The 70,262-nt window shown below is 39.6% G+C and overlaps 1 protein-coding gene and 2 long non-coding RNA genes across 4 annotated transcripts; 2 read left to right on the forward strand and 1 right to left on the reverse strand.

Annotated features, from left to right (window-relative positions):
• The first annotated feature begins 14,600 nt into the window (after positions 1–14,600).
• LOC309717334 lies at positions 14,601–20,747 on the forward strand. 2 transcript variants are annotated; one of them, XR_014279663.1, is made up of 5 exons: positions 14,618–14,732; positions 16,471–16,615; positions 17,076–17,704; positions 18,540–18,704; positions 18,782–20,747. It is a non-coding gene; the product is annotated as an uncharacterized lncRNA (long non-coding RNA). The 2 variants fall into 2 exon arrangements; XR_014279662.1 differs by having other exon boundaries at positions 14,601–14,732; positions 16,471–17,704.
• Positions 20,748–27,057: 6,310 nt separating this feature from the next.
• LOC309718147 lies at positions 27,058–35,995 on the forward strand. The gene is made up of 3 exons (XR_014279884.1): positions 27,058–31,180; positions 31,354–35,782; positions 35,862–35,995. It is a non-coding gene; the product is annotated as an uncharacterized lncRNA (long non-coding RNA).
• Positions 35,996–55,734: 19,739 nt separating this feature from the next.
• On the reverse strand, positions 55,735–60,657 carry tent5aa (terminal nucleotidyltransferase 5Aa). The gene is made up of 2 exons (XM_082551204.1): positions 59,414–60,657; positions 55,735–58,958 (listed from the first exon to the last, which is right to left on the reverse strand). The coding sequence occupies exons 1-2, from the start codon at positions 59,837–59,839 to the stop codon at positions 58,179–58,181; spliced, it is 1,206 nt and encodes a 401-aa protein (XP_082407330.1). The 5' UTR covers positions 59,840–60,657; the 3' UTR covers positions 55,735–58,178.
• Between the last annotated feature and the right edge of the window lie 9,605 nt (positions 60,658–70,262).

A 70,262-nucleotide genomic window follows, 5' to 3' on the forward strand; every position in this document is an offset into this window, starting at 1 on the left:
CTCCCAGGTATGACTGATCTGTTCTCTGAATGTTCCCAGAAATAGGGAGGAATCTCAGAGTCTTCAGCAGGTACAGTTTTGAGCATGATATGCCACTGCATGATGATTCATGCTCATAAACAGACGTCATAAGTGGAGATCTTTAGCTGATAGTGATGACCCATGTTACGTTTGTCTCTGCTACCAGCTTGCACTAATTAATTCCTGTCCCTTGACCTTTGACTCCCCAAGCGGCAGGTTGTGTCTCCGGCTGTGCCCGGGTGTTGACTCATGTCATCAGTGAGTCACAGGCACGGGGACATTTAGCCACTTGTGATGTGCAGTGACAAGCACTCTGGATTCATATGGAACCAGATGCTGCTTTTTGCTTAAAGGCAAAAACGGAGGGATGATTCATGATTCAAATAATGATTAAGGTTAAATTGTTTTGTTGTTAAAGCTATGCCTAAAAATATCTTTCTTTGTTAATTTGTGTTAGTCAGGCCTTATCTTTAGCCTTTCCTTTTAGTTCTCTTATTATTAGACACTAAATGTAAAAGTGTGATTTTGAGGTTATCCTCTCATTAAAGAAAAATACATTAGCACAAACTTTCCACTGCATTGCACCTTCACATGGTCTTGGTTTTGCCCACATGGATCTCATACTCCAGACTAAATGAAACAATCCCGCGATCCTTACGTCCCTCTGTTGTTGTAACCACTTCACCGTGCTTCACAGCAGAAAATGTTCCTCTGATGCAAACCAATGTGCAGCCCTTATGCCTTCAAGGTTACGCCACTTTTTTATTCTTGTCTGCGCTTTGATGCTTTATTATGATTAGTTAAGTGAATAAGAAAGCTCCCACAGAGCACAGATATTAAATTCTGTTTGCTCAGAACTGCTTCTCAAATCAGTTTAGCACATGTTTCACGTATTCTAGATAAGACTTAACTATCACACTTTGATTCACAGGCATGTAGCTGTAAAAATCACTGATTGCAGTGACTGCATAAAAGTGACTGTAGTATTTTATTATTCATACACCTAATAACCCTCTTTGTGTGACGGGTGCACTTCATTACTACTAACAAACTTGCTTTCTGCAAGGGAAAAATAAAAGTAGCTACAGCAGAGATTTGACATCCAGCCAGAGAGTGTGACACACATGTGACAGGGCTACCATCCAAACAAAATAATGATGTGCTGGCCTGGGCAGAGGCGATGGAAAACAGCTTGTTCTGGTTAGATGCTGACCGCTATGTGTCCCCCATTGACAGCAGTCACACCGCTCACGGTAGAACAAAAAAACTGCCTGTCTATCACTCCCAAAGTTCCAGTCAAGTTTAGGCGTGCAGCAACAGCTGGAGGGTTTACAGTAGAGCGTGTGGATACAGTGCAGAATGCCAGCAACAACCGTTTGACCCAATGAGCCCAATGTTGGTACTGGTCAGTGACAGCAGATCGGTAACAGCAACCTGAGGATATGACAGATGCTTCGGTGTGCACTTTGAATGTTTCACACACGATTTAAGTATAAAGCAGAACAGACTTTCCACCACATGGACCACATACTGGTTGACTCCAGACATAAAACCGCAATCAAATGCTCTTTTGATCCGAGAGGCTTATCTGTATTCTCGACCAACCACCAGTGCACTTTTTGACAATGGATTCAAGACACAGAGCATGTCAAAAGCCATATTTCCCTAAACATGCAAAATTAATTTTGTCTTTCCACATACTACACATTAAATGTTTTTAAATACAATGTCCTAAACTAGATCCAGATTCCAGAGTGTGACATTAGACAGACCCTTTAAATCCTGTTATATAAAATGCAAGACTGAACTTAAATGATCCTAAGATTTCATTAAAGGCAGAGGCTGATGTCAGATCAAAAGTCCTGAAGGTGCTGTGGAAGAATTTATGTCACATATCATCAACATTATTATCATCCTGTAGTTATTTTAGCGCATGTTGTGTGCACATCTGTTCTAAGTTGGTTGTAGATCAGTTGAGAGGAGTCCACTTCAGGGCTGTCTTTAATTGTATCATCTAAAGACAACACAACAGCGAAACAGATGACAAGATGGGGTTAAATGGCAGCTGGAATGTAGCAATGGGTGAGAGGAAAAACCAAAAAGAAGTTTCTTCGTAAGGTTTTGCTTTGCTGCGCGTCTTCTTTGCAAGGAATTTAGAAGTAGCTGAAACCAAAGCAGCACAAGAATGACTGTTTTCATCATTGATTTCTGTGCTTTTCCTGTGGTGATACATACAATGTGAAAGCTCGAGAACAGGTCTGTGGCCGGTATTCTTTATACAGATGTTGCTTCATCTGAAAGAAAGGAGAAGACAAGATATCTCACTTGAAAAAGTGCATTACCTGCTTTATTTATTGATTACTTGATTTACTTATTTGATCACTGAATTATTTGTATTGCAAGTCGCATCTTGCCTCAAAACATCTCAGTTTAGCTCAGTTGTGATATAGCACTTACGTCACTTTCATACTCTTTCAACGTCTGAATTTTTCATGCTTTTCCATTTATCTATTCAGACATTGCCTCTCAGTAGTTTCACAGGGGACAAAACACAGGGCAGAAGGCCATAGCTTCCGGATCTCTGTCCGTCATTTAAGCCTTACATCCTACCCCCCTTATCCAAGTTTAATATATCCTTAGCCTAACTGCAGTGTTGTGCAGATGTGGCTGTCTGTAAGAAAAATCACCATGGGAGTAGAATTCAGCATGCCTACCCGGTGGAGTAATTGGACAATAAAATTGTTCACCTCCTCCTCATGTTCCCTCCAGGCGATGTGGTGTAGTTCTAGTAGTGTGGTCTAATGAACTGTGGATGCACAACAAGCCCCGCGAAACAAACATTCAGACTTTTGGTTAGCGTGGGCCACAACCTTTTATATGTCATTTCACCTGAAGTCCACTGCGGGGAGAGGAGGAAAGAGGGAGGGGGAGTGTGAGGGAGACGGGCTTCGTTCTGGCAGATCAAATGCCATATCAATCATACATACTTTAACGGCCCAGAGCAAATAAATCTCCTTCTATGTTGGCTCCCGTTCTCTTGGTTAAAGTATCTACCAGAAATTAATCTGCTTTAATGATCTTGAATGCTTAATAGCTTCCTGAATGGCAAGCCACAATATGGAAGACAACTGTGGACTTCTAGGCTGTAAAATATCCCCCTAGGCATGTTAGTTGCACAGTTATGTGCTTTTTAGAGTAAATCAGCTTCTTCTTCTTTTGCTATCATATTTTAGTAGAGTGTAGTTGAGAACCATCAAGTGTAATGTCCCGCTCCGTGTGTTTAAGTAACACTTAACCTCAAATAAAAGTAGACCAGGAAAACACCTTTAATATATTAAAGTTCTTCAAAAGCTACAGTAATGTAAAAAAAAAAAGACAGTTTTACAGGACTCTGTACAGTCCTCTGAAAAACGAAGTACATCGCATGAGTCAATAACTTCAGCAGCAAGAACTTGCTGTATGATATCATTAGCGTCTCACATTGCTGTGACAGTTCATTGGGGATTGTGGCCATTTGTTGTTGACCAGCTCTCTTAATGCGCCACCAAAGCATTTCAGTCAGGTCAAGGTCTGGACTTTGACTAGGCCATTGCAACACCTTGATTCTTTCTCACTTCATCTGTTGTAGATTTGTTGCTGTGCTTGGAATCATTGTTCTGTTGCATGACCCAATTTCAGCCAAGCTTTAGCTGGCAGACAGATGTCCTCATATTTGACTCCTAACCTTAGCATGCTGTTCTTTTAAGAGCCTCCTGGCAAACTTTCCAAATAAACCATATTTATTCGGGGGGGTTGTTTCTTTTTCAAACTGTACTGTAATGAACTTCACAGTTTACATAGAAAGTGAGGCCTGTAGATTCTGAGCTGTAGCTCTTGGGTTGTTTTTTGGGTTTTTTTGGGTTTTCTTTTATATTCTGAGTTGAGGGAAATGTGGCATTGTATTAACACAAACCTGAATGCTCCAGACCAGCAAACTGCCAAAACGTCCAATTTTATGGAGGTGATCATACTTACTGATGATCATTTATTCAAGTGCATTTGATCGATCACGTGCTGTTACTTAGTCTCTTTATTCCTCTGGATCCAGTAAGAGTGAACTTGTGTTCTTTTTCACATGTCAGCATATCCACTCAAATGTTTATTAATATGTTCATATTTAGCCTGAGACGAGCAACTAAAAATAATGTTCATGTATATAGACACCAGTGAAAACAAAACTTTTACATTTTCACTCTCTCATTTCCTTTCTCGATGGGCAATTTGGGAATAATTCAAAGTAGTTCTGTTGACTGCTTTGATCATTTTCAGACAACATTAGCTAACACTTCTGACAATGGCACGAAGCCTCCTACTGAAGAAAGGATCATTCTAAGAAGTCTATAAATTAACAAATCAGGAGCTTATTAGAGTACATGGAAATAATGACACTATCTCTAGAAAATAGTTATTAGTCAAATTTTTATTCTTTTGCACTATCTCTGTATTTGATAACCCGTGTTTTTTTCCCCTCAAAGCATATTTACGTACATAACCCAGTTAGGACTGTCTGAGATGACTTCCTGAGGCCAGCAGCCATTTTGACTTGGGATAGGATAAGGACAGGTGTTAGTTATAAACATTAATGATGGCGCTGTTCTGTGGAGCCATCATTCTATCTGTTCCATCTGTTCTTTGGCTCTGCTCAGTGAGCCAGCATTCACAAGACCAGGAACCTGAAACCAAAGCAGCAGATGAATGACAGCTTTTATCATTGAGTCCACGCAGTAACTGTTAATGAGGTTCAGTAGAACTTATTAGTGGAAATAATTTTTAGTATCATTCAATTCAGGAGGATAATAGCCTCTAAAATTAACTCAAAGATAACTTGATACCTCTGAAAAGTTTTCAGTGATATATTGCTGCAAGGCTGTTGTATTACACAATGATAGTTTTATCCATGTATAAATGCCCTAAACTAATTACAAACATAAAGCTCTTTTTCTTATGTTGCATTTGCATTCTCTTGAATTTTAATATGGATGAAAAAAGTGTTAAAATATATACACCCTCTAGCAAGTAATTGGATTTTTTTATTCTATTTCTGTGAGTCAAAACATTTTTCGCCAGTTGCTACTGAAGGTTGCTTATATATTAAAAACCATTATTAGCTGCAAGCTTCTTTTAGGATGTGTGTGCACGTGACAGAGCGAGAGAGTGAGAGAGAGAAAATATGAAATCATATCTGTGAAAATCACGTGTATCTTTTTAGTTTTTTGTTTGCATCTCCATTAGATCTGTTTCATAGTGGCCATAGAGCTGTCACTGCAGGTGTAATACAGGTGTAATTGATTACATTAATTTTGGCCCTGTCGTATTTATATGGGCCCTGGTGTTGTGCATGCTGACTCACTGGCATGTCTGTTACATAATGAGACTGTAATTAATTTTATCAATCACACCAGTATATGCTACTATGACAAGTTAAAATGGCCTGTTGAAGCGACTGGCCCGTTGGCCTGTTGTTCCACCTTATTAAAAAGCTTTTTCTGCTGCCAACTATCTGTGATAATATAACAAAATAGTTCAATTATACACAAAACTATACTAGCTGCTGTTGCAAAGATTACTGCTACGGCTCAGTGGAGCATCAAACAAATGCCAGTAGCTTGAGTGGGGGTTGATTTTCCACAGCATTTCATGAGCAATTAAATTCTGACTCATCTCAATCAATTAGTAAAAAGTGTCGCCCTCCCATCAACGTTAGGCACAGCACTGCAGTGCCATCATGAAACTGTTTGTCTAAGATTGTTTAAACTTAAACTATATATTCCAGACCTTTATTGTTTAATGCACATTTCCTGCTTCTTTGTGCGTCTGCAAATTTAGTTTGACAGAGTTTAGGATAGTCAAGTTATGAAGTTATTGAATGTTTTAGCACTTCTGACATTATGGTATCTGGCCAGGAGCACTATATAAAGTAGAAGATTGCCGTTACCATCTGCAGTAATTTGTATTTGTTGCTATGGCTCTTTTCTAGGACCTATACTGTGGGAAAAGAAACAGTAAGACCTTGTACAGAACAGCACAAGCATCAATGACACCTAAAGATTAATCCAGATTAAGGCAGATCTCACATGAAAAGAAGAAGCTAGGGAAGACGTGGGTTGCAAAGTGGCTTGGAACAACTGTAGACAACCTAATGCAGCTTGAAACATGCACTCATAAGTTTTGTCAGCAGAATTCAAAGAGGAGTAATAAGTTGATATTTTCATGACCTGCCTGGATCAGTGCTGTGGTTTAGTATTTAGTATTTTAGTATTTATTTAGTATTTATTTATTTATTGTCATTGTCAAGAACAATGAAATTGCGTTTGGGGCTTCCATACAACCCAAAAAAAAAGAAGAAAATAATAAATACCCCTTAAAACCCAAGTGTACATATTTAACCCAGTGTGACTCCAATGCAATAAGACAATCCTTAGCAATAATGTTCGTAGAAATTCAGACAAAGACCTGAGAAACATGACAAAATACAACAATGCAACCCATTCAATATTATTGTACTGTGAGATATGATATCAGATATGATAGTTATCTATTTAAGAAAGAGGGGGGGGGGGGGGGGCAGGAGGGGGAAGAGAATAAAGATATGATGCACCAATGCAGACCAGTTCATTGCTATTAAGAAGTTGGATATGGTTATTGTCCGTGAGAGGGGGGCAGAGAGTTCAGGAGCCTCACAGCCTGTGGATACAGGCTGTTGGCCAGTCTGGATGTTCTGGCCTGTATAGACCTGTACCTTCTCCCTGAGGGCAGCAGATGGAAAAGGTGGCGCGCAGGGTGATGTTGGTCCCGCAGGATACTGTGCACTCTCCTCAGACAGCGAGTGGGGAAGATATTACTGATCTCTGGCAGACTTGTTCCAATAATTCTGCCAGCTTCTTTCACCACCCGCTGGAGTGCTTGCTGATCGGCCTTGGTGCAGCTGGGGAACCACACTAGAAATCCATACGTCAGAACGCTGCTGATGGCACAGTACTGACCCACACATATGGTTCTTACACACACACTGGACTTTCTGGACTTTGGTTTTGCACAACACTGGTCACTATATTCTTCATTTCCGGTTAATACTTGTACAGCTGCTGTTATTGTGTATATATTTATTTATATTTAGATTTCTTCATACATTCTTATATAGTTCTATATTGTGTATTGTGTATTTTGTTGTACAGTTATTTTATTTTCAACTTTAATTTATATATTTTATCTTATTCTTCCCAGTTAAATTTACCCTTCATTCTAATTTGTGTTGTACAGTTATTTCATTTTTAACCTTAATTTATATTTTATTCCTTCCTAGTTAAATTTACCCTTTTTAATTTTTCATATTTATTTCCTATCTTATTCATAGCCTTTCCTTTTTTGTTTTCTTTAGGTCACGAGCAGTTGTCCAAGCATTTCACTGCATATCGTACTGTGTATGACTGTGTACGTGACAAATAAAATTTGAATTTGATAAAATTTGAATTTTAGTTGTAGAAGTTCAACATTAGAGATCTGGGAATGTGTGCGCTCCGCAGTCTCCTCAGGTAGTAGAGGCGCTGTTGGGCCTTCCGTACAACTGAGGTGATATGGTTGCCCCAGGACAGGTCCTCGGTCACAGTTACCCCCAAGAATTTAAAACTGCTCACCCTCTCCACCGCCTCACTGCCAATGAAGAGAGGCAGATGGTTGTTATGACCCCTCTTCCGGAAATCTACAATGATCTCCTTGGTCTTTTTGGTGTTTAAGACCAAGTTATTGTCGTGGCACCATGACTCTAGTTGTTGCACCTCTGTCCTATAGTTTGTCTCATCATTGTTGGATATAAGTCCGAGCACTGTAGTGTCATCTGCAAACTTAACAATGAGATTGGACGCGCAGGAGGAAATACAGTCATGGGTGAAGAGAGTGTATAGCAGAGGGCTCAGAACACACCCCTGAGGGGCACCGGTGTTGACCACAAGGGTGGAAGAGGTGTTCTTACCCACTCTGACACTCTGTCTACGGTTAGTGAGGAAGTCCACAATCCAGTTGCACAGAGAGGAGTTAAGTCCCAGTTGGTGGAGTTTGGGACGGAGTTTGTATGGCCGGATGGTATTAAAAGCCGAGCTGTAGTCTACAAAGAGGAGCCGTGCATAGGTGTTCCTGTGTTCCAAGTGTTGATTTGTTTTCATAGATCATCATATTAAGCAAAGCTTACTCTAGCATCTAACCTCATTACCAGTTAAATAGCTCAGCTCTCAAACCAAAAGATATACATAAGACCAATAAAATCATTCATTGGACATATGAGGTCTCTTTGATGGTGTATTATAGAGTAAAAGCAAAGAGCTCTAGAACTGACAGGACTTTTTGTATGCACTGATATGAGGAAAAGATGCAGTAAACAAACAAACAAACAAACAAACAAACAAACAAACAAACAAACAGTAAAGTAGTTCTTAAAGACAAGAAATTTATAACCACCAGTAATCTTCCTAGATCTGACCATTAACACTAAGTGACTGAAAAGAATCTGAAATGAACTACAAAAGCACAGCTTTTGTTATCCTGAGCCAGCAGAACCCTACAAAAGTACAAGCTCTGCTCTAGCACTAATCGAGCCTTTATGATAGAGAGACCATAAAGAATTCCTGAGCCATATGCTCACTAAACTGCATAAATTTAGCCAGAAGGCATCCAAGTAACTGTCAGTCCATGAAAACAAAAAAAAGTCCTCTGGTCTGAATTATTTGGCCACAATTCCAGAAGGAAACCCTAAGCATTACCTCAGCCGAACACAGTGGTGGTAGCATCAAATGCTGGGATGTGATTCTGTAACAGGGACCGAGAGATGAATGAACAACAATCTAGAGCATGCTGAGTAAAATACATGAATTAAGCACTAAGTGAATATTTGAACTCATTTACCCAAGTATCCACTTTTTAAAATTTTTAATATATTAACAAAAGACTTTTGACAAAAGACAAAAACATTTTTTTGTGCTTTTTGTCCTTTCAACGGGGATTACTGTGTGTAGCCTAGTAAGAAAAAAAAAACTGATTTCATTTTAGCATCAGTGATACATTAGAAATTGTGGAAACTAAGGGGTCTAAAGACTTACAGATTGCACATGACATGTTTACACACTGTGTGCTGCAGCCTGTGCCAAGGTTTGGCTCACAATGCTGCGGTTGAGGAGAAGCTGATGCTGTTTCCCATATTTTTACAGGTCATGAAACCCAATCAAGACCATAGCAGCAGCGCCTTAAACCGCCAATTTCTTAAACATCACAACAGTGCAGAGACAATTTCACCAACAGGAAATGCTTAGTGATTTGCCACCCAGTTTGGCACTGGATGATGGAATATTTGCAGCTGAGCAGTGAGCCATCAAAACACTGCTAAGTCTGATGTTCTCTGCTTCACAGAGCATATTGTGTCACGTGAAAGGAAATGAACTCAAACACACTGGATAGAAATGTGCATATGTCTATATGTTCCCTGTGATGAATGAATATCCCCATTTCACCTTTACAATATTTCCAAATTCCATCAGTTTCTCTGCAATCTTAGCAGCTTCACCCAACATATATTTCATAAAATGTCACCTCTAGGCATAAAATAATGGAATTCCTCTCAAGCTCACAGAGAAAATGTCCTGCACTTACATGTAGGGAGTACCTCTTAACATTGGCTTGCTAAGCTAATCTAACTTGGCTATGCAAAGCAGTGTAGACAGGCCAGAGATCACATCACTGACCCTAGAATTAGTGGGTAGCCTTCTTTACCACCTGAGAAACAGCACCCAGTGTGGCTGTGTGGCATGTAGCCCCAGCAACAGCACCAGTATTGGTGTGTAGTGAGCTCAGTTCTACACTGTTTTTTTGTTTTAACAACTGAAAACTTAAGCCTAAGTTATAGAACTTGGCATAACTGTGATTTCCATTAATAAAAAAAAGGAAAAACATTCCTGTAGAAGAAGAAAAGCATCATGGGAAGTTACCAGTAGCCTGGGGCTATTTCAACGTAACAAAGGGAGGATTCATGGTTACCTGATTCAGCCCTAGCTAGAGGGGCCTGGTTATTCAAGACTTCAGGTGTAATTATAAATAACATTCTGTAATTAACAATAATAATATCTACCATGTTAATCATGATAGTTTAGCATACTTTTATTTGCTAACAAGTGCTAAAACAAAGAGCAGAGTTTTTGTTGAATGCATTTGACTAATTAAAACAAAAAATGTTATCAAAAATGCTCAAAATTCATATTGATTGATCAATATTGATGTTGATTCATATTCTAAATATGAATATCTGTAGCAAGTTTCAAAGTAGTCCCTCTAATGGTTATTTAAATATCGTGGCCTTGTCACTGCTAGTGTGACACAAATGTAGGTTAAAATAAACTGAAGTTATATCAATGTACATGTTTAAAAAGAAAAAAACAAGAAAAGTTCATTATTGAATCATGATTAACATGACGTTCACAATGACACACTTTTTCCTCCTGAAGTCCAAATGTTTTTTGGCACATTTGAGCAACTATATCTAACTGCAAAACCAAAGGAGCAAATAAGCCAAGGAGAAAAATTTTAGAAAGATGTGTGTACTGTTACAACAAAGTCAATCAGCTCATCAATCATCCACCACGATTGCCATTCTGTATTACCAAATATTATCTGCTTGCTTCCCAAAATACTTCACTGAAACTCACAAACTCAGATCATAACTCAACTACTTCCCATTTTTGGCAGTCTAGTTTCCAGTCTTCACACTGACCCGCCAGTCCTCATCTCATAGGGAACCCCTCCTTTATCTTTGATGGACTGTGCAATATTGTTAAGGTGATTCACTCTGTTTCACAGAATGCTTCACAGAATGCCTTTAGCACATAGCAAAAGAACATACATGTCCCATAGCAATTACTTACTCCAATAAACCACTGTGTAAAACTGCCTGTCTAACACTGTATAGCTACCTTTGCTGCAAAAACAATAGCATATGGGGAGCATTAATACCCACATGATCCAAGATGTTCCAGCAGAGCTTGGCATTGTGACAAGATTATGATGTTATCTAATTCACACACACACACACACACACACACACACACACACACACACACACACACACACACACACACACACACACACACACAAGTTGATGGTTAACCTCAGACTTGAGTCAGCCCTGCTAAACCCGTATTCCTGTCATCCGCTCTACTGCTAAAAGACTAGGGAAAACACTGTTCAACGGAGCATTCCCCCACATTCTGCCTTTATGGAAATGTTTGGTGAATTGGTCACGGGGATCAGTCAGTTAACCTAACACCTAAACACAGTGATCTAACTGTTCATGCGTTTAAGATTTGTGTATGAGACTACACACATCTGCTCTTCTGTATGAATGTTCATACTAGGGGAAAAAATGCACGTGCCTATGAAAAAGGACAATTTATGAATGCAACACGTTAAAGGCAAACATAATGTGAACCCTGGCTAGCTCTGCAGAGTAAATGCAGAGCCCTATGATGGAACTTCCTAAACGCATTACACCCCTCCTTCCTCAGTCTATAAAAAACTTGGTGCACAACTGTGCCTTAAAGGATGACAAGCTGTGCTGGGTAAAACCAAAGTAAAACATGCTTTAGGAAATGCCATATTTCGCAATTACTGTAACTCTATTAACCCATTCGAAACTCTGTAGGAAAACATTGTCCTTGGTGCAGTAAGTTACAGTATAAAGTATAGGCAGTTAGAACACTAACACTGAAAGGTTCCTTCTAATGTAACTCCACTGTTTTGGTTGGATCAAAGAAGTGCTACTAATTGCCTACTTTAAACTAGAAGTGTAATTGGAGCGCTCCACCAAAGCCATTGTAATGTCTTGCAGTATCTTGGAACAATGTCAGAGTTAGAAAACATTACTTTGCCTTGTCTCCTGCAATGTAATGAAACTACAGTTACTGATATTTAAATCCTATTCACAACTATAACTTGTAAATGCAGTATGATGCACAGTAACGTTAACAAACTCTGAGGTTGCATAAATGAGTAAAGCAGTCAATTATGGAATATGGAACATGAGGCAAAAACAGAATTTGTAGAGTTCTAACAAGCTTGAAATTTGATATTGCCACTTTCATCACAACCTGAACTCTCAGTTTTCTTATAATGTCTGTAAGTAGACTTCAATAATTGTCCTCCAGGCTTCTTGAAGGGCTGGCTGCCTTTTGTTCTGTTCTCTGTCAAGATGATCCCACACTGCTTCAGTAATGTTGAGATTAAGGCTCTGGGGAGGACACTCAATGCTTGGTAATGTTTCACTGTGTGTTTTTCCTTCCAGGTATGCTTTTATTGTATTGGCAGTGTGCTTTGAATCATTGTCATGCTGAAAAATGCCAATCAGATATTTTTTTCCATAATTTCATCAATTTTGATAACATCTTCAACACCCCTGGCTAAAATACAGCCACCAAACCATGACATCTCCACGGTGTTTTACAGATGGCTAAAATCACTATTGTGTCTCTCTACTGACCCCCTCCCTCCTTACTGATGACAATTTGTACCGTTTCAAATTTGGATTCACCATTCATCAGACCTGTTGCCACTGATTTTCAGTTCATTTCTTGTGTAATTTGTCATAGCTCAGCCTTTTCTCCTTGTTTCCCTTCCTTAAGCATGGCTTCTTGACAGCCACCCTTCCACTGAGACCATTTCTAGTGGCATTTCAGTGAACAGTTAATGGATCAAATGAAGGGCCAAATGCATCTCTCAGACTTCCAGACACCGTTCTTCTGCAGGATATAGTTTTTTAGGCTTGACACTTCCCACCAGTTTCCTAAAGATTTTTGAGGACACAGTGCACACCACACTGAGATATGCCAACTTTTCAAAATTTGGGAATTCATTGCTGGTGCAAAAAACCATTTTAGGCCTCCTCAGATTGAGGGTGAGCAAAAGCCCAGTAAATAAGATTATGTTAAATTCTGAATCATGCAGACCTGCTACAGATAAATGGAGTTGAAAATGAACACAACAGATCCCTTTTAATCAAAAGCAAACATTTGGAATCAAAGTCCTATGACCACAGTTTCAGATGGAAAATTTACATGGTTGCTTTAATTTTCTTCAGCCATATGGCACTGTTAGAACATAACGTGATGGTCAGATGATCATAGCTGATAAAAGCTCTCGACAACAACATCTGACTCTCTCCCCTTGGTGCTTATGGGACTCTGCATTGTGTTGTTTTGTTTTCTTTGGCAGGCCTAACAGTCAAAGCGGCTTTCAGCAGCTGTCCACAGATCCCTCCATGCCTAAGTATTAATTTGTCTCACAGGATTTGGTTTCTTCCTGCACAACCAGCAACACAGCAGCAAGAGGCCATTATACAGCAAAACCCTGCAAGACCAAGTTGAGCGTCAGCAAATGTCTGTGAGAGAATGACACCCTGAACATTCCCTACCTACAAACGGTGCTACGTAACGTCACGTCATCTTATTTTCTCCACCTGAGAAAAATCACACCCTTTTTACTTGCAGGGAATGGACTCGGGGCTCTGGCTAGGTTCACAGATGCTGAGATTTAGAAAAAGCAAAATAACATTTTCTCTGCTACTGTCTTTGTTTACAGCCTTGAAAAAAATCAAAGCAGGCTGCAAAATAATACATGGTTTATTGCCTTCAAAATATATTCGCACACAAATATTGGAATATGAAAAAGGGTGCACATGGAAATGATTTGTCACGGCTAGGTCATTTAGCATGTGTTAGGGCAACATTCTGGATGACTGCACATTACTTACAGCAACCGAGTCCAACAGATGCCATGATAAGCATGTAATTATCTTGTCTCGTTTATGAGAAATTTAAAACAGAGGCCATCGAGGATTACGTACAGGTTTTCTTAATGCTTGTCCTCTGTAGTGTAGCAGAGCAGCAGAGTCATGCCATTCCAGCCAGTCTCTTACACTTCAAGACACACATCTGGGAAGTGTTTCCGCAGCCTCAGAATCTTGTTTTGCTTTTGGATGAGGGAATGGTAGAGAGGCTGGGGTCTTGTTTATAACAGTTTTATTTCATATAAGCCAGTGAAAGAAATGTTTGTGCCTTTGTGGACTGGATGCTGCCAGAGCTCATCAATACTCTCAGCAGGGACATAAAAGTAACACCAGTGAGCCATGGGGATCACAATCTCGCTCAGCAAAGGCTTGGCGTTGAATGCATGTGGTGGATTGCAAGAGCAAAAAAAAGCGGACTGATTAGGAGACACGATACAGTAAGAAAGGTAAATCCCAACTGAAAGAAATGCTTGAGTATCTTGACAACACCAGTGGCATGATTTACTGCCTGAACGTGTGCCTTTGAAAACAGAGCCGGGGTGAATCAGTGGACATGGATGCCACACAGATGAATTCTGGGATTACATGGCAGCAGCGCAGCCTCTCATCATCTGGTTCCCATGTCTCTTGGAGAGTCAGCAAAGAAACAAGGGAAAGTTTGTCAGCACAATGACTTTGAACTGTTTCCACCAAATACTGCTCTGGACTTGTAATATGTAGCCACTACAAATACTATTTTTGCATATTTTTACCACTTTGCATTTTTTCCACTCCATACCAGCCAAACAGCAAAACCAACAAACAACAGGCTTCAGGAAGAGGCAATCGCCCACTATGGCAGAGAAAACACTTAATGGTATGATTACTTACATAACATCTGGCAAAGTCTGACAGTGATTACGATGCTAAGTGAGTCTGCAGTGTTAATTTACACATTATATATCTCTTAGTTGTTTGTTGTCATTTCGAGAGTCCTACAAAAAACAAGTACCGGTAAATACAAACATCCATACATTATGAGAGATAGAGTGTGTATCTGTTATCCAACCTGGTGAGCAGATTATATATTATGACTGTTCCTGTCATTTTAATGTATTGTTCTCTTTGACTGGATATGATGTGTTTGTACTCACTGAACAGTTTCTTTTAAGAGCTTTGCTTCATAATGGTGGTGTATGAAATGGTATCTCATGTATAAATCAATATATATATACTGTACACAAATCTGTAAATAAAAGGATTTGTATGGAGTCAGTTTGGTGCAAAAAAACATATTTTAATGACCAGAGTGACAAAATTCACATTTTTACAATTTAAAAAAGTGAACGTGTCTTATCTTGAGGAACTCTATTCATTAATACAGGTGAGCGTGTGTTTTTTCCAGTTTTCACTGTGTCAATACGAAGATGTGCTGAGACACATATTGTTGCAAAGAAGGATATAAAATTTAAAATGGTTTGTAGAGCCAAAGCCAGATCTGTGCAGTCAAGCTCGTTCAGCTTGTTAGGTTTGGATCTAAGTCATGAACATATACATATATATGGCTTTTGTCGCATGGTTTTTGAGTTCCTCTGAGTTTTGTGTCCGTGTTTATTATTTGTTACAACTTAACATGTTGTTTCTCAACAGCAGACTACTTTGATTTGCATTCATTTTCATGGGAAGCATAACTCAAGCTTCAAAATGCTTAATGCTTGCTGAGCACTGCTGGTTCTGCAGGCTGTACAGAGCTATCTTGTAAATCGCACCACACACTGAACTAGTTGAGTTAGCATTAGGATTGTTTTGGGGGTTTTTTTAAACAGCCATTTGCAAACAGTGTTTACCTCTTGAAAACATTAAGATGTTTTTTTTTTTAATTTGCAGTTCATAGCTCACTTTGAAGACACTTCCTTTAATTACTCTGCTATTTTGTGATTAAAAACAATTTGGCATTCATACTTGCATTAATATTTTAGAGGTAGGAAACTACAAACTCTATTTGTAATGTCGCGAGCATGACATTTTCCATTTGTGCTCTATTCTTTCTCTCTCTAATTATTGCCTTTATGGAATTTTTTTTAAACTGCTGATCTTATTTTTTTTTAATATAGAAGAATGGTCAACAAACATTACTGTAATTTGTGATAAGTGCTCTATCCTCTCATGGAGTTTATATCTATGTTCGACCCCCTCACTGTGCAGTCTCTCCATCATTTCTGTAATAAATCTTAAACTAATGTATGGCATTCCCCTAATACTGATCACTTCATTTCCACGCAAAAAGCCATTTCCTGTGACTGGACTCATTTCCCTCTAAATAGCTGGGGTTTCACAGTAAGTCACTGTCACTCTGGTTTAATCTATGAAACTTCTCCACTTATTTCTATGGCAACCGCTTGCTCACATCAGCCATGTACAATGGCATCCAACCTATGAATAAAGGACAGCAAATAGCGTGTTTATGCGAGAGATAAGACGTAAAGGTGACTGGAGAGCATCTTTACAGCATGGAGTGTGTATACATGTACAAGTTTAAGAGTGATTTCCATGCATAAAATGTGTGTGTGCGCGCATTCGCATAAGTGTGTTCATGCGTTTGTGTTTCCAAGCAGCAGAGAAGTGAAGCGGAGGCTGACGTCAAGTAGCTGACCTTGGGTCTTGATGTGTTTACTGCTATGTGAAGTGTCTGCTCCGTTCTGGCCAGTCGTGATGCAGCCCATGAGTCTGGCAATCCCTGCTCCATGTGTGACATACCAAGTGAGTTAAACACACATCACCACCAGTCTTTACAATGTGTTGCAGTGACACCTAAATACAAGGCGATAAAACAGAAACACTCACACACACTTTTAAAACTTCCCACTGCCACCACAGTTTTGTTTATGTGTTGATTATTAGGATAGAGAATGTTTACTTTCTGCTGTGTTACATGATTTTTTTATTTCATTTAGGATTGTGGAACTTTCCCACACTCAGAAAAATTATGGTTCTTAAATGGTTCTTCAGATGTCTTCATGGTTCTTTAAAGAACCATCATACGTCAAAGAACCTTTTTATTTTGTGGATGGTTCTTCAGCTATTACAAATGGTTCTTTAAAGAACAAAAGGTTCTTTATCAAATCTAAGTTTGATGGTGTAAATGGCATAAATATTTATTCACTATAATGAGGCTGTGAATTATACTGTGTGTTTTCTTTGTGTGCATGTGTGTGCGAAGGGGAAGGGCGGGATACCTGGCAATTACCCTTTAAGAGAAGATGGTAGGAAACTGAATATTCAAATAAAAGTTAGAAATAATTGCAAACAATAGACACAATACACACATTCAAATACTGTACTTTAGTTTTAAATTTTAATAAAGCATTACTATTTTCTACTCCAAGGCATTACTTTTGAGATTATTATATATTTTTGAAAATATAGCATAATGATAATAATAAACTTTACAAACCACCCAGCAGTATGTAAAGTCAAATTATAAAATACAAGTAAATAACAACTGCAGAACAGAATGTCAGTGTAATGGACACACACTTCGTTTTGACAAAGCGCACTGCTTAGGTAAATGATCTGAGTAGTTGTTCATCACTGATCAATTTGTTAATATGTGTTTCGAGCCAAATAAATGACAGGGAGAGAGAGAGAGACGTCAGAACACGTCATACTATAACCTCCCGGGAGCGGACGGAGGGGGTCAGTCGTTGGGATACGCATGCGCAGACAGAGTGTGCGAGCGGCGGGCCTTGACCTTCGGGAAAAAAAACTCACGGACGGTGACAGCGAAACGGATAAGTCTTCAGTACCTGCTGGACTTTGAAGCTGTGGATTCTGGGACTGTTAGAAAAGGTAAAACATTTTCATTAAAACCTTATTACTGTTTTGTTTTTGTTACTCGTCATTGTAGCTTGCTGTTAATGTTGTGCTAACAGTAGCGATTAGCTAGATACGTTAGCCGTTGAGGTCAATGCAATTTAGTATCCAACTGTTTTCCTAACAAAACCACTGTTATAATTAAGTGAAGCTGCTCCCAGCTAATTTGAACCTTTGGCTTCTAAAATATGTGGTTCAATTGCGTGAAAAACCATGGAGCAGGCACGTATAGTGCATCTGCAGGTAAATGAACATCAAATCTCTAAGACAGACTGAAATCTGTATATTTATCACCCTTATGATAAAACCCATGTCAGCCATTGGTTTATGGACTTTGTATTTTGAAGCCTCAACATTTGCTTTCTTGCTGTTGCTATGTTGGGACCATATTAGGATGAGGGATCAGAATCTGGAGTCATGCACACTATTGTTTCATTTAGTGTGTATCCATAAGATTCGTACAGCAGATCCAAGTTGTGCCTTGAAAACAGGAAAGTCGTCTGCATAGAGGAGAACTGTAATAGCAGGCTTGTAAAAAGTGAGGCTTTGTGCTCTCGTTTTACTTCTGTCACCCTGTTTTGATGCAGATTTCACTTGAAATCAGGCAAGAACTGGACTTATTTTTTTATGTGTTCTTGTGAATTGATTGTGTATCGCATATGTTTGATTTGACTTTCTGCAAGACAACAGTTGTCCGCTGGCCAAAAAAGTTTTCCAAATACCTCCACGTGATCTAGCCTGGATTTAGAAAAGAATAGCAAAAAAAATCTGCACCTCCTGCGTCAGATGCAATTTGTGTTTCTGTGTTCAGAGGCAGCGGCGAGAGGGGAGACCTCGGCTCATCCAGCTGGAGAGCCTGACCAGGAGGAGTCGAACATTAACTGAGCTCTTCCAGGGCACCCTGCAGACTCGGCTGTTGGCATCGGCGAGGGATGACGTGAACGCCAAACTGGAGTCCATCACAGGTCAACTGCAGGTATGCGAGTCAGACCTTCTGAGGAGGGTTTCACTTTTCTCTTCTTTATAATTGACTCTTTTCTCTATCTCTTTCAGCTCCTTGTCTCAGAGTGGGAGGGATTTGAAGCACAAAGGGAGGAACTTGTCATTTGGTTGGCTGATATGGATGTGAGGTTGACCAGCTGACAGGAAACACCAGTGAAAAACTGAAACAACTGCAGGTGTGGGCTTGTTTTGATATGACATATACAGGGAGTGCAGATTTATTAGGCAAGTTGTATTTTTGAGGAATAATTTTATTATTGAACAACAACCATGTTCTCAATGAACCCAAAAAACTCATTAATATCAAAGCTGAATGTTTTTGGAAGTAGTTTTTAGTTTGATTTTAGTTTTAGCTATTTTAGGGGGATATCTGTGTGTGCAGGTGACTATTACTGTGCATAATTATTAGGCAACTTAACAAAAAACAAATATACACCCATTTCAATTATTTATTTTTACCAGTGACACCAATATAACATCTCCACATTCACAAATATACATTTCTGACATTCAAAAACAAAACAAAAACAAATCAGCAACCAATATAGCCACCTTTCTTTGCAAGGACACTCAAAAGCCTGCCATCCATGGATTCTGTCAGTGTTTTGATCTGTTCACCATCAACATTGGGTGCAGCAGCAACCACAGCCTCCCAGACACTGTTCAGAGAGGTGTACTGTACTGTACTGTGTTGTAAATCTCACATCTGATGATGGACCACAGGTTCTCAATGGGGTTCAGATCAGGTGAACAAGGAGGCCATGTCATTAGTTTTTCTTCTTTTATACCCTTTCTTGCCAGCCACGCTGTGGAGTACTTGGACGCGTGTGATGGAGCATTGTCCTGCATGAAAATCATGTTTTTCTTGAAGGATGCAGACTTCTTCCTGTACCACTGCTTGAAGAAGGTGTCTTCCAGAAACTGGCAGTAGGACTGGGAGTTGAGCTTGACTCCATCCTCAACCCGAAAAGGCCCCACAAGCTCATCTTTGATGATACCAGCCCAAACCAGTACTCCACCTCCACCTTGCTGGCGTCTGAGTCGGACTGGAGCTCTCTGCCCTTTACCAATCCAGCCACGGGCCCATCCATCTGGCCCATCAAGACTCACTGTCATTTCATCAGTCCATAAAACCTTAGAAAAATCAGTCTTGAGATATTTCTTGGCCCAGTCTTGACGTTTCAGCTTGTGTGTCTTGTTCAGTGGTGGTTGTCTTTCAGCCTTTCTTACCTTGGCCATGTCTCTGAGTATTGCACACCTTGTGCTTTTGGGCATTCCAGTGATGTTGCAGCTCTGAAATATGGCCAAACTGGTGGCAAGTGGCATCTTGGCAGCTGCACGCTTGACTTTTCTCAGTTCATGGGCAGTTATTTTGCGCCTTGGTTTTTCCACACGCTTCTTGCGACCCTGTTGACTATTTTGAATGAAACGCTCGATTGTTCGATGATCACGCTTCAGAAGCTTTGCAATTTTGAGACTGCTGCATCCCTCTGCAAGATATCTCACTATTTTTGACTTTTCTGAGCCTGTCAAGTCCTTCTTTTGACCCATTTTGCCAAAGGAAAGGACGTTGCCTAATAATTATGCACACCTGATATAGGGTGTTGATGTCATTAGACCACACCCCTTCTCATTACAGAGATGCACATCACCTAATATGCTTAATTGGTAGTAGGCTTTCGAGCCTATACAGCTTGGAGTAAGACAACATGCATGAAGAGGATGATGTGGACAAAATACTCATTTGCCTAATAATTCTGCACTCCCTGTATTTGATATGAAACATACGTCAGAGACATTATCCTAAACTGGACTAACAAAAGACCATGAGTACAACATGAAACGTACATTACATAGCGTAATGCTAAAGTTCATTGATCATTTTAATCATAAACTTGTTGTTGAAATATTTTTACTGAACATGCAAACATCTGCTGATGAAAATGTGTTGATTTATTGGTCTGTTATGAAGCTATTGCTATTTCTAATGTGTTTTATCACTTTCTGATGTTTTATTAATTAACACAACAATACATTTATTGTTTATCTGTAGCTATAGTATTTATATATATTTATTTATAGTATAGCAAATATATTTAATTATTACTGTTTAAAACACTAATATGTGACATGTATTAGTAGTGATGTTGTGCTGAGGGTTAAAATGCCTTTTTGTCTTTTGGTAACTACAAAATGACAATAAACCATTAATATATGTCTATGCTGTGCTCGTATTTATTTTTACCCTACTCAAATTCAATTTATGATGCATTTTATTTTGAAAGATTTAAAATGGTTTTTTAAAGAACCACTCAAAAAAGGTTCTTTAAAATGGTTCTTTTAAAGAACCATTTGAAGGACCTTTTTAAAAAGGTTCATTGATGGTTCTTTGGGGCACCTTTAAAGGTTCTTCAATGAACCACTGAAAGAAATGGTTCTTCAAAGAACCATTGTTTGAAAGGTTCTTTGTGGCACCAAAAAAGGTTCTTCTATGGCATCAGTCTAAAGAACCACTTTTGGTTCCAGTTGGCACCTTTTATTTTTCTGAGTGCAGATGCTAATCCAGCTCATCTGCATAGCAATGAAAATGTATGTTATGCCTTCGAATGAACCTTAAAACTAATTAACCTTAGTTTTAGTTAAGGTTAATTAAAGTTAGTTTTAAGTGAAAACTGGAATGCTTTAAAAGTTCATCATACCAACAGTCAAACATAGTGGTGGTAGTGTGATTATCTTGGGTTGCTTTGGTGCTTTAGGACCAAGCTTGCCATAAATGATGGATCCATGAATTTTTTTGGGTTTTGGAGTGGCCTAGTCAAAGTCTGGATTTAAATTTGATTGACATTCTTTGGCATGACCATAAATAAGCCATTCCTGCTCAAAAACCCTCCAATGTGACTGAATTAAAACAATTCTGCAAAGAAGAGTGGGCCAAAAATTGCTCCACTGCAATATGAAAGGCTGCAATTGATTGAAGTTCTTGCTGCCAAGGTTATTAGGTTTATGGGACAGTCACTTTTTCACACAGGGCCAATTTCATTTCATTTCATTTATTTATTCATTTTCAGGCACAACAAATACCTATATTGAACATAAAATACACAAAACAAAAAACAAAAATTGCCTGAAAAAGGAGTGGGACGAAGAAAACTTATTAAATCCCACCCCTATACTCACTCATCAACAAAAAAAACAATACATTTCCCGCAGCTACGCCCATCATTGCATACAGACCCATCAACAGCTCCGGGAACATACAAGCATCTAAGCGGCAGCTCGCAACCAACAATTAGAGCCTTCATAACTGAATACAGAATATATAAATTATAAATTGCATTACCACAGGTAACAGGCAGTAATAACTACAAGTAACAAACACACATACATATACATACATATATATCTACACACACAAGTACATATATGTACATACATACGCACACTTTATTTTTTATTTTTTTATTTTGGAATCCATACCAGCAATGGTAAGAGGACAGACATTACAGAGCACACTAAAACCCATCATTGAGTATACTGTGACCAGACCAACTGTTTGTAGAGAAATTTAAATCTATGAATATTTTTGCATTGTTTCAATTGTAAACTCAGACTGTTCCAGATTTTCACACCACATACAGACACACAAAAGCCTTTACGGGTTGTTCGAGTTCTGGGTAATTTGAATTCTCCAAAGCCTCTCACATTATAAACCTTTTCTCGAATTTCAAATCTAGTTTGTAAATTTGCCGGTAAAAGTTTAGTAAAAGCTTTATAAAAAATTATGGATGTATTGTAATTAACCAGATCCTGGAATTTAAGTAACTTTGCCTGAAGAAAGAATTTGTGAGTATGATCTAGATAACCAGCCTTGTGAATAATACGCAGTGCTCGTTTCTGTACTGTGACTAATGGATTAGTTGTATTTTTATATGTATTTCCCCACACTTCCACACAATATGTAAGATATGGAAGAACCAGGGTACAGTACAGAGTACGAAGTGCATCTTTATCAAGGAATTGTTTCACTTTGTTCAAAACTGCGAGGCTTCTAGAAATTTTGGTTTTTATGTGTCTGACGTGGGGTTTCCATGAAATTTTGTTATCAATTATAACTCCCAAAAATTTGTTTTCACTCACATTATCAATTGGTACACCTTCAATGATAATTGGTAATTCTATATTATATTTTAAATTACCAAAAAACATTGCTTTAGTTTTATTTATATTTAATGATAATTTATTTATGTCCATCCATTTTTTTTATTAATTTTAGCTCCCTGTTTACGGTCATTACAAGATCAGTATAATCATCGCTACTGAAAAATATGTTGGTGTCATCTGCGAACAGTATGAGTTTAAGTACTTGAGAAACATCAAAAATATCATTTATGTATACATTGAAAAGTTTTGGTCCCAACACTGACCCTTGGGGAACACCACATGTAATACCAAGTTTCTCTGAATGGTAATGCCCTATGCTAACATATTGTTCCCGACCCGTTAGGTAACTTTTTAACCAGTTACCAGCTTTCCCTCGAATACCATATCTTTCCAATTTATCCAGTAAAATTGAGTGATTGATTGTGTCGAAGGCCTTTTTGAGATCAACAAAAATACCAACTGCATATTTATTTTTATCCAGTGTATCAGTAATTTCTTCTACTGCCTCAATTATCGCCATTGAAGTGGTTCTTTGCGTTCTGAAACCATACTGACCAACATTTATTATTTGATGTTTTTCAAGGAATTTTTCTAATCTTGAATTAAAAAGTTTTTCTAGAACTTTTGAGAATTGAGGCAGTAGAGAAATAGGCCTATAATTGGTAAAACTGTGTTTGTCATTACTTTTATATAGTGGTATTACTTTCGCAATTTTCATTTTTTTTGGAAAACAACCGGACTGAAATGATAAATTACAGATATATGTTAAGGGACTAGCAATATTCAGAATAACCTGTTTAACTACAGACATATTTATGTCATGATAATCCATTGAAGACTTTACTTTTACATTTTAATGTGATATTTATTACTTCTTGCTCATTTGTAGCTGAGAGGAACAGTGAAAAGGGATTTGATTTTATATAACTGATATTTTCATTTTTATGACACGGGATGTCCGCTGCTAGTTCTGGGCCAACATTTATGAAGAATTTATTGAACCCATCGACAATATTACTCATGTTGTGATTTTCACCATTTGCATCAGTAAAATATTCAGGATATGATGTTCCAGAAGATCCTTGTTTAATTAAGTTGTTTAACACATCCCAAGTTCCTTTTATATTGTTTTTATTTTCATATAATCTTCTTCTATAATAAAGTTGTTTGCTCGTTCTTATAATATCAGTCAATTTATTTCTATATGCTTTATATCTTTGTTCCACTTCTTTTGTTTTTACTTTGATAAACTGTTTATACAGATTGTTTTTCTTTTTGCAAGCATTAATAATTCCTTTTGTGAGCCAAGGACTTTTTATCTTTTTTTTCTTTGTCATGTGTTCGTTTACAGGACAATGTTTATTGTACCACATAGTAAAAATATCTAGAAAATTATCATAAGCCTTGTCCACATCTGACTCTTCATACACCGAACTCCAATCTTGTTGTGCTAAATCGAAATTGAAGGCATGAATTGCTTCTTCATTTAAAACTATATTTTTTATTTACTTACATCTACTTATATCTTTGTCTAATAATAGATTTTATTTGATCATCTTCAATGCATAAATGTGAAAAATATGCACACAAAACAATCAGGAAGGAAAAAAAATTCCTCTGAAAAGTAAACGCTAGAAGCATACTTTAAGATAATCTTTCAGGCACGTCCAGGGCTGCTGGTTTTAGATTTTGCCCTTTGAAGTCTGGCTCTGACAAGCAGTAATAGAAACTGCTAATGGTAAACTATACAAGTGCTACACCTGATACCTCCAAAATGTCATCTTCAGCATCATCTCTTTTAATTTTCAGTCTGCTGAATCATTAAAAACATTGAAAGTTTTCCTTACCAATATAAATGTTTTAAAGACCTGAGCTGTTTTGAAGGACGTTTGGGGTTTATTGTGGTCGTTTCTGGTCTTATGAAATCCATACAGAGAAATTCTGTGGATTCTGCACTCTGTGAACTTTCTAAGTTTATACGTTTTTCTGCTGACATGAAAAGAATGCACTGGCAAAAGCGTCGCCACGTGAGAAACACTGTAATTCATATACTGATCTGGCTTTCTGTCATACTACAGGCTTTTTTATGGTTGCAGTTTTGGGAGTCTACAAGCCCTAACAATGTAAGAATTTTGAAGGAAAATTACTCCGCATTCCTCATACCCAGATCCCGGTAGTTTTCTTTTAGATAGTTGTGTGCTTCCACCCACCTTCCTCAATATGTCCAGGGTGGGGGGGTGTCTTTTGGTCCTTAACATCAATCATAATTAGCAACTAAGTTTAATTTGCTACTTCTTTCTCCTCGGGGACTGCTGACTCACACCCTTGAAGTGGATAAATTGTTTCCAATCATACGTAGGCAACTAAACTTTACCAGTGAGTCGTGATTCACATTTTGCTCCTTAAACGTGATCCAGACTAAACATTTGCACGCACAGTTTGGAGAGTGTGAGGAATCCTGGGAAACTCTCTCATCTTATTGATTGGCACTCCGGCCAGAGGGGTTTCCATGTTTATGTGATGGTTGAAGAGCAGCTCCGTGTGTAGCCTCATATGGGGACAGCATGGTCCACACCTGGACATTTGTGCACTGTATAATATAAAATACCTATATCCAATTAAGTGTAAAGTCTAGCTCATGCTCCAGGAGCAAGCTCATCCAGAGCTAATGTATTTTGAATCCTGCTGTTTTTACGGGCAGTAAAAAAAAATTGGATGTTTCATATCTTCGTGTGAAATGCCACCCCTCTGATCCTGAAGTCTGAGCTCCTGTTTTTGTGATTGTTTTAATTTGTTAGTATTTAATATGCTATTTCAAAGAGGGTTTTTTTAATCATTACTACGCCTCCTATGAGACCATGCAAAGCAAACTCAAATAAATCAACCAAATGTTATGCATCATTGAGCCAAAGATTTCTGGATTCATGCTTTAAACTAAAGCAGACACTGGAAGAAATTAGTTTTTTCTTTATTCACATCTACTGGTTTTAAATTGTCAAGGTTTATCCACCATGGTGTATGACTCCCAGGTTTGTTGCTAAGGATTTAGCAACACATTTTAAACTTTGGCCTTACAACAGCACAGTGGAGGCAGATTTGTCTGTCAGGTGTAGTCCACAGCTGGACTCTTAATGCTGGGTCCTCAGAGCCCAGGGAGCCACTCTGCTGAGCCGCTAATGCGCTCTAAGCATCACCTCATCAGTGAGCTTCTGGGAAAGCATGGTTTAAAAGAATAGTGAAGTCCCTACCAAGATTTTACCCTCCACCTTAACAATAATAGACATTGTGACGCACATTCTGTTGCTGACGATGACTGCTTCTCTGGTGTACAGCATGTTACAGCAGTATGACCACCTTTTTCTTCAACACAGCCTGAGCTCTTTGTATGTTGGCTCTTTTTTGATGCCTTCTCTGTCAAGATGGTACCACACTGCTTCAATAATATTTATTTGGGGAGGCCAATCCACGACTCTGTTCCATTATGAGTTTTTCCATCCAGGTATCCATTCACTGCACTGACACTATGTTTGGGATTACTGTCATGGTGAAACATGAAGCTGTTGCCAATCAGAGACTTTCCAGATTGTAATACATGGTGGATCAAAATGTGATGGTACTTTGCTGTGTTCATACATCCATCAAATTTGACGAGCTCTTCAACAACATTGGCTGAAATGCTGCCCTAATTTACTTATGTTTGACTTATCTCCTGATCTCCTTACATGTTGATAATGTTCAGTTTTGGGAAAGTTACTTTTAAAATGTATTCCACTACAGATTAGAGAATACATGCCCCAAAATATATTCAGTTAAGGTACTCAATAAGAGTAACGTATTCTGAATACTTTGAATTACTTAATATATTGTCATACTTTTTACAACTACATGAATGTACTATTGCTGTGTGATTTATTACTATTACTGAAGGCTACTCGCCACTGAGCTTAGATTGTTAGCTGGTGTTAGCTGAGGTTAGTTCATAGACTGCTTTCAGAACTGCACATGATTATTTCCAGCTAGCAGGTTGTTAATGCTATCCATCAAGTCTCACAGTCTGCAGTCTATGATAGGGTGACCAACCCTAAAGTGGAAATGTCTTTTCCCCGGACAGGTCCACTTTTCACGTTCTGCCCAGGGGGATTTTCGAGATTGATGAAAATGTCCGGGTTTCCTATAGTCGCACAGAGGACCCATGTGTTTGAAGTCATCCCGAAATGCTGCTTAGTGAGCGCTTCTTGCTCACAGACGGGGCAGACGGCACGCAGCAATGCGCCTAATGATGTTTAAAAGATCCCAAAGCGCAAGTGCATCATTTCAGATGAACTGCAAAAGAAATTTCCCTCTTACCGGCCCAGTACTGGTAATTTTTCTTACGCAGATGAGGCATTATTTCTGTACCATTATTTCATTCCAGAGGCTTTTAAGTTTGTTTGTTTTTTTGTGCTCGTTGACTTGTAAAAGCCTATATGACATTTTTCGTCCACATGTAAACAGCGTTTCAAATCACCGAAAACTGAGATTTTTTTAAAACTCCTGCCAGGTTGGAGATTTTCGAAAACTCAGTTTTTGCGTTTACGTGTGGATGAGGAATACGGAGTTCGTCACGCAGCGTCAAAGGTATGTGCCTTTTTTCACGCTGTGCGCCATGTTATTGTTTACATTAGATGAATTTCTACAATGGAGGATAGAGACAAAATACTGTTACTGTTAATCTGACTATCTTCAGGTTTTACACGCTTACACACACACACACACACACACACACACACACACACACACACACACACAGTCCCTCCACTTAGAAAGGCAGAGGCGTCATGGTGTAATTATTTTATGTGTAGTTGTTTTTTTCCTGTGTAATAATATTCAAGATTGCTATCAAAAAGCCTCTCTGTGCAAAATGGGTTTAAAAACATAAATAACTTTGTGATACTGTTTGTCCGTGATTTGGACAGAGGCAACCAATCGTGGCAGGATCAGCCTGATGATATTTGTATCACACTGTAACTTTACTGTATAAAGAGCTAACATCTCCAAAATCTTAGGAGTAGTTAGTCATTACAACAAGTGTTTGTGAACTAAAAATCAAGAATGTGGGATACTGTTTGGCCGTGATTTGGACAGGCTAGCGCTTGCTCCCGATGCAGGGGAAAGTAATTCTGTCGGGGAGACCTACCTTGGCAGTTGTGCAGGTGAAGCCAAAGGCAAGATATGCTTCATCATATTTTCTAGTATTTAGCGATGCTTCATCCTCTGATTTGCATTTGTGTGGGAGCCCTGTCGAAAACCTGTCCGTTATGCTAGCAATGTCCAAGCATTCTTTTTGTATTATTGTATTATTAAAGCTCTTCATGACTGAGCCAAATGTCCTCTTTTTTGAAAAACAATATATGGTCAACCTAGTCTATGAACTAACCTCAGCTGACGCCAGCTAACATTGTTGGCTCAGTGGTGAGTAGCCTTCATTAATAGTAATAAATCACACAGCAATAGTACATCAAAGATACTGAAGTGGCACATAACCCAGGTAGCTACCACAACTAAAACAAGGTAGTTGCAGTAAGCTAACGTTAGTTTATTTATTTATTTATTTTTTGGGCATTTAAGTTTTTTATTGATTTTGCAACATATACTTAAACCTGTATAAGAGGGAGAAACCCCCCCAAAAACAAACAAACAAACAAACAAAAAAAGAAACGCCCACAAGAAAAAAAACTGCTGGTGTGCACCCCTGCCCTTACAAGTCTAAAAGAAAGAAAAGAGTAAGTAACAATGGGTTCCAACAGAAGAAACGCAGAAATAGGCAAATAAAATTGACGGTTAAGTAACATTTGGACCGATGGTCACAGTTAATAGTCCTTCAAATTACGATAATATGGTCATGATTTCCTGTTTGCTTCAAATAGCTCCAAAAGTAGTCCCAATGTTCATCTTTGACTTCTGTATCATTTTTAAGTTTATTCAGCATGGACTCATAGGAAGCAGTCTCTGCCATTGCTCTGATCCAGTCTTTCAGTTCAGGACGTACTGCAGTCTTCCAGTGCCTAAGGATAATCCTCGATGCAGTTACCAGTCCAACCATAACAACCGTAAAAATATTATTATGAATTCTTGGAATATGAGAACGGTCTCCTAACAAGCACAATTCAGGAATTAAGGGCACTTCTAATCCTGACCAACCTTTTAAGAGTGTGACGACTTCCTTCCGAAAACGAGCCATAAGGGAACATTCCCAAAAACAATGTAGGAAAGTCCCTGCCTCAATTTTACATTTCCAACAGAGATAATCAGGCATAAGCATCATACGATGTAATCTTGTTGGAGTATGATAATATCTATACAGAATTTTATATTCTGCATTTGCTCCTCGCCTCCTTAACATAAATCCCATTTTTCGCCAAATAAGTCTTTAAATAAGTCGCTAATAACATTTATGCCATGAGACTGCCACAGTTTCCAAAACACAATTTTTTCCCCTATACGAATAGCTGGATTGTTCCAAAGAGATGAGTAAAACTGCACATGAGGTGATATTTTAAGAATTCTATGTATACTGAGCCAAACCTGGCTAGAATGAAACAAAATTGGGTTTGTTGAAGTGCAGCTTTGAGACAACATACCTTTGGATCAAAAGGAGTATAAATTTCAGACTCTATATTTAGCCATTCCTGTCCGGCTTGAATTTTTCCCCAGTAATTAACCAATTTTGCCATCTCGAATGAGACTGAATATAATCTTGGATCGGGTAAACTTAAACCACCCTTCTCTCTAGGAGCATATAATTTACTTAGCTTGATTCTTGCCATTTTCCCATCCCACAGAAACTGCTCAATTAAGTCTTCATACTGTTTAAAGAAACCGGGCGGTATCGCAATTGGTAACATCATTACTACATAATTAAATTGGGGAGCTATGATCATTTTGCAATATTTACTTTGCCCCACAATGAGATTTTTAATTTGCCCCATTTTTCTATATTTGTTTGTATTTTTAGAAGGACTGGGTCAAAATTAAGTTGGGGTAGGTCCTCCATATCTTGGCTTAGCCTAATCCCAAGATACTTCATCCCTCTAGGTACCCATTTAAAATTGAATTTTTCTACCGTGTATGGATAACATAGTGGTGATAGTGGCATTACTTCAGACTTTCCCCAGTTAATAGTGTAACCTGACACCTCGGAGAACGCATTTATGGTGTCCATTAAATGCGGCACTGATAAAAGTGGGTCTGTTATAATGGCAAGAATATCATCAGCATAGAGGAGGAGTTTGTGTTCCTGCTGCCCACCGATGACGCCTCTAATCTCCTTGTTTGATCTAATACTCACTGCCAATGTTTCTATAAAAATTAGGAACAAAGGGGGGCTTAAAGAACAACCCTGATGAGCTCCACGTAACAAACTAAAAAAAGGTGAAACCATACCATTTGATATCACCGCAACCTTTGGTTCTTTGTATAGCACTTTAACCCAGTTTAAAAAGTGTGGACCAAACCCGAACCGCAACAAGGTTGAAAAAAGAAAGCTCCATTCAACTTTGTCAAAAGCCTTCTCCGCATCTAAGGAGAAAGCTGCTATTGGAGTATCTTTAGACTGGCTCAGCCACATCAAATGGAGTAGCTTTCGAATGTAATCTGAGGAAGAGCGTGTTTTCATAAATCCAGTCTGATTTGGATGTATGATAACACCCAAAACCTGCTGTAACCTTAAGGCTAGAACCTTTGTAAGTATCTTGCAGTTCAAATTCAATAGGCTTATTGGTCTGTAATTTGATGGATCTGTATTATCTTTATCTTTTTTTGGTATTAGTGATATCAGTGCCTCATTAAATGTAGCTGGGATCTGCCCATTTTCGAAAGCTTCTTTATACACTTTTTGTAGGACCGGAGCAAGAATGTCAATAAATGTTTTATAATACTCAGCTGGTAGGCCGTCGTTACCCGGTGATTTCCCCGTTTTCATCAAAGTTATTGCCTTTCTGATTTCTACCTCATTTGATCCTGTTGCAGTTTGGGCAGGTCCAGGCTACGTCCACACGCACACGGGTATTTTTGAAAACGGAGATTTTCCGTTTTCGTTTTAAAAAATAATCCCGTCCACACGTAAAGGCAGAAATGAAGGAAAACGCTGCTATGAACATGCCAAAGCAGCAGGTGGCGCTATATTCCTAACCGTGTAGAAATGTTGGCCAATCAGAAGTCTAGAAGCCTCGGTGGGAAAAAGTAAACAAAGCTGGGGCATAGAAGCAGAACCGAGTCTTATGTGTGGAGGGACAGTAACTGTGTGTATATGTAAGCATTTAAACACTGCAGAGAGTACAACTAACAGTAACAGTGTTGTAGAAATTCATTTCACCGAAACAATAACGTGGCGCACAGTGTGACATCAAAAAAGGCGCACATCTTTGACGCTGCGTTTTCTCCGTTTTTCTTGTCCACACCTAAATGCAAAAACGGAGTTTTAGAAAATATCCATTCTGGCCGGAGTTTTTAAAAATCTCAGTTTTCAGTGACCAAAAACGCCGTTTACGTGTGGACGAAAGGTGCAAACGCATAGAAAAATCTGCGTTTTCAAAAATACCCGGGTACGTGTGGACATAGCCCCAGTTTAGACAGAAAAAGGTCTTCACCTGTTTGATTTCCTGAAACAGTAGATGTATATAAACTTTTGTAGTAATTCATGAATATCCTATTTATTTCTCTAATTGATATGACCAAATTATTTTCATGTTTAATAGCTGGAATGAAGTTTGAGAAATACTGTTTTTTAACCTGTCTTGCTAATACTTTACCTGTCTTTTCACCACCTTCATAAAATGTACTATTCAGGCGAAGCATAGAATATGCAACTTTTTTGTTGTATATCTCATTCAATTGAAATTTTAATCCACATATATCCCTATATAGTTGCTCTGTGTAAACCCCTGAAAGCAGGTTTTCTTTATATTTGATTTCTTTTTCCAATATTTGGATTTTATTTAAACTTTCTTTCTTCTTTTTAGAAGCATATGCTATTAGCTTCCCCTGAATGTATGCCTTAGAAGCTTCCCACACTGTTCCTATGTGTTTGGTGCTTCCAATATTAATTTGGAAGAAATATTTGAGGTCTTCCTCAAGTAAGGTCTGAAAGGACTTATCCAATAAAAGGGAGACATTCATTCTCCATCTAGATCCTACTCTGTTCTCTGTACCTAATTTAATACACAATTCCACTGCTGCATGATCAGTTAACCCAATCACGCAGCGGTGGAATTAACTAACGCTAGTTTTTAAAAACAACTTACTTCCAGATGTTTCTTTAGGTTGGAGGTGGAGTCTTTTGATGCTGAGAGCAGCTTAGTTGCTGGCAAACAGAGTTTGCATTGAACGGTCAGATTTCGCCCATCCCTTTCTTCTTTTAATGTGATTTCCAAGTTTTCCAAGTAAGAAATGCATTCCTGCCCATGCACTGCTGGCTCTGTTGTCCTGGCTTCGGGTCCATTATGTAACTGATGCCACCAACATTAACAGGACGCTTACATTAGAGCCTCTTATTTTGGGTTTTGTTTGGGTTTTCAGCAATGTCGTAAATTACCAATATTAGAAGCCTAACATAATAATGTAATCCATTTATTTCAACAAAGTAACTGTATTCTGATTATCACCTTTTTAAATAACTAACAGAATACAGTTACTCAGCTATGCTATGCTGTGACAGATAAAAAGTCAGGTGGTCACCACATCAGTAGTCGTTTTTTACGATAATACATTAAAATAATCTTTTAACAGACTGTTGATATTTTCTTGGACTAAAAAAAGTATCACTAGTGCAAAAATTTAAAGCAATCTCACCAGGTCATCTGCAAAAACTAATGAAACCAATAAATGAAGCTAGAATAACTGCAAACACACGTCCACGTGTCATTATGCTTCATACACATTTGGTTTTCTTAGACTTGGTAATGCAGAAATCTTCCTGTACTTTCCATGTGGTACCTATATGTAACATATAAACATACTTGTCTTAAAAGTTTATATTAAATATGATAAAGTTATTTTGATATCGTTTTACTATTTTATGCTGACTTATTTCAGCTGTCCTTTAAGAGGCATTGTTGTGTGGAAGGACTGCTCAGGCTGCCATCTATGAATGATTTTCCAGGATAAATGTTTCTCCACTGTGACAGGTATTGCTCAGCAGGTCTGCTCTTTTTCACTGCTGTATGCCAGCTATTGTCTAATAGCAAATAATTTCTCTTCTTGTGAAAAGCTTAAATAGGGCTTTCTGCAAATTGCTCAAAAAGGGAACATAACGCTAACCTTGACCCTTTTTTTGCAGTTTGGAATGCATTATATTCACTCAGCAGACAAGTGCAAGTATCTTAATAGCGACATCTGAAATCTGCCCAGGTTTTCGTTTTTGGCAAGCATGCCATTGTGTCGTGCTTTATTAAATGAGAAATGAAACAGCACTAGACTTGTATAATTCAATTTAAAAAATAAATAAATAAATAATCAAACAATGTTACTCTGGTTTGAATTTGTTATTGTGAGCAGGGAAATTTAAGGCGGGAACTGTTATGTAACACCATGTGACAGTAAACACAGTGACCTTTTCTGGCGACAATGCAAATGGCACACACAGGACAGGTGGCTATGAAAGCACAAAGAAACCATCAGGGAAAAGAAAATGAGAGTCAAAAGAGAGACAAAGTGACCTCTGCATGATCGGCCTGGCTTTTCATTTCAATAATTAGTTCTTTTCTTCTCATGTGGTATTAACTCTCTGCTTTGTCTCTTTGTGATGGAAAGGAGCCTCTTTCACATCTATTTCTACCTGCTCTCTTTCTCTTAACTTTGAGAATGACAGCTGCGCTTCAGCCTTCACTCTGAGCCCAAGTGTAAAAACTGCCTTTTTTTAAACTCTCCAACTGTGCCCTTTCTTTAACAACTTATACCTCTATCATTATCCTCTTCAGGACAGTTACAACCTTTGGAAGAGTCTGTTCCCTGAACTTGAAAACATCTTTAAATTACATTTTCAGGAACTTCCAAAGCAGACCACTGCAAGCTGCAGCTGACTCATTCTTAAACATCAATTATATTTTCCACGTCTACAAGTCAGCTAGGGTCTGCTCGGGTTTTAGCGACATAAATTCGTCATCAGATGGTGAGCACGAGGGTCTGTACTTAAGTCCGCGTGCCCGCCTGGTTTTTGTGACCTCGTGAACTCGTCTGTGGACAATTTACATTACAGTGCACCAACTGCGCATGCACCCCGGGTGGGGGATTTCAAGCAGATCTTCAAAGTAATATAACAGGAATGACTTCTCAACTGTCAGGTCTCCAGCTGTTCGTGTCTGTGTCCGCAACGGAGTATAATGGAGGCATTACTCAAACAAAATCTGCTTTCAGAGAGATTCATGTTTTATGCTCTGGAGAAAAAATCTGAAGGGACGTTTCAGAAGACCCAGTGTTCCATAATACATTAAAATAATGCGTATTAAAGCTTTTCCTACCGATTTCTTCTAAAGTTGGGTTAGTTAAGCACCACTGGCTTGAACAACCGTCCTCATATGACTTGCTTTCTGGCAGCAGTCACTTGGAAATGTGCTTCTCCCAGCAGATCTCTGAACTCAGTAAGTTAGCATTCATATTGCTGTGTTTTTCTGGTGTCTACATGCAGCTCGATTGATGTGTGCAAAGGTTCTTCCTCCCTCACCCAATCCGTCATCTCAGCAAAGCAGCACGAAGGTTAATTTTGATTACGCTATGGAAGAACTGAGATTACTCATCCCGGAGAATGTGTTTCGTTTAGACATAGCTACTGAGAGATGTCACGAAGAAATAGCCTTCCCACATGGCATGTTGGAAAACTGCAGCCACCACACGCGCACATTTTTTGCATGGTCCCCATCCAAAGAAAGAGCTGGTATTCTCTGTTCCCCAATATGTAAATAATGTAACATGAGGAATAATATGTGAAAGCTGTGATGGCAGGCAGCTCAACCATCAAAACTTTACTTTTTCACGTGCCCGTACATGTTCATGCTGTATTTGCAGCTCTGAAAGATTTTCACTTGACATGTATAAATGTGACAGAAAAGATGCTAAGTGTGATAAATGTTTTACATGAGTCTGTACTGCTAAATAAGTGGGTCTAAAAAGATTGATGCATACATGTTTGCGCTAGATAAATCCTAAAACATTCATTCAGGTATCATATGCATGTCCAGACGTGCCACCAAAGCGATTCATGAGCAGGCCTGACACAGAGGCACGTTTAACATTCTTCAACTCCCACAGATCCCATGATCCCAGTCCAACCAAAGGGCAGCTGCATTAATGGTTATCATTTATTCAAACAATATGCTGTGTATTGTTTATGAACTATTCATGGGAGCCATTAGCACTTCTATAATCCATTTGCTAAAGATTTGCTATGCAGATGTCATAAATAATAAACTGATATCCCCACGGCTTTTTATTATAACTTACCCTTACCAACATTTGCAAATGCATTTTCACCAGACACAACACTCTACTGATACTAGTGCCTTATTTTCTACCTTACTGCTCACTGTTTCGGGCCTTTGCCAAACGGATGTAATGTAACCTCGTGTAATTTGAAGCTACTATGAATAATGGGGGAGTGCTGTTTCATCATTTTCTATAACCAAAAGACAATAAATGTCATGGTCCCCGTGCCTGCTCGGCTGGCCCTGTGTGGCTACATGTTATGTTTTGTCTTTTCTCTCTCTCCTGTCTCTCTGCTCGCTGCCTGGGCGGAGCTCATTGTGAGCTCCCGGCCTCCACCACCTGTAGGCAATCACCTGTGGCTCCTCACCTTGTTTGCTCCCGCTACTTAAGGCAGTGACTGAGAGCACCTCGCCGCTGGACTATTGAATAACGCTCGTCAGTGCTACTTTAGCCTCAGCCAGTTTTGAGCTCTGTCCGTGAAAGTTCCGTGCTAACCCTTGTTCTCTGTATGCAGATTTCTCGTGTTTGGTTTGGAGACTCTGGACGCTTTTCCCGACCCCGCTCTGCACCCCTGGGAACCCTGGCCCCCTTCTCCTTCACCTGTATATAGTGCACCTGGAGTGTGTAAATAAACCTGTTTTTCTGAGATTTCAGTCTGCGCCGAGTCCTCCCTGCTCCTCCGTGACAATAAATATAAATCCTATATAGACATGCTACAACCAACAGGTGCATTTCACTCCAGGACCTTCTTACTGTGAGGTTTAATCACTACTCACTGCACCACCGTGCTGCATTTTAGATTAGGTGATATTTTGACTTCCACAATTGCCATCCATATTCTAGAGAATTATGGATACTTCCAAGCTAGCCAGCCATGGTTAGCATTAGCTAAAATTTTGCAATTGTTACTTCTTTGTCCAAGTGATTTTTGGGGTTTTTGGAGGTTTTTTGCTTTTTTGTAAAACAGTTTTATTGAAAGTGAATAATTTAATGACCAAAATGTCAAACCCAACATTTCTGTATATTAGTTCACATAAAAATGGTCACAGTTGCTGCTTACACACATATAGCTGACACAAAGCAAAACTGGCACTAATTCTCAAATGCATTACTGAATGTGTAAGTTTTTTGTTACTTTGTTCTTTTATCATCATTAAACTAAGGCAACACAGTTTCTAAAGAGGCCCCTTTGAACCACCTTAATACAAGAAGGAGGAGCAGAAACATAACTTGACAACTGACAGTTGCCTCAGCGGCCTGTAACACAACACGCTTAGACAGCATTTAGAATAAATGCTCACAGATGAAAAGGTACCACTTCTCTGGAGAATGTTCTGGGAAGCATAACTGACTGAATACTTGATGTAAGTTGAGACAGATGTAGACACAACAACAACATAAAAAAAGAAAAAAGCAGCTACTAATCAGAAAGTGAGGCCTGTGAAACAAAGTCTATAAATTATATAATGAACTCTAAATTTCTCTGTCACTCTACGGAGGATATAGTGACTGCTTTCCCATGAATCCCAAATTCCCTGCAGTGCTGGAGCACTCTGATGAATAAAGTTATATTTCAAAGCATTTATTTTTTGGTGACAGGATTTGCATTAAGGACTCAAACAGCCCCTGAAAGTGAACAGAACAAGTGAGCTGTCCAGATCAGCTCATACAGCGATGTTATTCCTCGGTTTCAAGGCGTCCTGTTGGCTGTCAGATCTATCTGGGGTAAACAGTGTTGCAAACCAAGACAAAATTTGTGTTTTACATTTCGTCTCCACGGGCCGATTTGTGAATTTGCTTCCATGTTTAACAAAATTCGATCCCTTAGCCTGAGGATCTGTGATTGGAGCCAGACACTGTGTATTGGTTGGCTAATTGTAGGTGACGGTGTTTCCTGTTGTCGGAAAGGACACGCTGGCTCAATCGCAGCGTGGGGTCATTGCGGTCATGCCTAATAAGAAGCAGAATTAGATTCCTCACATGTCAGGAAACTGAGCACACAAAGAAGTCACACAACGGAGAGGGGAGGAGGAGGATGCTGGGAAGGTTAAAATAAAACAGGTCAGTACAAATACTGGCATGAAGAGAAGAAGAAAAGCAAGGCATCGATCCCTTTATTGTTTCAGCTGAGGAACGTCTGCAGCCAGGAAGCTTCAGACAAAAGCTCTGTGGTGGGGCTATCTGCAATTATGGCACTATATCATAGGCGGTGAAGTGTATGTGTGGTTACTCATGTTAGGGAAGATGAATACAGTGTAGCAACCCATCCTGTGTCAGGTTTATGTCGCTTTGGTCACTGCGGGTCTCATCACTGCACTTGCAGGCAGTCAGTTGACGCCTGTTCTCACTCCATTGCGGTTAGAGATGTACCGGTGTCCAGCGGAGTCGTTTCAAAATATATATGAGGAGAGCTGCTGAACTTTAGGCACGGTTCAGCCAAAATTACAAAAGGCAGTTCCAAAGAAAAGGTACAGTATTATGCCTCACAAGGCCAAATATTATCTTTTGCCATCACCCTTTTTTTTGTTCAGCTAGGTTCAGCACAATCTGCTTCTTTTGGAAGTCAAATGCTGTTAGCATTTGAGAGCACTCTACAGTCATTTTCAGAGTTACGGTTCTTGTTCCACATCAGCTTGAATTAGCCAGCAGATGCCCGTCCACTGCAACCCTCTTCATACGCATAATAATGCACTGATTTATGAAGCAGCAACTCATAACATCAGAATAAATGTGAACCCCAGAAACTGATATATAACGCTTGTTTAGCACTTGGCATGTCCAGCCTGAAAAGGACAAGATTTTGGCTGTGTCGAAGCTCTTTTTTTTCTCTTCATGTTGTGTCATCTATAATCTTTCTCTCTCTCTCTCGCACTCCCCCCACCCCCCCTTTTTTCTTTCCTCTCCAGATTTTTCTCTGGAGTTGTCAACATTTGACAGCATTTCTCGGACCAGCACGGCTGGATCCCAGAACAACAGGCAACAGTCACATGAGGGCCTCAGCGTGAACAGCACCGGCCCATGACCCGGACCGAGACTGTAACTCAGATACAATGACCTCATGAAGCACTGGGGAGAAGGCCTGTTCTTTGTCTAAACAACCCACTTAAAGCACCGAGTGAAAAATGAAATAAAACATACTCTGAACATAGTTTTTAATACATTTAAACTGAAAAAATAAGACGGAATTTAAATAATGTTCAAAATGTGTGCAAATTTATATAATTACAGATCCACTCAAAGGCCTGTCATCCTGTTTATGGGAATTAAAGAAATAGATAGGAAATATATTCAAGTAAGATGCAAAAACTCCCCTCAAAAGTTCTCAAATTTATCTGCCAAGTATGGAGTTGTAGTCAGGAGGCAGTTAGTAGATCGGGATATAGACTGGAGGTGGGGGGAAATAACAAGTCTGGCTCTGTCAAAAAGTTAAAAAATGTATCCAAAGATAAGATAAGATAAGATAAGATAACTCTTTATTGTCATTGCACAGTCATACATAGTACAGTAGTACAATGAAATTGGAAAAACTGTCCTACGTCGGCACTACATATAACACAACACGACACGATATGACACATCACAACGTAACAAACAACACAACACAGTATATTAACTTAGTATAAAAAAGAAGAATAAGTGTATGTGTATTGCACACTGTTATTATTGCACATTAATTATTATTGCACCTTGTTATAAATATAAATATTATTGTTATCGTTTTAAACATTGTTACCTCCCCCTAAAAAGTCCAGGGAGGTATCCAGTCAGGTCAGCTATTTGCATTGATCAGGGCTATTGCCCTGTTGTAAAAGCTGTCCTTGAGTCTATTTGTTCGGGACCTCAGCAGCCTGAACCTCCTGCCAGACGGCAGCAGCTTAAACACCCGGTGTCCTGGGTGTGTGCAGTCCCGTAGGATGCTGCGTGCCCTCTTGAGACAGCGAGTGCTGTACAGGTCCTTCAGGGAGGGAAGAGGATGTCCAATGATTTTTTGGGCCATGTTGATGACCCTCTGGAGTGCCTTTCTGTGTGCTGTGGTGCAGCTGGAGAACCACACACCGATGCAATATGTCAGCACACTTTCAATGGAGCAGCGGTAGAAGACGGTCAGCAGCTCCTTCTTCAGGTCCATTTTTCTGAGGATTCTCAGAAAGTGGAGACGCTGTTGGGCCAAAAGCTCCTGTAGAGAGATAAAGTAGAACCATAAAACTGAAGAAGTTCAACATGGAGTGAAGGTTGTAGAAGGTCTACAGGAGAGATGGTTTTGATTTACACAGCTCCTTTTATCCAAAGGAGATACACACACACAAATACGTATTACTGGCCACAATAGCGGGGAAAACTTGGGATTTAGTGTATCTTTAGCAAACTGGTCTATGACCTGAGTTGTGTTATTAATTCTTCATTGGCTAGTGCCAGTTTATCACAGAACAGAGACAGTAAACCCCACACTTCATTTATTCAAAACGACTGAACACGTTTCTGCAAAAAGTAATTTGCGGAGGCTGTGCTGGTGGAGGATAGCCCACATATAGCATGCCAAGTCTACATCCAAAAATTCAAGATCTTAGATGTGTCCTTCCCCTTTCACCCCTAGCAGATATCTGTTAACACCACTTGTCTCAGAGCCATTCACTCATCTCCTGTGAGCGTCACTGTTCATTCACTGAGGCTGTGTACACTTAAAGTGTAATCTAGTTTCCTGGAAGTTGTCCAAGTGGTCCTACCCTGTGGTCAGCTATTTCCACACTCATTCATGATCTGGAAGCATCTGTCATTTAAGTTGAATACTTGGGGGCTATACTTACCTGTGCTGGGGCTGGTGTGTACAGTGCAGTAAGGATTGTGCTGGTACAGGTATGACGATGGGAAACCTGATAATTACTGTAATCTTCAGGTAAGTATAGCTGTGGCTCAGCGGTTTTGGATCTGAGTGTTGCTCCATCGCTGTTGCACAGAGGCTTGTCCAGAGTAACAGGGGCTGCTTTGACGAGCTGCACTTTCACCGACAAGCTGCTGCGATACAGCGGTTATAAGCCGTTAACTGGTGTAATTTTAGCTTTAATGAGGGCTTGAGGAGAGAGGTATGTTGAAAATTGGTACTGTGTGCCAATAAAACATTAAAACCAAGCCCCTGGAAGCCCTTATCTTTCAAAGTTTTCGTCATTGCTCCACTCGTAAGCGTTTCAGTTGTAATTCCTTGACTTTGCATATGCACAGAGGGAAGCAGTCCTTGCAGTTGAAAGTTTACACCTACAAACATGCCTGTCATTAGGATACAAGACGCATAACATTAAAATTACGAGTATGTTGGTAAAATCACACAAAGACAGATGGAAGCAAAGCAAATGGCCAGCAGCAAGATCTAATATTGACAAAGCAGAGAGTGTTGTTGTCTACAACGTGAACTGACAAATTGGATTTAAAGAGAGGGGAGGACCCTTGTTAACAGATCTGCAAGATTAAGAAGTTATCAGGTCAGAGACACTGAAGCCATCTACTTAAGCCCTTGTTTGACATAGTATGACTTTTCCAGACGCTGAGATAAACATGTGTTTTTAATGTTTTTTTGCCATCCCAGTAGATCAGATCAGTGTTTCATGAGGCTGAGAGGCCAAAAGTTTGTTCGACCCACAGAGGATCATGTAATCCTTCAGCTGCAGAAAGGAAAAAAAGGAGAACCGTGAAAACTCTGTTTTATTAGGTTTTTTATACAAAGTTGGTGATAAATATCATGCTGTAGTGGTGAGTAGCTTTCACCACCTTCAACAAAGAGGCGAAAACACTTATGTTGCAGCATCAGAGGAAAATCACCCTAGGGTTCCCCTCCGATGACCCCTCCAAGCGGCCTGGTTAAACATCCTGTCTACAAATTAACGCAAGAGATGGTGTCCAAACCTAGCTGGGGATATGTTACAAGCTACCCTCCAGAGAGGTTTGGGTCATCCAGACAGGAAATGAAAGGGAAAATGGTTGTAAAATGGCTTCTGCTCATGACTCATCGAGAGACCTGGCACTCAGATCGCAGCAGGCTGGAGCTCATCCCTTAGCCTGTTCTGACCTGGACTGCTTCATTGTGCCATCGCTTTCATCCAGTCATAAGCTATCAGATGTTCATGTGTGAAATGAAAATGCTCTGTGTTTAATAAAGTTCAAATTGCAAGCTGGGTTTGTTTGTGTGACAACACGATAAGAACATATGGATGTTACATTTATAACAGTAATAATACTGTCAAACTGTGTTATTAATGCACAGCGTTTGACAGTCTTATTGCATTAAACTGTGTAAGGCTAGTTATGATTCTCTGAAGATACCAGTAAATGTCATTGCAATTCTGCTCGGAGTGTTACAACTAATCAGATATTACAGAGATCCCAAGCTCGCCTCCTTAATCACAGAACATTGTGTCAGTAACTAACAGAAGCAGGAGAGAAATCCAAAATATCAGCAGCCAACAGCATGAACTTTGGAAACTAGGGAGACTTTGAAACAGCACAGCAACCTGAAAAAGACAGAAGGAACAGAGACATGAAAGAGGAACTAATAAATTCAATCAGATAAGAGGGTAGGGAAAAGAACAAAGGAAGGAAGTCAAAATACTGAAAGGCACATACCTTCAAAATAAAACAAGAAGTAGATTGAAAGAGGGAGAAAGAATAAACTGTTCAATTCAATTCTGTTTAATCTATAGCACCAAATCACAATAACAGTCACCTCAAGACGCTTTATATAATAAGGTATAGACCCTACAATAATTTAAAAGAAAACCCCAACAATCAAACAACCTCCACGAAGAAGGGAGAGAAAAACTCTCTTTTAACAGGAAGAAACTTCCGGCAGAACCCAGCTAAGTAAGGGGAAGCCATCTGCCGAGACCTGCTGGGACTGAGGGCAGGGAGCAGGACAAAAGACACACACAAAAGACAAAATGAGACCAAATAACTTGTTATAACTGCACCAAGGCCCAGTAAAATAAATGAGGAATATTTTGAACACGGTGAATAATGCAAATCTATGAAAGGGGACTCCAAGAATTTAAATGTAGCACTGGTACATCCATTTCTTCATTTTCCAGTTTTTGGTGATTCCCAGACTTTTTTAATAGGATTAAAAGTCTAATATTTTTGCATTTATTTAATTTAGTACATTCATACAGTTTTTGTGTTAATAATTACTAAAAGTTAGCAAATATGCCAAACTAAAGCCCTATTTAAAATTGCATTTTAATGCTTACATTGGTTGTTGTATACAGGATACTGTACGGAGCTTGAACTGAAAGATGAAACAGGTGTTCATGAAGATGTCCAAGAAAATCCACTCACACATAATTGAATTAAAATTCAAATTCAATTATGATTCCATTGGAGTTTGGTTTTATGTGTTTTGGACATGAAATAGGTGAATAAATCAAACTGTAGGAGACTGAGTCTGTTAATTTCTGGACCAGTGATGCTGTTTTGGTGCTTTTTGCTGGCAAATCTGTCAGCTCAGGGCTCAGTCGGCATTTTCTTTTTCTTTTTTTTTCAGGAAAATCTCCAGCTGGCCCTGTGTGTGGAATTACACCCAAGGATCCAAGCAAGGCAGGCTCACAGAAAAGAAAACAGCTGTCAGACAATGAATTACTGTACTTTCCTGGGGAATGGATGAGGAAGCTAGACTGTGTCAAAAACAGTCTAGCTTGTCATACAGTTTGCATATGTTACTTGTACTTGTTTATACCCAGAAAGTCATGAAAACATGGCAAAGGCGATACTGCTTTTACTATCTGAACTCAACATGTATTTAGTATCTCATGCTACCTTTCATTCTAATTTAAACACAAGCTTAATAGATCGCCACACTTTCATGCAAACATGTTGACTGAAAGAGTAAGGTTGGGGGGGAGGAATCTCAGATTTCCAAATATGCAGTTCTTTTTCTGGTGATGGCTCTAAAGCACTAACTTTGGCAGCAGGGTGACTTTGCAGTGCAAACAGAGCACATCCGCACACTGACCCTTGTGAACCAAGCAGGCAGCTCCGCAGAGCGAGCCGACAGCCTGCGGGCCTCAATGCTGCCTCAGTCTCACACACGACCGTGAGTGACCCAGACTCAAGGGAGAAAACAGTCTTTTTCTGCGCTTGTGCATGTCAAGGGTATTTAAACTAAACTACATATAAACTTATGCAAGTGTACCAAAGGTAATATTGTTGGTATTCGTTTATCCCATCTTTAGTAGGATGCTGTCAAATTTCCAAAGCTTTGTTTTTAGCATTAAGGAAATAAAATATGTTAATCCTCTCCATTTTAATACACACGCATGATGCACTTCGTCTGAGGCAAGTCAGTAATAGTAAGAATGACTCTGATCCAGTAAAGCCATGATAGTGAGCTAACATATACTAACATTAGAACACCAAGAATTATAGCCAACATTTATTTATGCCTCTAATTTTTTCCAGACATCACAACAGATCAAAATATCTGCTATGAAAAACCTGCGTTTCAGGTCTGTTCATTAGGTTTCTTTGTGTTTTGGAGCCAGATGTGATGAGTGAGCATTGGCTCCTATGATGGATATGCTCGACCAATGGCTAGTTGTAGGCAAATGAGCGTTCTCTGGGTACCAAAAAATAACCAAACTGTACAACATGGATTAAAAGTTTTACACAGTATGACCTGAAATGAGGGACTGAGCCCATATACTCATGAGCAAAGTGTTTTTTGAGGTCAGGTCCAAGGGTGGCAAGGTGGTTCAGTGATTAGCAAAAATATAGCTTCTCCAGCTTCCTCCCAGAGATCACCAATCTTAACAGACTGGTGACCTGGCTAGATTTTACTGAGCTGTCACACCTGGTGTGGGCCCCAGCCTCTAGCTTAGCGCAAACCAAGGTAAACATCTTGATCTTCTTTTTTCAGCTGGTTTCCAAGGAGCTTATCTGCCTCCATCTATCCTTGAAAGCAATGAAAAACATCTAGCATGGATACATTTCAAGTGAAACTTTTACCCACCAACAATCTAAATCTGGGAGATAAACACAATATGTTACTTTTCACGTCCTAAAACTGTAAAAGCAAGGAAACAAATAAACACATTTTGTTTAATGCGTTGTAAAATTTTTAGATGGTACAACAGCAGAGAACCGTGACAGCACACATGTTCTTAATGTCAAAGTGAGGTTGCAAGTGTGTACCAAGTTTAAAGGTGAAGTCTCTGATTGTAGACACGTGTACTTTGACACCGAGAGCTGCTGGCTCTATACCTGCAGATCCTGTGATGATGTTATGGAGTTCTCGGAGAGTTTTTTTCCACATAAAACACTCTGTCTAGTGACAGTTTAGCTGGGATGGCCAGTTCTGGACAAACTGTCAATTGTTTGAAGTCAGTGCCACTTGCAGAAAATTTGCCTCATAGTGCAATTATTTATTTTTATTTAATTAGGGATCTTGTTAAATCCTTTGCCACACTCACTGCAAACTTTTATCAGAAGCCTTGAGCTTTTAGGATCCTGGCATGAAGACAATACACACTTAAACAGCAAAGAAAAAAGCAGACAATGAAGAAGTTTAAATAGCACAGGGTCCACCTGTGTTGAACTAAGAAGGTTCTAATTATTGGAACCTTATCTGGAACTTCTGATTCTGATTCAAGAAATGGAAATGCCTTTAAAATGTCAGTTTTATGTGTTTTCTCTTTGAGTATGCCGCCTTTGCAAAGTTTCCTAGATCAGTCGTTAATTGTCCAAATATTCTGAAAACATCAGTGACCATGGGTTTGACTAATTTTTTTAACTGCAGTATTTCATAAGGAATCAGGAGAAATGTCTTCCTCGTCTGCTTACACAAACCTCCACGTAGTCTGTAATGTTTCTAAGTGTTTGTCTGAGCCTGTGTGTGACAATTGCATTCAGCGGTAATAATCAGATCAGTCAACCTCATCTTGTCGCACTGTGCAGCTTTCAAAAGAAAATCAACAGTCTCTTTCTTGCCAAGGAGTTCTCAGCATTTCCCCTTCCCCCACAAGACTCTCTCCCACCAATTGGATTAAATTGGAAAGTAATGAAATTTCTTTTTAAGGAAATGATAGATGTTTACAAGAATGATCTCGCTGGGGAGAAACACGGATGCCGTATCTCGGTTTGGTTTTACGCAAAGGTGGAGAGTCTGCACTGTTTCAAACGAGACGCATCAAGTCCTTTCACAGTGCTGTTGTATGAAATTACCTGGCTTTTATATCAGCTCTACCATCTGGGTCCTGTTACCTCAGCAACTGATGAGCCAGCCTAAAATGGTTTCATTTGTCTCTGAGAGAAGAATATTGTGGTTTACCCAGGAAAGGTTATGTTTGTAATATGTTGTGGGCTTAAATGCTCTCCAAATTGCCCGGACCCCATTCAGTGGTATTTTTTTCTCCTGTCGTAAATATAAAGCTATTTTGAGACCTACAGAAATGATGATAACATTTTTTTATTCCAGACAGGAAACTAACTGGTGGTACTGGTGAAAAACCCTGCAATATTTTTTCAAATTATTCAAAGAACATCATATATTATATTTGGGAATTTCCAGCCAAGTATATAAATATACACTTTTTAAGCTGCTATTAGCGGTCTTAAGAATGCAATTTCATATGAAGCAGCTGGTAAACTCAAAGCAGTGGGTGGGCTGCATCAGAGCCAAAAATTTGATCTGTTTCGAGCGAAAGACGGTTACAAAGGAGGGTCAAAGAGCCACACAGCAACGTGCAATATGGTACACGACAGCTAAGTGTCCACAGGAACCATGAAAGAAGGATGCCAGAAAAATGGAAAAAAAAAATGTCTTAAAATAATTACTGAAAATCATGACTTTGCTATCTCATGCCAGAGCATGACAGCAAAAAGCCACTTCAGTTCAAGCAGCAGGCTTTGAATCCAGGTTTAAGCCACGCCTCCTTCCTGGCTCTGTGGATGCGAGTGCTTTGGTGAAATTGAGACGTCAGTGAGAGCTTGATGGATTGCCACAATGCTTTGTAGCCACACTTACTTCTCCACCTGCACCATCATAAGTGCTGAAATATCTTGGCAATAGTTGGAAGACAGATTGAAAGGTCCTTGGTGACCCAGTCACCTCTTGACTCTTCACCCAGTTTGGTTGGCTTATGAGCAAATCAGTTAATTCTTACAGGAAGTTGTTACCGTGCTAACAGACAGAGCATGACCAATACATAGCCTTTTGCCATGACCATGTTAGACCCCTTGAGCCTTTTGTTGACCTTGGACACGATTTGAGACTGCTTTCATGTAATGAAAAACATCCACAGCTCTCATTTTCTGTAAAAAGCAAAAGTCATTTGCAGGCATCTTCTTAAACTGCAATCACAATGTGATGTGAGATCTCTGTATGGGGTTCTATCTGTTATCAAACTGGCATGTGAGACTGAAAATATGATAATCTTATGAGGTTTCGCACTCTTTATCGCACTTAGATCTGATAAAGCTACCCGTTTGTGTTCAAAAATGCACACCAATGCACACCAGTCCATGCATAAACATTTTACATTGTGCTAATATGGGTTGTGTGTCTTTTTCTGCTCACAGGTCAACAGTGCATAACACAGGTCTCCCACACACCAAGGCATCATATGAACTATGGCCATAGTTGCAACCATTGCTGTCAGCAACCACAACACACTAAACATAGTGATGACAGGAGCTCTGACTCACACATTCAACAAATGAATTATCACAAGCAGCTGAATCTCAGCAAAATCTAAATTATTCATATAGTGTGATGATTTCTGCTTCTGTTTGAGCAAACACTGAGTATAACTATTGGAATGAACTGAACTGAAACAGGAAATTACTAATCAAAAGTACAAGTTCAAGTCTTAAGTCACCGACATTTCTTTATATTATTCTTCCAAGGAGTCAGACTTTCTGGTAATAATCGTTTAAAGTTGATGAACAGTTCTCCATTGGCGCCAGTCCAGTCCATCCATCCGTCCAGTCTTTGTATTTGATCATTTTGAGAAGAAAGTTGTTGTTTTTTCTTCTTTTCTTTTTTCACTAAACACTGAGATATGGATCATTCAAGTAAAAAGAACTAACTAAAAAAAACTATCTACGGCAGATAAATGGTATCAAAAAGTCTTATGCTTAAGAAATAGGAAAGAATCCAAGGAAGACTTAAGCATCTGGCCCTTTAGTTGATCCATCTCCAGTTTGGCAAAAGAATACATGAATAGAAAAACTCATACTGGAGCACTATCAGTCATGGATTGGCCTCCCAGAGCCCGGACTTCAACATTACTGAAGTAGTGTCTTGATCATCCTGACAGAGAATGGAACCAAAGGCAGCCAATAACCAAAGAAGAGTCTGGAGAACTAGTCCCGAAGACTCCTGCACAGTAAAGGTGGTCAGACCGAAATATTCACATTCTTTTCTTTTTTTTTTAAACTGTGTTTTTGCCTTATATTTGCCATGCATGTTTGTACATACCAATACATAGCTGCACCTATTTCCCATTTTTCTTGCAAAAATATGTAGGAAAGAAGGATGGCTTGAGACTTGAGCACAGTGCTGTGCAGATTAATGTCATATTAGCTTAAATTGTGTTGTTATCACCTTATCAAATAAAACTTTATATTATTTACCATCACACCTTCTTTCAGAAAATGCTTAAAATATTGATTGCAAGTTCAGTAAAATGATTTAATCTCATTACCTGTTTAGGTGTGTTGGTATGAAACACTTGCTGCTTTTGAAACATGCACAAAATTATATTTACCCAGCACAGTTTAGTAAGATAGGCAAACTATTCTCTCTCTCCGTCTTTGTGCGTAAGAAGGCTCGTCTGTCCTGAGACTTATGTAAGATAAACCTGCCGACCTCAGTGACCCTAATCTCTGAGACGAGAGGATCACCTTCCTACTCTGCGCTAGCTCACCTTCACTCTCTCTACACACACACACAGTTCTCCATTATGAGCCACTTCTCTTTGCATCTCTCCCACCCCTAACCTTTTTCCTTTTTACAGCATATTCTTACTCTGTCACCCTTATCCTGACCTATAACCTCACCTCAGCGCAATTTAGTAGTTTAAGCTTCGTAATTCCTGCCCCGCTGATGCTTTCAGCTGAGGTGTAAGTTTACAGAAGTTTTCAAATATCAGCTTGAAAAGCTATCATCTCTTCATTGCACTGACTGACAGCTGCTGTTGACCTCTTTGCCTGCAGATCTGTTTCTGTTCTGGTTTCTTTTGTGTTTCCCTTAAGTGTTTGCTCAAAAGTCCTTTGTAACACTGCAGCGGAGTTGCCCTGCAGTAACTCTTGTCTGACACACATCTTGGTGCAAAACTACTAATATGCGATATCTCTTTCTTCCTTTCTAGGCCATTATTGCTAATACCTTAGCCGACCTTCCAGTCTGTGTACGACACCATCTAATGTGCTTAGAGCAGGGAAAACGAGGCAATGCCATTTCAGTTCCCAGGAATTTTGAGCTTCATCTTGTTACTGCTCACGGAAAATCACATCGAAACAATAAACAGAGACAGGGCAAATCAATTGATTGAGTTATGCATTGTATGATAAATCTTAATTAACTTTAGCTGTGTAGTCTCTAAAAACATACTCTCTGTTATAAAAGGGGACTACACAGCCTTACTGTTTTACCTAGAATACAATGTTAATTAAATTCTAATTAAAAAATTCCAGTGAAATAAATGATAATAAAAAAAAGCCTCAATGAATGGAGACATAAATTTGTCAGTAATCTATGTGCTGTCGAAAGAAATGGATCTGGGTAGGCATACACTTAGTAAGGTAAGGTCATTGTTAATAACAAGCAAATCATTTAAAATGGATACAGAAGTGTGACAAAATTATAATTGATGGCAATAAAGCAGACATGTCAGCATCATTGGGTTTGAGGCAAGAATGCAGCTCAGAAATAATTCATTTAATTGATGTGAGATTAAATGTCAAATTTCCCTCCAGCTGACCTCAAATTGTATCTCCAATCTTTATTGATCTATTAATGTGGCTTTTTTCACTTCATTTCCAACTTAATTTATTTTGCTGGGACATTGATTTGTATTCATCTGTATTACATGCATTCATATTGTTTCATTATCAACACACAAGTCAGTGATAAGTTCCTCTCTCTATCATTGCTCTCTACTTGCCAGTGGACTCAATGATAAAAGGCTTATGGGTCAAATGGAAGAAGTGTTTCATAGTTTAAATAATCATCTTTTAACGTAGAGTTGCAGATACGGATCTCCCAGGGCTACACACAGAGAGACACACGATGACAGTTTGCACTCACATTCACACTCATGGGCAATTTAGAATCACCAATTAACCAAACCCCACTAATTTTATGTCTTTAGACTGTGGGAGAAAGCTGGCATACCTGGAAGAACCCACACAGACACCGAGATAACATGGAAAACCAACATAAAAAAGAACTAGCTGGATGATGGATTCAATCCAAGGATCTTCTTGCTGTGGGGCAGCAGTGCTAACCACCTTTTCAACCTTTAAACCTAACTTCTTTGAGTGTCACAGAGTTGATTCAGTTCATCTGGATGTTGTGTTTTCAGTGGGAGAAACATTTCATCACTCATCTAATTCAGCGGTCCCCAATCCCCGGGCCTCGGACCGGTACCGGTCCGTGAGTCATTTGGTACCGGGCCGTGAGAGTTGAGGCTCAGGTGTGAAATGTATGGTTTTCAGGGTTTTTATCGGTTTTCAGCGTTATTTTGTTATCGTTTTTATCGTTAACTCGGTTTTCCTGGGTCTTTTCACGTGTGTTATGAATAAATCTACTTTTTTTCGGTACCGGTATTAGTTTTATTTTGTTGTATTTATTTTTGACACCTTAAAGGCCGGTCCATGAAAATATTGTCGGGCATAAACTGGTCCGTGGTGCAAAAAAGGTTGGAGACCGCTGATCTAATTGACTTCTTCACTCTCAGCTGACTGCAGGTTTCCCCAATCTTAGAAACGATACATTTGACCAGAACTACTGACTAAAAGTGGGCTGTGAGGTCAGGTTCACGGTCATTCATATGCACAGAGAGTTGGGGAAAGCATTTAAACATTCTTGCGACCACATATTACAATATATTTACTCAACACCTTTTAATTAGTAATGAACAATACATTGCAGGCCATGAGAGAGAAAGAGAGAGATCTTAATATCACTAAACTATCTTAAAAACTGTAGGCTCAACAAAGACTTATTAACAGGTTAAGAAATCCTTGCTATTGCATCTGTGTTTGCAGCCATCTAGTAAACTCGACCAACTCATTAGGAAAATGTCGCTAAACTAATAGCTTAATTTCGCCGACTAGCTAGGTTAATGCTAAGTCTTTGCGTCTGATGCTGGAAAGACTGCACAGAGTGGATTTCAAATCAGAATATGTGAGGTCGATACTACAAATGCACATTCTTGTGTAAAATAGTCATTTAACCTTTTGCTGATGAAAACCCATTAATGAGTGCATGTTTAAATATAACCTTTTTCCTATTATGTTTTGCACATTCCACAGAGTGACAGAAATTTGCCACAGGGTGAAGCAGGAGACAGATATGCATCGCTTAAAGCATGAAACAAGGCCCAAATTAAGGTAATGATAGCCAGTAATTTAGTTTGACATGATTATTATAAGGGTGACTTGGGAAAGTTTCCTACAGTGATGGGGAAAGTGATGTGTAAAGCAGTTCTTTTCAGTGTCCTGAATATCTTGACTCTTTATATTGGTCACTGAATCTTTCAGAGCTCTGACTGTACTGTCCCAGTCACTGAACTCAATCATGGGTGAATGGTGTATTTTACTCATGATACCTTTGATCACTTTGACTAACATTTCAAACCTTATAAATCTTTATTTTTTCAAAGTCTCTTGATTGAGTAAAGGAAATCGTGGAGGGTTTTTTCCAGCCCATTTTAAACTGGATGAGGTTGTATATCATGAAGGGCTACGGAAACGGGGTCACGTCACGAGACAGTCTGGTATGATGGCCGAAACCTTGCTGTAAATACAAATTCTACACAGCACAGCCTGAGCACACTGAGTGGGACATGCTGATGTAAAGCATTGCCAAAGGCAAGTCGTCCTGCAGCTGACCTTCACTCTTATCTCACTTATGGCTGCTAGCATGCCTGATGGATGTTTCCTTATTGTTTGTACAGACTGACCCGTGTGGAATCTGTTTACAAGATTTGTGTGTATGTGTGTGTGTATGTTAGGGGGGGTCTGGGCTTTTATGCTGTCTGCTCAGTAGTATCCCACACTACTGAAAAAGAAAAACACACACACAATACTGAAATGTTCCTATAACTGGGATTTTAGAGAAATTGAAACAGCATATTAGTCTGGCCACAGTTGTAGCTCCTCACCAGTGGACTGGAGTCGGGACCAAACTAGGTTTGGTAATGCTGTGGTCCAAACAGTTCCCACTTATTCCATAAAAACCTTCATCTGGAAAAAATTCTTCACAGCAACAGGGAAGGAAAAAAGGAGCAAAATCACATGAAGCCAGCCACTCTCCAATCTTTGCGGTGGAAAAGCCATTAAAGAACAGATGAGTACAGACTACCAGAAGGGACGAAGAACTACAGGATGAATGACAAGTGTCTTAGACGTTATTTAAAGGTAAACAGATAATTATAACGACACTGGATCCACTGTGTGGATTCCCTCTGTTTCATCTATCTCCCTCTGCCAGCTACCTACTGTGGTAGGAGTCTTTCAGAACTCTCTCTTTAAACTCTAAATCAAAGCTTCCCTTAAATTAAGAGGGCTACTTCACTTCATGCTGCATCTCAAATTAGGGACCTGAGATTTAGGTCCTTTGGCGCCATTACATCAATCTGACTTCTTTATAGAGCCAACCACAAATGAGATGGGTTCTTAAGAGAGGATTAAGTAGAGTGATGCTTGAAATTAAGACTTAGACTAACAACACCAGAAGGCAGGCGTTGACAATAAGCAAATAAATATTCCTGCTGGTTGACGGTTGAAGGACAACATGATAAAGGTGATGTTACACAACTTTGACATTTGATACTTTAAGTTATTTTAGGCTCTATATGAATGATACTGGGCCTCTGGTGATATGATTTGCACACTCCTTGTCTTTTATATGCCCCAACAAATGCCAAGGAGTAGCCTTGATGAGTACTGCATTAGATACTGTATCAAAGATGTGTGGTGCACACTGGCCCCTAAATCAATAAAGGCACAAATATCAGTAAACAAAACACTGCCAACCAGCCAAAAATGTTAAAAACGTAACTCAAGTAGCCATCACTTATAGAATAGAGAAACATTAAACTGCATCTAGGCTTGTGTTTCTAGCAATCTGATTATGACATCTCTCCTTTTAGTTTTTTTTGGGGGGGGTTCCACTAAATTCTGAGAGATAAGAGGAAACTGTGCCAAAAAAAAGGGAAATTCCTTGAATGGCCACTTCTACTCTCCAGAAACAAGTCGATCTCCATGGATCCCATCCCTAAACACTGAAGTGTCATAATAAAACTAGTTTAGGGCTCTTGGACCTCTGAACTGCGCTATAGCTGTTATCTGACAAATAATATGGTTTGCCATGCAGTTAATTGACACTATTAGCTTGTACAAAAACTATGTATGTATATCTATGTCACACACCTTTATCGTAGCTATACGGTCTATGGGTGTACCTTGCTAAGAATGTTTGCTAACACCGATAAATGACCAGTCTGCCATCTTGTTTAAATATGTTCTGGCTGCAAAACAAAAACAACAAAAGGCTAAAAGGCAAAATGCTTGAGGTTTCAAAATGCTAATTCACATGTAGAGAGGTTGATGGTTGCTATATGCAGTTTATTTTTAACCTGTAGTTGCTAAATGGCATATTCTCTTTTGCTAAACGGAACTTTTAGCCTTTGATTCTAAGCAGAGGCGCACAAAGTGTGCTGGTTAAAGGAAATTAAAAAGTTCTGTTAGACGAGCAGGAATAAAGCAAAGTAAAGTAGAAGTTACTTATTTAAAATCCCCCAAAATGGGCTGAAAGATAGATGGTGAAAACATGGAATAACACTTTGTGTAATTATGATTATAAGTGACACCAGCATAGATATTTAATCCTCTGTTCATTTTATTTATATAAAATTTGTATATAAATCCCAACAGTTACCTCAAGGTACATTTATTGTAAGGTAAAGACCCTACAATAAAGACATTTATACACCACGTGTGTAATGTTCATGCAATACATGCAAATATTTTGTGTATTAAAAATATTTCTCAGCCTCACCTACTCCTAATACAGCCTTTCATACCGACCACTTTATTTCATAGGACGATTTTGCAGCATTTATTTTTTAGGATCATTCTCAACTTTTTTGGGATCCAAATGAACAGATCTGACTAATCAGATCACTGCATTTAGCGACAAGTGCACGTGCACTTCAAAATATGCACTAGTACTGAATTTACAATGATATAAAAATGGTCAAATAATAATATTTTACCTCAGACACACAGTTAGATGCTGCTCTGGGTCAATCTGCTCTCTGAAATGGTTTCTCTGCCTCCTTAGATGTGGTCCCAACTCTGCCTGTAAGAGTTCAAACTGCCCCTCTGACATCCTGAAATATGTTGTACAAAAGCGTTCATGATACAGCTTCAACTCCTGGATGAAACCACGAAACTCTCCCTGCTGCTGCCTTCTCATGAAAACTGGATGAACCCAAAACCTCAGTTTCTTCCTTTCCTTATGTAGAACCTCAGGACCAGCTCATCATCGCTTGATGTTGACTTCATTTTTTTCACACTGTGTCTTTTAAGGATGAATATTTCTCAAAATCACAACATATTTGGAGTGTGTATACATTACACAACAACTATGCATTCAAAAAATTCAGAATTTTGTGTTGTTTTTTCCACACATTCTCTGCATTAAGGCCTTAATACAGCAAAACCCCAACAATTAGACAGTGGGAATGAAAAACTCCCCTTTAACAGGAAGAAACCTTCAGGGGAACCAAAAGTATTGACTAGCACTGCTTTACTAGAGGTAACCCTTCTGTTTTCTAAACTCAGCAATTTCTGTCAAATTTCCAGAACAAAATGACTGGGTGTGCATCAGTTAGTGAGCGTAATCTCTGCCTATACGGCATACAAGGGCTACCCTAATGGTCGTCAAACCACATATTCACTGACATACACACTTGGTGTCAAAACTCATCATTAAAGGTAATGGAGAGGTCATTCGATGTCATCTTTCTGGAGGAAAGCGTTAAAGAAGGACATATGCAGCATTGTGCTTGGTCCTGTTAATAATGGAAGGAATCTATATTGCAGTGGTATTGCCTATTATGTGTGTCATCATGACAAAACGTGGTCCTGGAGATGCTAACTGCAGCGAGAACTGCCACAAAAGTATTTTTGAGTACTTTGGCTGGTGTGAAGCCTGCAGAACTTGTTTTGTGCAAAAAAAAAGAGCCCTCAACTTTTCACCTGAATATAGAGATAGTAAAAAAATTCCTTTTCTTCAGTGTGTAGGAATGCTAGTACTGTTTACAGTACTAGCATATGAACCTATCCTGTAGTTTGTAGGAGTGGAAGGTCCAGTAGAACGCATAGGCATACACAGCAAATATTTCTCTTGTCTGTAGGTGCTCTACTGTTTAGCCCGGCCCTGTCAATCATTCCTCTATTGCTCAGATTTAATCAGCTGCAAATGCGCTTAAGTTCAAGCTATAATGTCCTTATCTTATCGACTATATATAGGACCATGTGGTACAGTGAATCTCTTACTCATTATGTGTTTACATCTCTATATCCTTCTGTATCTAGGACAGTCTGTCATGTGACCTGTGTGACAATCAGCTCTGCTGTGGCAAGTTTTCTTTCAGCCTGACAGCCATGAAACATTTGGACTCTGGTCACAGTGGGCCTCAGCGCTGATCGTCACTGCATTTCTGTCGGCATATGGAGGGGCTGGAGGGGTGGGGGGGTTTTGTTAACAGAGAGAATTCGATGAGCAGGCAAAGATATTCATTCTGCAAAAGCGCTAAAGTCTGTTTTTATTGGGTGGACGCAAATCCCTTCACATTCAACAGCTCTTTCTGGCAGCAACGAGCCAGTTCTGGATGGGTTTCTGGCTGGGCCTGTTGGGCCCAGCAGGCCGTGACAGGGATTTGACTTTCCCAGCAAGTAAGCGGGGAGCCTATGTGAAATCCACTGAATGGCTCACGACAGTTAAGAAAGAAAGAAGAAAAAAAGAGAGATTACGACTCTAAAAAAAGAAATCTGAGGTTAATCGATAAATGAGTAATTTCTTGCATTTGGCAGGAAGTTTGTTTCTGGAGCAAACCAGTGCAGTAAACTTGATTTACAGTCAAACAGATGCATAACAGAAGACATAACAAATCTGGTTTTCAGATATTTTATTGAGGAAAACATCTTTAACCTTTTGACCCATTGGACAAATAACATAATATAGCAAAAAAAAAAGAAACCAAAAAAAAAGCTACTGAGAACATTTCCTCTGAAGCTCGATCACAGATTGAAAATCACTGCAACACCTGCAGTGTCTGATACATTTATAAAAATAACAATCATAAAAAATATACATACATGACAAAGATTTTTTTCTTTTCTTTTGCGATTTGTAAAAGACTGCATGAAACTGAGCTTTGGACAACACATACAAGACGCTGCAGCAACCCACAATCTCTAACTGATAGGCACGATCACTAGCTGACAAGCAGACTGGAGCCACTAGCTAGTCCACTGTTAGGACTTCACTGAGTATAAAATTACAATACATTGCCTGCACAATCCAAAGGATACCATCAGCATGGACAGCTATTTAGAAGAAACAACTGAGCAAAGAAGTTATGGGTCACCAGACTAGGGGATGAGAGCGAAATGCTTTTCCATCGAGAGAATTTCTTTTTTTGTTGCAGTACTGACACGATGCTAGTCGCGGATGTTTTCAGATTTTTTTGTCTTAATGCAGCTGGGGGAGAAAAAAGCTACAGTATAGTTAGCAAGCATGTAATCATATATTTATACACAATTCTTCAAAACAGGTGAGGAATGAAGCCTTAAAAAATCAAAAAAGAAAAACATTAATAACCATCAACCCTCACAACGGAAACATAAGGTGCAACTTAGTCGTCTGATGCTGAGGTGGACGCATGCATGCGGGATTCTTCGCTTTCCATTCTTTGTTTCAATGAGCAGATAATTAAAGCAGGCGCTGATAACAGGATGGTTTGGTTTCAAGCTCTCCGACAAGTTGTAGCTGTAATCTGACCTTAACAAAGACAGTTTGTACAGTAAAACACAGTAGCCCCAGATAGATAAACCCCATCACCAGCTGCACCCATCTCTCCAGATCATCAGTTGGGTTTTTTCCCTACTAGCGTCTCACTCTCTTCTGCCTCTCTTTCTCTATCAGCATCTGCTTCAAACAATGGCCTCATTAAACTTTAGGGCTATCAACAAAGGGGCAGGAGGGAGGAGACGCCTAAGTGTTTGGCACTACATTTCCTGAACAGAGTATCTGCATTCCCAGCTAAGTTCAAGCTCTTCAGCAGCAGCTGCGGAATTCCCTGCCAGGGTGCTACAGCAAACAGTTTCTCATCATCTGAGGTGTCTCTGCAAGCCTCCTCCAAAACTGAGGAACACAGTCTACGATCGAGCTCTCCCTGCATCGATCATCTACTTATTGTCACTCCCACCCCTCCTTGTTTTTGTTTTTCTTCTCAGATGAGAAAAAGTGAAGCACCACTACACAAAATATACAGGAAACATTGTTTGTGACTCCATAAGTCGCTGATATTTAATCGGGCTCTGTCATGACATGCTGGTAATCTGGGACGTTTACTGAATATACACAAGAGGAAACGTGAACCTTGCAGGAACTTTTCGTTCGTACGTTTGGCTGCTACTTTACTGCAAAATCCACACAAACAGTGCTCCTTTTTCACCCGAACACACGCGTGTACACAAACACTGACTGTGCAGGATTTCACATATACATTCACAAGCCTCTGGGGGTGCTACTGTCTATAAACAGCGTAGGGGGTCATGTGGCCTGCTCGTTCTTTTCTCTGCCTGCTGTGAGGCAATAGGCACTTTATAAACACATAAATGTTCACATATACAAACAGACATTACAATAGCTTCATATTTTGTTTCTATTTCTCCCTTAAAAGTGGGTGGGGTATTCGAGTTAGAAAAAAAAAATCTTTGGTCTGTAAACAACAAGAATTATATCCAAATGTGAGGTGATGTTTGTTGTCCACTCTAGTTTAATAGGATCTCACCTCGGTTCAGATGATGTAAAGCACGGCGCGCTTTGGAGCACTGTGCACCTCTGATTTCACCTCAAAGTGCATGTGAGTGTCTCGCTTAAAGACTCTGATGCAGCTGATTGGGCTGCTGCTGCTGCTGCTGCTGCTGCAACATGCTGGCTAATGAGTTTCAATTAAAGATTGAATCAGTCTTCTGCACAGTGTCAATGATACGTCTGCAGCTGGCATTCAAGGCCTTAAAACTCAGATATTGCTTCCAAGCTATCCAAATGAGTCTTTTCCGAACCTGGTTGGCCTGGGCAGGATCAGGAGACTGTCGGTGTTTCGGTAAATGTGAGATAATCACATCTGAATTTTGCCAACTGTTCTGGATTTACCATTCATACTCAAAGTATGAACAAAAGCAGAAGCTTTGATGCAAAACACAGAACAAAAGGATGCCTTTTTTTCAGTCAGCTGTCAAGCACTGTGCAGGGTTAAGGGTACGACTGTGCCACTCGCTCCTGTTTAAAGACATCAGGATCCCTCCTTCCTCTCTCATTTAGGGATACTCAGTTACACGGCAGCCAGGTGGAGTAGGCAGGCTGCTGGCAAGCAAACACTGGCTGCACCTGCGCTATGTAGTAGTTACTGAAGTTGCCATCTGCCACATAAGGAGCAGGTTGGTAGTAACATGTAACATTAGCCACATTGGGGATGACATTCTGCTCAGCCAGGACACGTACAGCCAGCATGGCTATGAGCCCTAAGGTCTGCCGTCTCTCGTGTCCCATCAGACACACGGTGCTCTCGTTGACCACTCCGTGGAGGGTCATCAGGTAGTCGTACTTGCGGTCCTCCAGGCCCACAAAGTGGTTTTGAAGGTAGGACTCCAGCTTGCGCTGCTGCTCGCCAATATCAGGGAAGTCAATGAAGAAGCGCGAGCACATGTAGCGCTGCAGGGACTTCATCTCTGACTCTGACGCAGCCCGGAACCCCCTCACCAGCAGGTGACAGTACTTCAGGAGACCCCCTCCACGGATCTCCTCCGGGTTCCGCGTGCAGATTATCTTGTGACGTAGGTGGTCCAGAGCCTCACTGAAGTCACCATACACGCTCTCGCCCATGATGGTGGGGTGGAAGGTCTCAGCCATGGGGTTCTCTGAGCAATCATAGAACAGCAGCAGAGAGTCAAGCTTGATCTGAAATGAGTCCACGCTGAACTCAAACTGCCGCCGGAGAGAGTCCACAAACTTCAGCTCCACATTCTTCCCCCGGTTATTGGAGAGGGAGATGAGACTCCAGCGGTCTGAGTCATTGCACACCTTCACCATCTTTTGCACATAGGCTTCCTAAATGAGTGAGTGTGCAGAGGGTGAAAGAGAGTGAGAGAAAAAGAAGCACAAACAAAGTGAATAGAACTGAAGCTGCAATTACTAATTCAGTAGAATTCTGCCTAACTTTGCATTGTACAGTAAGGATTTGAATTTAATTGCCTATATTTATACAAGTAATTACTGTATGTTGTTGAGCTATTAATGCTACTGACCTCAATATTAAAGGCTATGGAATGTACTTATATGGCTGAGCTCAGGATCCCTTCCAAATTGGTTTAACTCGATCCTCTTAACTACAGCAAACAAATTTTTTAACTATCACTAAAGTGATATCTAATTGCACATTAAGCTGTGCGTAATGGTCGCTAATCCCTGTTGGCACAAATACAATTCAATATTATCACATATATAAAACTAATCTAACAAATCTGAAGCAGAAATAAAAATCTGCCAGGGCGTGTGTAGCCTACCTTTAACGTTAAAGGGGTTATTTTCTCCTTATTCACACAGTCGGGTAAAAAATCCAGGAGACAGTCCAAAACTATGTCCTTCACAGTCTGAAAATCACTCTCTCCTTTCATATTTGCGCAAAATATGAGGTCAAGGTCTTTATAGCCCAGTCCGCTGTCCTCGTGCAGAATGTGGCTGGCCGCAGAGCCGTTTAATCGAACGTCCCGGACATGGATCTGTTTTTCCTCCATCCGACTGCGCACCACTTTAACTATCTGCCGCGGCTGCATCTCCAGAGTGGGGAAGTTTCCCCGGCCGTGTATCGGGATGGTCTCCGTCAGGATGGCATCCAGTCGCTGCACTTGCTCCCAGCTGAGGACGCTGACGTTGCTGCTGTCTGTGTCGGACACACAGCTGGTAGTGGAGCTGCTATCGTCCTCTGACATGGTGTTGAAGTCCTCCGGAATTTCAATAAAACAAAATTCAATCGTTTTCTCAAAACAGTAGGGTCTTCCGCATGAGGAGTGCCAGTATTTGAAATAGTCCAAAGTGACTGTAAACAGAAATAATAATAATAATAATAATAAAAAAATATATATATATATATATATTAAAGAGCAGCGGGGCTGGTGGCTGTGCGTTACAGTTTGCGCACTCTGGTTGGAGATCCAAGCGGAGAAGTGGCGCAGCAGTCGAGCTGGTGGCTGAGCTAAGGGAGAATCTGAGCCCGCTAACAAAAGCGTGCGGAAGAGCGAGCCCTAACTTTCTCTTCTGTCTCTTTTACGCCTTTAAAACATTTGCCTCGGTGCTGCTGTCAATGCGTCCGAGCGCTGCGCATCACAGTCTTTGAAGGTCGCTGATGATCCAGGAGGGTGTTTGCTTTTCCGACTGTGACTCCATCGCCCAAAAGGCACGCCTATGACTTTATGAATTTGCATGAATAAGCTGCTGCTCAAGTCGCGCTTTTGGCACAGTCCTCCCACTGACGTTCAACCCCCTCGGAGGAATCTTGTGGATTTTTACGCACGGCTCCTACATATTTTTTAATATCTCCTCCTGCTGCCAAATAGTAATCCCGTTAATGCAGCTGTGTGCGCTCAGGAAATCCAGCTTCCTCTCCTCGAGTCTCTTTAGATCAACATATTCCCCCCCGTGCTTTTTTTCTATAAGTTAACCGATACTTGCCCACTTGACACGCAGCATCCTTCTGCAAGACTCTGGTCTGTAGTCTGAAGTTGTCAAGCTGCACTTCACCCCGCCCCCCATCTGCTTCTCGCTGCTAACGCTGGTCAGTTTGACAATACTATAAGGCTCTGCTTTATCAAGCTGCTCCATAGTCTTATAGTAAAATTTTAAAATGAATTTTAATGAGAAGATATATATTAAATTTCATATCACTTCATGAGATAACTGAGGCTCCGAACCACACTGAATACGGGAACAATCATTCAGTTAGTCATGAGATCATTCCCGTGGTCATGATCCCTCTTTTGTCAAATAAAATTACAAATTAAAAAAAAAGAGGAAAAAAAATAGAATTAAATTGTTTAAAAAAATAAGCAAATAAATAAATATAAAAGTATTCTAATCTGTTTAGACTGAGCTGATCCGCAACTCGCTACACGTCGTCATGTCGCCATCTATGGGATGGCTGGTTTAGGCCTTTAAGTAAATCAGCTGAGCTACACTGAGTCTAAGGCTACCTTTACAGTGTCACTATCTACAGTCATTGTTAAAAGTCATCAAAGAAATGCGACTTTTAATTTTAAAAGAAAAAAAAAGTGGGTAAACATTTTGCCTGTGACATTAAAAACATGTTACCTCTGACCTCACATACACCTTCAGCTGCTGATATGCTCAGTGACCAATCAGGATACTCTCTAAAACACACTTTAGCACAGGGGTGGGCAATTCCAGGCCCCGAGGGCCGGTGTCCTACAGGTTTTAGATCTCACCTTGGGTCAACACACCTGAATCACATGATTAGTTTGTTACCAGACCTCTGGAGAACTTCAGGACATGTTGAGGAGCTAATTTAGCCATTTAAATCAGCTGTGTTGGTCCAAGGACACATCTAAAACCTGCAGGTACACCGGCCGTCGAGGCCTGCAGTTGCCCACCCCTGCTTTAACATGTCCATCATGTCATTGGTTGCAATTAAGGGTTTGCATTGTGGCATTTCATCTCTTTGATTAATGTCATTATATTTCTGTATGGCTTCTTATGAACCTCTCAGACTCTATTAAATCAGCATGTGAGAAGGTCAGGGGTTGCATGAGCCCGAAGGGATCAGTGATGCCCAGGGAATGCCATGTGGAGGCAAAGGAGGCTGTCGTCACGGACACTCTATTAGGCACGGGTAAAGCCCTGCGTCACTGGAGCCACCCAGATCTGTAAACCCTGATTATCCCATATACTCTACTGCACTGTCTTAACTCAGAGTCCCACACAGGAGCTGTGCGTAACTCCCTCATCATGACAGGATGCAGACACACGCAGTCAGCTATAATGGCGCTTACAGTTAACTTGCACCCCTGTAAAATCAGCCTTAATTAAAGAACGGTTTTCAAATTTGGAAGAAAAATATTATTTTTAGAGTGTTTTAAAAAGCTTGACCTTCACTTCATCTGTTGCCTGTAATTGTGTGTTTTGTTTTCTCTTTACTTTGTTTTGGCATGTTGAACTGCAGACAGGTTGAACTGAAACTGAATCCCACATCTGGAAATATACATGGAACCGTTAGTCAGTTACAATGGACTGAAAGCAGCTCTGTCAATGCGTTTCCCAGGTGTGGAGACACGGTTTGCAAAGCATTGGACTGGGCCCCGTGGCCATGCATGGTGCTGCTGCTCCCCTCTGCAAAGCTAAATCAAAGCCAGCAGCAGGTATACACATCCATTACAACACCAAGGACTGCAAATGAAATGTTTTGTATAAACACAACCTGGCACCTCATTACTCATTGCGAAATGGATGATTTATTCTTTTGAGCGTATTGAAAGACAGGAATGAGATTATGTTGTCAGAAATTCAAATGGAGGCGCAAATTCAAAAATAATACATACCCTTTCCTACTGGTGATGTTAATGCCTTTTCCTGTCAGATGACTTGGTGGTTATTTAGATTTAAAAATCATTTCCAAAACAGAGCCTTGTTTTCCTGCTCTGCAGGATCTAATGTATGTGGATGAGACGGCTTCAATGCCTCATAAAGCAATCTTTTACAATCACACAAAGTTTTCCTCTGGGGTCTTATGAAAACATTTCTGGACAGTTCAGCCCAATAAAGAAAAAAAAAGAAAAGAAAGAAAAGAAAAGACAGGGAGGGAGTCATTTTGTTTTCCAGTATCATTTATCAGACTGCATGAGCTGGTTTTATCTACCATGAAGTGAAATGTCGCTGCTCCCTTTGAGCTTTTCCCTTCAGATCAGGACTGTGTGGCAGATGGACCTTTAAACGTACTTTTTACTTTTCCTTCTAGTGACAAAGCCTTTGAAAAATATTTATAGACATACATAACAGATACAGACAAACTAGTCATCATTGCAGGTTCTTCACTTGAAAGGACAAGTCATTATCAGACACTGGATTACAGACAAATGCCATTAATAATGGATTGGATTTATATAGCGCTTTTCAAGCCACCCAAAGCGCTTTACAATGCCACTATTCATTCACTCTCGCATTCACGCATTCTTTCATTCTTTTTATTTTAAGTGCAGTTTCAAAATGAATTGGACTTATTATCTGCATAGATAAAAGTAAAACATCAGTGCTTTTTGACAATACAGCATCGCACTGTGGCTGCAGTTTTCAGCTGCACATCCAAGATAAGAATCTCCTCTTCTACCCCATCTTAACTGTGCTCTGCTGAATTGAGATCTAGTGACTGAGGAGCAGATCTGAGTACAGTCAACCCATTGTCATGTTCAAAAAACCAAATGAGATTATTTGAGTTTTGTAATATGGAGTGTGGGTATTTACCCCACTGGAAGCGCAAGATGAGTACATTGTGGTCCTAAATTGATGAGCAACAATGCTCAAGTAGGCTGGAGTTTTTAAATGATGCTTAGGTGGTACTAAGGGGCCCAAAATAAACCAAGAAAATATCCCCCACACCATTACAACACAGCCAGCAGCCTGAATTATTAATACAGGGTAGGATGGAGCCATGCTTTCATATTGTTTACATCAAACTCTGACACTACCATCCAAATGTCACAGAAGAAATAAAGACTCATCATATTATTAGTATTATAATCATACTAGGCAACATCATTCCAGTCTTCTATTGTCGAACTTCTGGTGAAACTCTGAAAACTTTAGACTCAATTTCCTGTTCTCAGCTGACAGAAGTGGCACAAAGTGTGGTTTTCTGCTACTGTAGCCCACCTTTCTCAAGGATCAAAGACGCTCTTCTACATACCTTGGTTGCATTCCCATCACCTCAAAGCAGTCTGGCCATTCTCCGCTGATCTCTGGCATCGCGATCGATCGATCGATCGATCGATCGATAGATAGATAGATAGATAGATAGATTGATTGATTGATTGATTGATTGATTTGTAACCACCTTGTTGGCTTTGCTTACTGTTAGCTGAAGCCAAAACCTCTCCTACCTCTCGTTTTATTGTTGTTTCTTATCATAAGTCTAAACATTCTATAAGTTAGCATTAGCTAGGTTTGTATTCAAAATAAAGGCTGAGCTACTGTTACTAAATGGCTAATTTAGGGTTAGCATTTTTAAAGACATTCTTTTTTTTTTTTAATCAAGAACAAAGTCAAATGACAAATTTACATCACAATAGATGGAGACACAAAAGATTTCCACACCATGTGTTTTTATTTGTCAAGCTGAAACTCTAGGTAACACTATATAGTAACACTTCAGCTATTGTGCTAATGTCACTAGCAGTGCATAGTTTCGCTATAGTGTTTTAGCTAACCTTGTTGCATGTTTTACTTTTAGAAATTTAGTAATACACCCAACCTTTATAGTTACGAAAAACAATTATTATGCTATTATTCTTATATACTGCAAACAACCACGTTAGCATTTTTTGTTTGTTTGTTTTTATTTTTCCAGTTTGGGCCAGTGGCAATTTTCCTATGTTTGTCATTATGATTGTCGTGTTTCCTCTGTTCAAAGTCTTGATGACATTGTGAGGTTTTGAGATGAATGTATCACATCTGACATCCTGACGTAGACCCTTTGCATTCAAAGAAGGTGGAATTGACTCCAGAGTAGATGGTGGAGATGCAGCTCATTAAGAGCACAGACTGAACATTGACTGTAGGATGTAGCCAATATGACATCACCCACTGCTTTGGGAAGTCTCATTTAGACTCTTCAAAGTCAGCATTTTGGGTGCCGTCAAGTTGGTGGTTTTCTGGACCAGGCAGTGACCATTTCTGGACAAGTGGATGGAGCTCTATAGTATCAACTAACGCTAGCCTAGCAAGTTTAAATAGAAACCCCTTTATTAAAAAGTCATTCTAAATCCCTGCTGTGGCGGAAAGTTTATTTTAAATGTAAATGTTATGTTTTGTTGAGGAAGGATGCTGAGTAGCGAGGTGTAATGACATATAATGGTTGTGCACTACATTAGCTTAAGCACTTATGTAACATTAGCCACTGCAAACATTTTACCAATGGAACAGTTGATTTTACAACATCAATCTGTGTACATGGCTCTACCAATAGGACCATCTTGTGCGTGCATTATTTTTGGTGCTTTTGCTGGTAAACTGTTTCAGCCAGGAGAGATGGTGACTGAAACAGTTCCTCTAAGATAAATATGTCTTTCTCATTGCCAGCAAAGAAACCAGAAGCAAAGGATTTACAGTACAAGCACTGTCACATAAAAGACTATTCATTTTCAAGTTGTTTTGGGGGGGTGAGGTTCCTGCTGCCGCTGTAACTTAGAGAAGAAAAGAAAATGGAATAATTGGATGTCAGATTCGATCAGAAACACTTGCCCTGAGAAGCTCTGCAGCATGACTAAGATCTCACGTATGGGTGACCAGTTTCTAAGGCAATGTTGCCTAAGAAAATACATGCATAACTAGGAAACAAAGATCTACTCATGCTTCTCAGCTCTCTGTCTCCCCTATCATCCTTTACCCTCGTCCTCTCTTTTCAGAGATAACTGGATTTCCAGGAGGGTCGCATTAGTTTGTCCCAGCTGTCGGAGAGATATTCCCACTGCTGACAGCAGAGTTAGTTTTGGTTTTGAATCAGAGGCGCAGAGAGAGAAATGGGATTTCCAGCCACCTTCAGTCGAGCTGCTTCTGACCCCCAGTGGCAAAAAGCTGGAGAATCGCTCTGCCTTCAAGGAAAAGCAGTGCGGGGTTATGTGGGTTCTGTGGAGTGGGAAGGAACAGTCACCTTTGCACAGAGGATCCCATTATTTCAGCTTATTTTGATCCAAAAGAGACACAAACTGTGGTGTGCTTGGCTTCAGATTACTCAAGGTCGATTACGGCTAAAAGTTACAAAACAGGTCTTATTTCATTGGGAGATAAGTGAGGCCCATCTCATCTAATCTTCCCCATTACAGGGTCTTTGTGCAAGACCAGGAACAGCAAAGGATCTGAATGCTGCTCCTAAATTAATTCACCACCTAATAGATGCTACAGATATGCTGTTTTTTAGTACTGTATGTGCTTGTGTCTGGCATACTTGCATTCACTTGACCAACGCTAATGGTATGACAGCACTCCCCTGCACCTGGAAGCTCAAACTATGCTGGAAAGCATCCACATCAAACAGCCACACCTTAAAGTTGAAGGCTTTTAAATGTGGTTTTCTAATCTGTGGCTATGTGACTTCACACATAATTGTACCCTGCATCCTTTACGGGTGTGCCCATTTATACTAACAACACGTCTCAGCTGTCATTTGAATCTAAAGGTAGAACGCAAACCCAGCTAACTCTACGAGGCCTTATACTGTCTATTTTTTATCCACTGACATCATCAATTTTGGGCAAAATGTTTATTTCTTTTTTTTTGCTGAGACTGACAGAAAGGTGGAGTCTTGGGGCTATACAGTAAATATAAAGAAATAGCAATGAGTGCTAGAAGCCAGACCTCAAGCCAGCTAGTCAGGATATGCTGTCAATGATTTCAAAGAGGAAATCCAAAGTTGTCAGGTCATAGGACAAATTTTCACTTTCTGTCTCTTATATAATCATGGGCCAGAAAACATAGTGGCATTTTTGATTCCTGTCTCTATATTTTCTTCATTTTCTTGGTGTCTTGCATTTCTAAATCTCGTTTCACTAAAGAAGTGTTCCTGAACCCAAAACAGAAACTTCCATCAGAGAATCACATAATAGTTTTTTATATTTATGTATTCTCTGACAAAGCCAATAGACAGTGTATTCTTAAAGATCCCTTTTTGCCACACAGTCATTCATATAGTAGTAAAACCTTCTTGATCTTTATTTAACAGAGCCAGGATGCCTAACATATTTTAAAAGATCTATTAAGAAAGGCCATAATTAATGCATCACGTTTCTTGGAAAACAACGTGAAGCTGAGAGGGCACCTCCTGAATGAGATCCAAGACGGCAGGTAGGGTGCCACGTTTCAGCCACACTCTGGGAGTAAAACACTTGCAGAGGCTCTAATGGTCTTTGTAAAGCTGCCAGCTCTATGACGGCCGTGGTTAGGTCAGGTAATCCTGAGCTAACTGGCTTCTTGTCTGGCAAATAGGATTGAAGAAGCTTGTTGAACTTTTATTCCTGACAGAGGCTCTGAAAAGAAACCAAGCAGCGGGCAGACTTGTGAACAAATTAGTCAATTCTGCTGAAAAATATTTAATCAAGACATCCCCACTGTGTTTCTATATAACGCTTCACTGGATGACGTGGACACGTTGCAGGCGTAATTTGTATTTTTGTCTCACTTCCAATCCATAAAATGTTTATTTAATGTAACACTTGACGTTACAATGGGCAAAGATAGCAAAGGTAGATGAGTTTAAATACCTGGGGTCAACTATCCAAAGTGACAGACAGTGCACAAGAAAAATGAAGAAGAGAGAGACCAGCTGTGTTTAATGGTTTAGAGACAGTGGCCGTGACACAAAGACAAAAGGTGGTGCCAGAGGGGGCAGAGCAGAAAATGCTATTATTTTTCATTTCATTGTGTTACCAGAATGGAGAGGTCAGAGTGCATGAGGATGGCTCAGGCTGAAGGGTTTGGAGACAAAGTTAGTGTGACATAGCTGAGATGGTCTGGACATCTGCAGAGGAGGCATAGTGGATAAGCTGGAGATAGGAGGTTGGACGTAGATGTAGTGAAGGAACTCGCAGAGGATGAAGAGGAAGCTCGGAATAGGGTGTGATGGAGGCAGACGATAAAGTGAAACTGAAACAAGAAGAAGAAGAAGAATATGTATTAAACGCTTGTTGGACTGGAAAAAAAAATAACAACCTTTAGTTAAAGTGCTTATTTGTGTGTTGTTAACCTTAAATTTATAGTGTGAGTTATATTGGAGAAACGTTCCTACTAACCTTTTGTATTAACTTCAGCACATCATATAAATTTTTACCTTCATACTGTGAAAACTGTCCAAGTTACAATTATCATTTTAATATCACTTTTTCCCATCATTTTTGAGCCCTTTGATAGTCTGCTTGCCTTTTGATCCCACTTATTTCAGTTCATGTGACAGAGGAGAAAAATAGTACAGTCTACAGCGTGGATGTGGACATTACTTTTATTTTTATTGTGCAAAGGATGAGAGCGTGATGGTAAAGTGCAAACTGCATCCAGGGCAAAAACAACTGCATTATACTGCTATCACAACTCCGGCTCTTTGCAAGCACCTGCACTGACTGCATGTTAACGTTAAGCTAGCCAAGAACCCAGAGTGATGTTACAGCTGAGTGACTGTTGACCCCAAACCAGCAGCCAGACCCTGAACTTCAACAGGTAACTAACCAATGAGCAGTCAGCGGCAGTGTGTGGGACATTAGCCTATAGGTTCATGCTGTTAAACGATCATTTTATGAAGAAACACGAAAGTAATGTAATGAATGAATTTCTCCTGGGAGTAATTAAGTAACGCACTGCAGTGCACGTTTCTCTCAATGACCCCAACACTGATCGCATCAAGAGCTAGTCAGATGAGGACAGTGTCAGGACTGAGTCAGGACCTGGATGAATGAGAACCTACACAGACAGTGATGCATGTAAGTTCTGTTAAAAACGCACCTTGTAATAGTTCTACATGTTGAGATTGAATATATCCATTGAGAACATCCAGGCACAATCATTTTCCTGGTGCTGTAGAAAATAAAAGCACTAGATCCTGAGACAGCAGGTCATTATTTTTCACATTTTGATAACAGAAGCGCCAACTTTCACACCAACAACACTATCCAGCCAGGTATCAAAGAGTAGGTATAAAAGAAGACCTATCAGATACTATAACTTGATTTGACTGGTCGCTTATGCCCCTGGAAAGTGTACCGGCCACTAAAAATGCTACATCACATCACACACGGTTTTGTTATTCTTAGTGAAAGACACTATTATACTCCCATTATACTGGTGCTCAAATCTGGTTATAGGAGAAACAAAAAAAACTATTTCTTCAAATAGCTTCAGATTGTGACACTTGGACTGAGTTTAAAAATAATCTGACTGCAGTTTTTAAATATAACAAATGTTTTTTTCAGCCCTGAAAACTTCACGTATGTATCTCCTGTACTTAATAAGTTCGGAGGCATTTAAAATACTGAAAAAATAAGGATATCTGGAAAATGCCAAATTTGCCAAATTTCTGTCTGTTATGTACTTTGATGGACTTCATTAAATTTACTGAAGGGAAAAAAAAGAAGAAGAAAATCAATAATTCTGTGGGGGTGAGGTGAATTTTCACTGAATGACCCAGATAGTAAACAATTCACCTCAGGATTAAAGAAATGAAAACAAATTACTATTCTGGTATTTCCTGGCATAGTGTATACGCAGTATTTAAAAAGAAAAAAGAAGAAGTCGGAGCGCTGCTAAAGCATCATAATTATAACCATGACCATGAAGAGCAACTCGATGAGTGATTAAATCTGGCTGGATGAATGGGGTTTGACCTTGATTTTGCTTTAACCTGGAACTCTCCAGGCAAAGCAGTTGGGAATGTAGGATGTGTTCCATGAGACGTCAAGCATGTCACTTTTTCTCCATAAACAAATTAATCCTGAAGTGATCTTCACCATCCTGAGGACAGCCCTATGATTTTCCCATCTGCCCGGCTGCAAGGCCAGGAGTGAGCACCACTTGAGAGGATGAGCGCTCCTTCCTCGAACATGCCGAACAGCTCGGTCACACTTCTCCTTGCCAAATACTACAGCACTGATTCCTAACCAGGGTAAATATAGCCCAGGAGGTACTAATGCAGCTGTCAGAGGGAATGTAAACATTACTTAATTTAAAAAAATATAATCTACATTGTCAGTCACTGAAACTGAGTGAAAAGCATCAACATAGCTAAATGGATATAGACGAAGTAAAAGGCTATAATGACATGTAATGATAAAATTGTTAAGCTTAAAGGTTGCTAATGGCTATTTATCTAAAAGTAAAGGTTAAGCAGTTAACAAAGAGTAGCTAATGGCTAAAACAATCCTCCCATAGATTTCATTGTCTCGTTTCTCTCCTATAACGTTTCTGGTAAAGGCTGCGTGGCTTGCTAATCTAAATGGTAAGAGCCAAAAGTATTGCTTAAATGGCTGCATTTGCACTGAAGTGTTGATGGTGGCATCAGCCCCAAGGTTCTGAGGACCTGCGCTAGCCAGCTGTCTGAGATCCTGGGTGAGATAGCAGAAGATACCAGCTGTTGAAAACATAATTGAATGA

Source organism: Aulonocara stuartgranti (assembly GCF_965226115.1).
Source record: "Aulonocara stuartgranti genome assembly, chromosome: 11".
In the NCBI taxonomy this organism is placed as follows: Eukaryota; Metazoa; Chordata; class Actinopteri; order Cichliformes; family Cichlidae; genus Aulonocara; species Aulonocara stuartgranti.

Bases quoted from the DNA above. Each gene is read 5' to 3' on its own strand.
- tent5aa (XM_082551204.1), bottom strand. From the start codon at position 59,839: ATGTCAGAGGACGATAGCAGCTCCACTACCAGCTGTGTGTCCGACACA. The intron at 58,959-59,413 runs GTAGGCTACACA...TCACTCATTTAG, and splicing joins TAACCCCTTTAACGTTAAAG to GAAGCCTATGTGCAAAAGAT.